The 60,948-nt window shown below is 36.6% G+C and overlaps 1 protein-coding gene and 1 pseudogene across 1 annotated transcript; both read right to left on the bottom strand.

Moving 5' to 3' along the window:
- Window positions 1-6,821: 6,821 nt before the first annotated feature.
- Window positions 6,822-9,390, bottom strand: LOC113350310 (subtilisin-like protease SBT1.4). Its single transcript, XM_026594430.1, has one exon. The coding sequence runs from the start codon at window positions 9,386-9,388 to the stop codon at window positions 7,031-7,033; it is 2,358 nt and encodes a 785-aa protein (XP_026450215.1). The 5' UTR covers window positions 9,389-9,390; the 3' UTR covers window positions 6,822-7,030.
- Window positions 9,391-21,239: 11,849 nt separating this feature from the next.
- On the bottom strand, window positions 21,240-25,665 carry LOC113354427 (annotated as a pseudogene).
- Between the last annotated feature and the right edge of the window lie 35,283 nt (window positions 25,666-60,948).

The raw sequence follows: 60,948 nt of genomic DNA, 5'->3' as shown, positions 1-60,948 counted from the left end.
GTCCGTCCTGTAGGCTTCAGTATTTTTTTGCATAGGAAACTTCTCCTGTTGAATCTAAGTAAATATGATATTACTATAAATATTAGAACATATCTAACATTAGTGGTTTAAACTTACAACCTTTTAAGTTCAGAATTATCTAGAGTTCTGACAGTAAGGAGGTGAAGGATAGATAATCCTACAATAAGTGATAATTTTGGTGGTCTCTTGCATGTAAAAATCGTAGTTAATTGAAAGATCACGTTGCAGTTATATTTGGTTCACAAGTATTTTGTTGATAGCAGCTCAATTTGGAAGATATCGTATTTGTTGGTTGTATTAGTGTTCAGTTATCGGTTGCTTTGTTGTTCTTCTTCCATGGAACATGCAAAGTAGTTTAAAGATTGTTCATGAAATTCAGTATATTCTGCATTATGCATTTAAATGCATCTTGGTGTATGTTTGAGTTTAGCATTAATTCCAAACCCTGTCTTTAACAATTAGAGTTGCGAGTTGTAACTATGATGTAAGCACGGTGCCTCTCATCTTAAGAAAATATGTTTACTTTTAATGTTTTGTTGATATATACCACTGTTGGAGATGAGTTACCTTTCCGGTGCTAGGATACTATTACTTTAAAGATCCTTTGACCCCTCCCGAGGAGTATCTGTTAGGGTTCTGCAATACATACCAGTCAGATGTTATAAGCTCATCTCTTTTGTTATTATCTTCAGGTTGTGGATGGCTTTTCAACATATGTACTGCCATTCATCTTATAAACTTTGAAACCAGTCCTCCTTAAAAGTTTTGTAGCGAGTCATTTGACAAGTATGAGTCGTCTTTTTCAAGAATGTTATTAAAGACTTATTCTGCCATTCAATGGGGGACACAAACAAGGTTCCTAGACGTTGACCGTGGTGTTGCTAGCTTTGCTGGGTACTTGCTGGATCAAAATGTTATTACTGTGTCATTTGTCCCAAAGGGTGAACATGAAATCCAAGTACAAGCATTTTTGTGAGGAATTCCAGGTACTTGGTCGATCATTAGGATACAAATGAATCCATTCGATCTTCACTGTGCACAGCGAGGGGTCCATTGAAACACATGGTAGGATGTTGGTTTAAACATGGTTTCCATAATTAATTACATCTCATAAATGCTGCAAATTTTTAAAAAGAAAATGCTGCAATTTTTTTATATTAGTCGATCATGAAGATCCTTGGAGCTTATTCGTTTAATATTCTTTTTGTGTCTAAATATGCAGGTGGGAAACCATTAATGGAGCGGAGCTTAATAGTGTTCTAATTCGTAATTGTCTTTTTAATATTACCTTACTATTTATATATGACCACCCTATGTTGTAAAAGGAGCCCAAGGCACCAAAGTAAGATTTATGTTGGAGAGTATATACAAATGTATGGAGGTTCCCTGGAATTGGAATTTTCCAAAAATATGAAAGGTATATACAAATGTTTCGTTAGGTGACAGTGTGTTGTAACGCAGAGCATGTATCCTGTTTTTATTTGTAGTGTTTTGTGCTTCAGTGGAGTCAGAGAACAAGATAACCCACTTACAACCTTACGAAGGCTCACCATTAATCTTGGCTCACCATTAATCTTTAACAGTGGGTTTCAGCATATGAACTGTGGCCGATGTTAAAATCTTAGTAACTCAAATTTGTTGTCAGCAGAGAGGTCTACCGAAAATTCTAATCAAAACGGTAATCCATCGCGACGGGGAGGGAAAAGCCCGTCACACCAAATAAAAATGAGAACTTTCTTGTTTAGTCCAGTAAACCCGACCCAGATTAATGGCTAGTCCAGCGGGAAAACATATTTACTCGCTAGTCCAAAAAAATTTTGAAAAGAGTAAAATGACTCTACTAACCCTAACATATAATATTATGTATATTAATACATATATATGTTACTACATATGTAGTATGTAATAACTAGTAGTAATGTGTAGTAACTAGTATACTAGTAGTATAATAGTAACTAGTATACTGGTAGTAATATGTAGTATACTAGTAGTAACTAATAGTATACTAGTAATATAGTAGTAACTAGTATATACTAGTAGTAATATGTAGTATAATAGTAACTAGTATACTAGTAGTAATATGTTATAAATTGATATTATATATTAATATTGATACTACATATTAATATGTAGTACATTATATATTGATACTACATATTAATATGTAGTATCAATATGTTATGTTCAATCCTGTTATGTTATGTATTGATACTACATTTTGATATGTAGTATGTTATATATTGATACTAAATATCAATATGTAGTATGTTATATATTGATATGTAGTATATTTGATATGTAGTATGTTATATATTGATACTACATATTGATATGTAGTATGTAATGTATTGATACTACATGTTACTACTAGTACTAGTTACTAGTATACTGGGATATAGTATACTGCTAGTAAAGTTACTACTAGTACTAAAATTACCCTACTAGTAGTAAAATTACTCTACTAGTAGTAGTATACTACTAGTACTAGTTACTACTACTAGTAGTAATTACTCTACTAGTAGTAACTAGTATACTACTAGTATAAATTAGTATACTAGTTACTACTAGTATAGTATATTAGTAGTAACTAGTATAGTAAAGTAGTTATCCAATTTACTAGTAACAAATTAGTAAGATATTTTTGTTACTACTAGTATAGTACATATTAATATGTAGTATCACCGTATTGATATTATTAGTATGTAGTAACATACTACTAGTAACATTTACATGTGTTGATACTAATTAGACCTGGAAGGGTGTTTTAGGTATTTAGAAAATACACTTTATAATCTCCACGAAGTTTTTGGACTAGAGAGTAAATAATCTAGTCCAAAAACATGTTTTTAGACTAGAGTAAATGTTTTTCACAGTTAGACTAGCCATTAACTGGGTAATAAAAAATTGGACTAAACAGTAATTCCTACAATAAAAATTCTCATCGGACCGGTTAGTATCATAGGTTACATGCCAGTTTTCTCATGATGGGGTAATTGTTATGAGAAGTAAAATATGCCCGGTGCGTAGCACGGCCACAAATCTAGTTGTTTCTTAATGTGCATTAAGTGGGGAGATATGAAAGATCATCTTCTTTCCTCAAACAACACTCGGCATTATGTTTTTGATCAGAAACACTGACCATTGTGACTCCTTGAAGAAATCTATCTTACTGATCCTTCCAAACCCCACCTCTCAAGTAACGATTCCCATCTATGAATAAGTTAGTTTTAACCATCTGTATACCAAATTCAATGACTGCATATTCGAATGAAAACTGCCACAACTAGGTTTTAGATATGCTCCCTACTTATAAGTGTGACTCTTTAAACTAATGATTCTGGAATATAGAAAACTTCTGTATCGGGGTCCTTCATGTGATGCTTTCAATATGCTGAGCCGATGATAATCACTTCCAATAAAAATACTTGAAAACCGTGCCAATCGGTTTTTCGGTACTTCGAACCCTCAACCGAGAGGCAAAAGCCATTGGAGGATGATGTATTCACCCAGCCACACAAAATCATCGCCACGGGGCTGGGCGAAATCTGGCGTACACCAAATCAAAAATACATCGTTATGGGACGGGGCGAGACCCCGCGCATGCAAAGTTAATAAAAAGAAAAAAAAAATGCCCGTTACATAGCACGGGCACAAATCTAATAAACACCTATTATGATTCACTCTAGAATAAGGGAAAGAGCACACATAGGCAATGCTACACATACTGCCCCGTATATAAACAACATAAAAACCGGACCCTCGTATAAGGGTGGGCCCTACCCGCTTAGAGGTTAGTAGGAGGGCCACCTTTGGGCCTACCATGTCAAGAGATGTGAGTATACAATTTTTGTACAGATTTAAGGACGGTATGTTAAGAATTTTTGAAAAGGGGAATCTAGGCTACGATCCAAACAAATTATTAGTCTAATTGTCAATCTCAAAATGTTCTTCTGTTTCTGTGACATCCGTAATTATTGGAAATTATAAAAAAAAATTCTGCATAGCCCGTCATGCTTCCTATTTTTCCAGGAGTATAACAATAGCAAATTAGAATATAACACATGTAAAAAACCGTGTCTTGGAATTTTACAAATTTTATCCCGTTGGAAAGATTTTAAAGAGATGTAAGCGACGAACACAAACACCAATATCAAATTTAAGTTTTTCACGAAAAAGTCGGAGGTGATTGTTCTTTTAGGATAAAGATTCGAAAACTTGGTACATAACCATTATGTAGCTATCATAAAGAACGCATACCACATTACGCAGACGCCGCAAAAGGATCTGTTTGTACCATGAGTAAAAATTCCACATATTGGGCCATATTGCTATTTGAACCACCATTTGGCCCTCATTCAAGTCTGTCATTCAGCCAACCAACACAGTATACAGGCTAACCAAGTCTGACGTCTGGTGAATGGTCAAAATCAATGACCGGTCCACCATCACGGTTGACGATCGGTCAATTGTCGAAGCCATGTTGCCAACCGTGTTTCCATCCAGTTTGCAACCAAGTTACCAGTCGTGCTTCCAGCCAGTTTCCAATGCAGTTGCCAACCACGCTGCCTTCCAGATTTCATCCATGTGGCCTATCGTGCTGTTATCCAGCCTCCATCTATGTTTCCAGCCATCCAGTCTCTAGTCATGTTTATATTCAAAGGTCGACAGTTGTTGTCAACATCAAAAAGTCAATCATGCCAGTCAAAGTCAAGGTCGTTGGTCAAACCCGCTGATCCATGACAGTTTGGCCCGTATCCACTGATCGAGTGCCAGAATCCGCTAGGAAGGTTTTAAAAGTTTCTGGATTGATTGTTGACTAAGTCGCTGCAGAGAAAGTTCTGGAACATTCCAGATGTCTTCCTGACCAAGTTACTTGGAGAGGAAGTTTATCTCGAAATTAGGGTTTAACCCATGTATCCAACTGTATAAATAGAGGGGAATATCAACCCTAAAGGGGAGGTCATGACACACGAAAATACACTAGCAAACCCTAAAAGGGATCAGAAATCAAATGTATCAATCATATCAATAAAATATCATTCCCTACAGGGATTCGTCCGTGGATGTAGGAAAAACTTGCCGAACCACGTTAAATTCGTGTCTTTCATATTTATGCTTATTTTGTGTAAAACCCTAACTAGCTTTCATCATCATCATCAAACCGATTGTGTATTGTCCTGGAAATATTTTTGGGTACAAACATGATCCACAACATATTATGTAGCCATATTTTGGTTTATGCATCTGTTAATTTGCTATGCAAGCACTAAAACGATACATATACTTAAAAAATATTATTCGAACAAAAAAACGGATGTATAACGAATTATTAAGCCACCAAAAAGGATGCATAACTCCTTATTAAGCCATATTCTGGTTCATACATCCACAAATTTGGTTACGCAAACCACTAAGACGATGTATATGCCTAAAAAGTAATACTCCAACAAAACAAAAGGATGCATAATGAATTTTGCAGTCATTTTTCCGACTGCATAACAAGTTATGCAACCATTTTTTGGTGGATTTCAGTGCTTACAAAAGAATTAATTGATACATAATACGTTAAAGAGCCATTTTTTCGGATGCATAACAGGTTATGCATCCATTTTCTCAGATGCATAAAAGATTATGCAACAATTTTTTTATTTTATACTAACAAATAAGTGATTATATAATGCGTTATGCAGTATTTGCTCGACTGCAAAACGAGTTACACGTTCATCTTTGTAGGTTCATAATAGTTTATGCATTCATTTTTTTCGTTGATTTCAGTACTAACAAAAAGTTGATGCATTATGCGTTATATTAAAATCATATTTGCAGAAACCTAGTTGACCTGAATTTGTATTCTTTCACATTCTTATTTACATATCGAATTTCAATCAATAAAGATTCTAAATTCCACTGGATTCTAATCAATCCTGGTTCAAACCTAATCTTAATTTCTCATAAACCCTAGTCCCCCAAGTCTTAGTTACAATATCAAACAAATAGGGTTTATTCTCAATAACCTTGGGAAAACCAAACCAAAACACAACGAAATCATAATAACTTCATGAAAAAAAAGATGGAATTAGACCTAGAAAACCACTAAATCAGCTCTACTCATTGAAATAAGATCACAGATTTAAAACCTAAAAATGGAATCGTTCTAAATGAAAAATAAAAATTTATAAGAATAAAAATTAATAAAACCTGAGGAGAATCTCAATTACTCTGATGAAAGAAAATCAAATATTCTCTTTTCATTTCGCTTCTATTTCTTCGAGAGGTATTTCACTTTGAAACAATTCACTTAAATCAGGATATACCATACGAACTTGAAATCACTTTGAATCCTCTTCCAAAAATCTTATCAATTAACGAAAACAACATGGTTATTTTCGATTAATTTTACTATGTTCTCTCGGCAAAAAAAGACAATCTTAAAAAAAGAGAAGACGAAGGAAAAATGAAGTCACGAAAAAAAACCGAGGAAAAAGAGGTGAAGAAATAATTTTAGAAAATATGGGTATGAGGAAAATTTTAACCTAGAAAATGGGTGTGCACTCCAATGGGTTTGACGGTGAGAAAAAAATCTTAAAAATGGGTTTTAGAGTAGTTCCCAATTTTCTTTTGCTTTTGAAAAACCACACAACACCGTCTGATAATTTCACTGGCACTCATTGTCATAGTCACGAGGGAGAGATAAACATTAAGTTTAGTGCGCTGACCTATGGTCTAGGTCATTTGGAGTGCGAAATTAGTTACTTCTTGACGTTTAATGATCAAGCATTTATCCATATATTGGTATAGAGTTATGTTATAATCGGATTAATCGTTATTGTTACTTCTTGACGAAATTAGGTACTGCATACATAGCAACACTTCAGAATTATAATCGTTATAATCCGATTAATAACCGAAGGACAGAAACAAAGCTATAGATAGAGATTGAAAGCATAATCAATAATACCATTACGCGGATGAAACAGGTATTCGTGATCGTTAAACCCAAAAGACAGGACTACGGTTTAGTAGTAGTAACCCACGTAAATGCAATAGGACTCCTCACAACGTGAACCCCGTCACGCCATTCGATGGAACCCAATTCTGGTTCCTTCATCACATCACCTTTTTTTCCCTTAATGAGACTTGTGAATGTGATTTTATAAGATAAGGTACGGTTTTCGTCATTGAAAACAAGCTTCTTCGGTGAAACTTTGATTTTCACGGACGATGGAGCTGTAATGGTAGGTTTATAGATTGCGGATCCTAGCTTCTCGACGTTCTTCACAGTTCTGGTGTACTTAACTTTGTTACTACTGCCGGATTCAAAAACAACAGAAAATGATGGGTAGTTCAAGTCACCCGGGCTAGACAATCCAATTGACTTGCAATCAACTTTCTTGTCGATGAAAACCGATAACTGTGTTGAATTATACCCAATGGAACAAAGAAAGGCAACATAGTCATTTGGTGCGATGTCATATATCAAACCTGGATGAAGAGCTCGGTTCGGGTCAACATGTCCCGAACCAACATCAAACGGTTTTGCATCAAGACCATCGACAAGATCAGTAATGTTTTTACCTGAATTGTCCAAGTTATAGCTACTAGTCATAAGAGCAGATTTAATTGCAGCTGGTGTCCATTTAGGGTAAGCACTACGGAGCAACGTCGCCAATCCGCTTATATGAGGGCATGACATTGAAGTACCAGAAATAATATTGAACTCGACTCGTCTTGGATCGAGGTCCAAGTTGGTTGGAGAAGCAGCTCCTGTCCAAGCGGCCAAGATACCAACACCAGGTGCGGTGATATCCGGTTTAAGTATCTGGGCTGTTAGACTGTTAGGACCACGGCTAGAAAATGCAGCCACTTTAGGAGCAGATGTCGATCCTCCGGTTACGGTTCCACGAAATTTCATAGTAGCTGTCGGCTTTTTCTGTAATCTGATATACTTAAATATCGTAACTCCATCGTCGAAACTCACTTGTATTGCTGGAGTTAAAAATTGTTCTAGGATAAGCCCTTTACCCCAATATTTTACATTCACGGCAATCATTCCAACGCCACCTGCAATTTTCACAGCATACCCTTGAGCAGTTGCCTGAGTATTGCCAGCTTCGCAAAGAACGATTTTACCAGTAACTTTAGCAGTAGAATTAAATTTTCCTTGTAAGCAATATTCATTGCCAACATCACCAGCATAGACTAATTCTACATCTTGTCTTGGAAGTTGCTTCCCCGAGTATAACGAAGCGCCATTAATCAACGTACCATCATTTAAAATTATGTCCGCTGGAAATTCCCTATCAAGCGTGGATGCTGCAACAGTTAACATCCATGGGGCAACGTTCGACACAGTACTCGGACGAGGGCCTGAATTTCCTCCAGAAGCAGAAACTAAAACTCCTTCCTGCATGGCAGCAAAAGCACCCACCGCGGTTGTATCAAGATCATATGGATCATTCCCTTCGGAGGGACCGACTGAAAAAGATATCACATCGACACCATCTTCCAGAGCTTTTTCAAATCCAGATAAAATATCTGAATCGGAACATCCCAGACTCCAGCATACCTTATAAACAGCAATTCTTGCCCTCGGTGCCATTCCTTTGGCTTCTCCAGCTGCATATTTAAACATTTTGGCGTTCTTGACAGGAGATCCAGCTGCCGTAGATGCAGTATGTGTACCATGTCCATTCATGTCTCTTGGTGATCTCGAATCTTTACCAGTTTCATTTATTATATGACCAATTCCAGCTTCAGCTCCTTTATAAAAAGCCCTCGCACCAATTAACTTTCGGTTGCAAGACTTTTTGGGGAAATCAGGACCAGTCTCACAGATACCTTTCCATCTAGCAGGCACCGGACCCAACCCAGAGTCACTAAAACTCCTCCGCTCTGGCCAGATTCCGCTATCAAGAACACCAATGATAACATCATCACCATAATTTGATGATGACCAGAGACCGGCGGAATTCGCAGACATACCAAGAAATTCTGGAGTTCGAGTAGTGTGCAATTGGCGAATTTTTTCATGAATGACAGACAAAATTCCAGAGACGGTCCGGAGATGATTAGCCTGAGAAGGTGTTAGTCGAGCAGCGAAACCATTAATAACACGACTGTACGTGTAAATGATGCTCTTTGGATGAGGTGAAGGTGGAAGAGATTGGAGGGTTGAGTGATACCAATCAGTGTGGGAAGCAAAATGCAAAGGTTTATCAGATTTGAAGGCATGAACGATGTAGGTGCGTGGTTGCTCATCATCAGTTAGAGAAAGTGAGGTAGGGATAACAAGTAATAGTAGCAGAACATTAGTAGCTATGGAGAGTGTTAACGAAGACATTGTTGCTGTTTTACTGTGTCTATTCATGACGCTTTTTTATAGTGGCTTACCATTCACCGCTTGGCCTATGATGTCAAATCATTAAAACGGGAGACAACATGATTCTCAATGTACCAAATCTTATCTACCAGCTAGTGACTGATTAAAGTATAATGGTAGTCAAAGGTAGAATAATATACTTTATGATTTTTTCACATGTTCTTTACCGCACTTTCGCACATAGTGGTCTTTGTGTGAACAAGAGTTAACATAGTTATTGGTAAAGATTAGTGTTGTGTTTTTTCAATAGTGACCTAAATGGCGCATAGGAATGGAATATCATCATGACATTTTCGTTATCGAAAAAACATATTCTCAATATGTGGAGTTTAAAAAACCAGACGTACAATCAGTCCGGAAAAGCATGCATGAACTTCATTATAATGCTTTACCATGTATGCATGTTTGAGGTGGGGGTATGATAAACTTTATCAGTTGTAATCTTCCAGGAGAAAAGAAGTTTATGAAAACCATTTTGAACCTCCATAAATTCTTTCTAGGATTGATAGGATTGATCAATCTTGGATTTCTGATTATCCCCTTTGGTTAAAATCATGTTCCAGGTTTTTTTTTTTTTTTTTTTTGCTGACTTGGCTTCTGATTCTGACTTGGCCCCTGACTCGGTTCGAGCTAGATGTTAGACCTTTTTTTTATTTTGAGTCAAATCTGACTCGTGATCTGACTCATATATAATCCCCGATTTGAACCATTTGAGTCAGGAAATAAAATGCCCATACTCATTAGACCAAGTCACTGATTCACATATATGAGTCGGATCTGATTCAAAAATCAAACATGTTGAACCAAATCCAGATAAGTCAGGTCATGTCATGTAAATCCAGACGAGTCAGTTTCACACGACTCAAATGAGTCGGGGAAAAACAACAACAAGGTGGTAGTCTAGTTGTTTCATATATATGCTATTTTTCCTTTTCTTTCTTTCTTTTTCTCTCCTCTCTTCAGGCGGGTATGTATAATTCTGTTGCACCGCGGTATTAATTTATTAAATCTTCTTTATATTGTTTGGGAAAACAAAAGGTTTCAAAACCATTGATTAATCTTACAAGGGTGATGTCATTTGGTGATTATGTTAGAGAAAATGGGGTATTTCATAGTCTTGGTTTAGATTAGGTCTTATGACCTATGAGTCACTAAAGATGCGTGCTCATTTTCTTATGGGTGAATGAAAGAAAACCTTTAGTCTCTCATTGTGTATACTAGAAGTGAATGTCATCCATATAAGCTAAGTATCATACTTACCAATTTGGTAGGGAAGCCACTGGAAGGTAAACAAAGTACTTGTTACCGCTAAGGCTTTAGGCTTAAGGCTAGGGACTGTGTCGGCGTCCTGGACATATGACAACCAAGGTCCCCTTTTTGCTCAAAGTTGTTTTTTTAATTGTAAGGAATTTAAGGCGAATATTGCCTATTATTTTGCTTAATTTTGGGCTTTAGACATGGGAGAAATTTATTTGTTTATTAAAACCCATTTCAATCACGGATTCAACATGTTTTCTACCAGTTTTTCCACTGATTTTGTTTTCCTCTTGTTTTAATTCCCACAGAGCTTTCCTCTTGATTTGTTTTTGATCTATTTTTCTGCCGCTTTTGGTTTTATTTTAGGGTTCACGTTTTTCTCAGTAGGGTTTTTACGATGTATCCATGTCTATGATTACTAGGGCTTCTTCTCATGTGACGTTTCCTTCCACGCAGCCCTCGAACCCTTCTCCCTCTTCCTATACAGAAGATGCTGGCTCAGATGATGGTTATTGCCATTGTCCTTTCAAGAACATCCATGGCTGTCAGGATGGAGTTCATGGCAGAGGATATGCCAAGGGGTCTTTTCTGAAACACCTTCACGATAAGCATCTGTTCTCGATAGCCAGCAGAAACACCTTCAAGGATTTGACTGCCAGTAATTTGAATGTGCTTCTTCTTTGGGAGAAGGTTCTATACAGTTTACGAATGTGGCTCTGCAGCAGGTGTATGCATTTACACGCGTGGAAGAAACCCTGCAAGGGTAGTGTTGAAGCTGTAGATGATATCATTGTTGGACCATTCAATAGTGTAGGGGAAGATTTTCTAATTCATGGTTTGGATAAACCAGATGGCTTACAAGTTGAATGTGCGGTTACTAGTGAAGTTGTCGTTTCTGCGGAGGATGGTGGTGACGCCGTAGGAATTCATTCTACTGATTTGCTGAACGTCGTGTTCTAAAGGCAGTTTACTACAGTCACTTGTATACCTCATAAGTGCAAGCTCGCATTCTCGAGGGCTCTAAAAGGTTTATCTTGACAAAGTTTTAGTGAACCCATCTACAGGATGCTGCAATTATCCAGGCCCTTACGGTTTAGAAGGAATCTAACGGTTGCTTCGTCTTGGCGAACAAAATGCTTCAACATCCCATTCGCGGGAGGTCTAAGAAGGCAGAAGACAAGAAGCAAGGTGATTCCAACATCATATCTTGTCAGAGGAAGTTGAATTCTGGCAATTTTGCCGCAGCTATTCGAGTGTTATCGTCGTCTGGTATTGCTCCATGTGATGAGAAGACTTACTCCGAACTGTTGGACAAACATCCGCCCGCATCTCCTCTTGAGGTTCTTGTGGATAATATTGTAGTTGACCCAATTACGGTAAGTTCCAAGGAAGTTTTGGGAGCTATCAAAAGCTTCCCTAAAGGAACATATTACGGCCGAGATGGCTTACGTGCTCAACACTTAGTCGATGTTTTTAGTGAAGCGGCGGCAGCAGTGGCAGACGACTTACTTTCTTCAATTTCCGGGGTCGTCAACCTTTGGTTGGCTGGAAAATGCCCTGTGGAATTAGGAGAATACATTGCTAGTGCACCTTTAACACTGTTTCTTAAGCCCGGGGGTGGTCTTAGACCCATTGCAGTTGGTACGGTTTGGCGTAGATTGGTTTCCAAAGTGGTTTCCTTTGCTGTTGGAAAGGACATGACGTCTTATTTAGGTGATTACCAATTCAGTGTCGGTGTGCCTGTCAGAGGGGAAGGTATTTTCCATGCTGTAAATCGCCTTTTGGAGATGAAAGGTCATTCGGACAAAATTTCAATGTTACTAATTGACTTTTCTAATGCGTTCAACATGGTGAGCAAATCTCAACTCATTAAAGAAGTTCGTCTACATTGTCCAGGTATTTCTCATTGGGTAGAATCTTTCTACTTACGACCGGCTAAGCTTTATTAAGCCCAATATATTTGTCTTCTACCCTTGGTGTCCAACAAGGTGACCCTCTCGGTCCCTTGTTGTTTGCGTTGACTCTTCACCCCTTAATGAAGACTATTGCTTCTCGTTGCAAACTCGATTTGCACGCCTGGTACCTTGATGATGGTATAGTTGTCGGCGATACGCTAGAGGTAGATAAGGCCTTGCGCATAATTGAAACTAAAGGACCAATCAGGGGGTTACACCTCACTATAAAGAAAACGGGGGTCTTTTGGCATTCTTCTGATCCTAGAAGTACAGCTGATGGTGTATTCCCTCCGAATATTGGTAGGCCTTCTAATGGTGTTAAACTTTTGGGTGGACCGGTGAGTTTGGATTTGGACTTTATTAGTGATATGTTGTTGAGCAGGGTGCATAAGACTGTTCAACTAATGAATACAATCAAAAAACTCAAGGATCCTCAAAGTGAGATGCTATTACTTCGCAATTGAACTGGTGTTTCTAGGCAATATTTTGCAATGCGGACTATCAATCCTGCTACTCTACAACCAGCCGCTGATCTTTTTGATGATCAGTTATTTTAGTATTTGAGACTCCTAATTACTGGGGATGGTGCCGGTTTTGGTCATTTACAGCAGAGATTAGCTACCTTGCTTATCAAAGATGGTGGACTTGGCATTTATACCATGGATGACACCCGTATCTACTGTTATCTTGCTTCTCAGAGCCAGACTGTTTCGGTGCAAAAGGTGATCTTTGGTAATTTATTCTCAACGGACAAAGGCTCAGCCTATCAGTTGGCTCTTCATACTTTCATCCAGGTATGTGGACTACCTTCTACTTACTGTATCGATGATACTCCCCCCCCCCCCCCCCCCCCCCCCCCCCCCCGACCCCCAACCCACCTCCCTCCATGCATTTCGTGGCAGTAACTTATTTCGATGTAGTTAAGAAACAAATCTAAGACCAATTTTCTTTGTCTGCAAGAGATTCCATCTTATGGCAGTGTAACCGTGTTAGACACGCGCAAGATTATCTGCTATCTGTACCCATCAGTGGGCTTAAACAGTATCTCAGACCAAGACAATTCAGGGATGTCCTTTGCTATCGCCTTTGTATCCCTCTGTTTGTTGAGAATAGTTTATGCCCAAGGTGTAACAAATCTATGAACATCTTTGGTGATCACGCTCTTCATTGTGCTAAAGATGTTGGATATAAGTTTCGACATGATCTTGTTCGTGACGTTATCTATGACATTTGTTACAAAGCTAATGTGCTTGCGCGCAAGGAAGTTTCTATTGGCCTTCAGACGGATGATGACAGATTTAAATCCAGCTGATATCCTTGTGCTTAACTGGGAAAATGGATAATATGTTGTATGGATGTTAGAGGTGTCTCACCATTTACTGGTGTTGGTGTTCGCTCCTTTGTCCCAGGAAAGGCAATTTCTAGTGCGGTTTCATGGAAACGCACTAAATATTTGGACAAGTGTGCTTCACATGGGTATGGTTTGGGTTTCCTAGCCTTCTCTACCTTAGAAGAACTTGGCGAAGATACCTTGGTTTTTTTCAAGCGTCTGAAGAATTGCCTAGTTAGTAATGATGCTAGTAGCGGCTTAGGCAGTTTCATTTTTCATAGATTAGGAGTGGCTATTCAAAGGGGAGTTGGAGCCCATCTTGTTTCTAGGTTACCAACCAAAAGCTTTGTATGATACTTTTATTATTAAAAATAATATTGTAAAAAATAATATTGTAAATTATGTCAATAAGATGACATTATATTTTTTAATGGTTTTTAACATTATGTCGATATTATGACAAGAATATTTCATAAATATTTTTAATTAATTTCTGTTATAATTTGCGACTTGATTTATGCCCTAATTGAAGCATTTTCTTAACTCCATATTTTTCCTATAAAAGAAATTCGATTTTGTTCCAAAATGTGTCTAGAAGAAGCTACTATTAATCTTATTTTCGTCTTTCTCCCTCTATGTGGTTGTTTACATTTTGTGCTTTGGTGTTAAGTTCGTAAGATTGGGAAAGTGTTGTAGTGCTTATAGTACTTGCAACGGGCAATTATCCTGGATACGACTTCACCACAGGGTATTAGCATCACTCATATTTGAGGTGTAGGGGTAAACTATCGTGTTAAAGACAACATGGTGATCAAGTGACTCTGTCCTTAAATTGTGACTATGTATTTGTGATGTAGATGTTGATGACACATGGATGATCTGTGGAGAACCGATGATGTGGCCAATTAGCTTGTCATGAAAAGGAAGTTAGTGCTGACGCAGCTTCACAAAAATCAAGAGTAATTTTGGAGTTCACATGTGGCCACTACGGGGTCCCTTATTATAAAGAAAGTTTATTACTATTATTACTGGATAAAGAGTAATTTACAAGAAACTAGTTGTAAGCCTAGAAACAAGTTGAGCTCCAACAACGTCCCGTTATACTAGTTGAACAACTAGTTGGAAACCTAACAGCAAGCTGAGCTCCAACAACGTAACTATTACATTAGTTGAAAAGTTATCGTGCTAGCTTACTAGCGAGCCTCATGAAAAACCAACCAAGAGAGATGAAGCGGATAAGTGGATGATTATGTCGCAACGCAGGAAATTAAATTAACTCTACCTTTGGCAATATTAGGCCATCGCCGTTATATATAAGCCGGATGTGGGTGGTTCCAAACCATATTCACCGTTTAGATAGGTCGTTTCTGTGATGATTATGTTAAGCTAATTGATGATTACTGTAGGATTGAATAAATAAATTATTTTTTTAATTAAGTAATTAAGAGAGAATAAGAAGGAGAATACAAAAGTTCTGGAAAAAAAATATGTATTTTTTTTTTTAGTCTGAACCTTCAAACTACCCAGACTTACTTCAAATTTAGTGTTTTGTTGCTTGAATTAGTCAAAATTTTTTGAAAATGAAATTTTTTATAGCTTTGGCTAAGTCAAACACGTTCGGCTACAAGATCTGAAGAACAAGTAGCCGAACCTATCTTCTAATTTAGTTCGACTAATGTTTATGAAGGCATAGGTAGCCGAACATAGTTTTAATGAAGTTTTTGATTTCAGAGAAAAGTTTGGTTAGAAGAAAATAATTGCGACATAGCCGAACTCAATAAATAGGTTTTTGAAGAAAAATCCGGTTAGGATAAAAAAATTGCGAAGTAACCGAACTCAATATATATGATTTCAGAAAAAAGTTCGGTTAGGAGGAAAAAATTTGCTATGTAACCAATCTTTTATCTGAAAATTAGGCTAGCAAATCAGAAAGTTCGGCGAGGAAATTAGAAAGTTCGGTTAGAAATATTATTTTTTTGTGAGACAGCCAAACTGTTCTTAATTTCCAGCATGTTATGCTAGTTCGACAAAGTTTTTTCACAAAATTCCTATCTGAACTTCTCTGTGCAACTTCATGCAACTTCAATTTTTATGATTACTACTCCCTCGATTTATCGATCACAAATATATAAAAAACACATGTGTTGGTTGGAAAGTACCTCCAATATACAAATTTATAAAATCTGGATTTAAAACGATTATGAAAACAGAAGAAAAACAAAACAATGAGAAAAAATTTTAAAATAAAATTTAGTTAGTACCTCCAATTGTGTTTTTATGTTTATGAATTAGAGTTGGTTAGTACCTCTAATTATGTTCTGATGTTTATGAATTTGGTTAGTGTTTATGTTTATGAATTAAGTTAGTATGTTTAGAAAGGAGGTTATTAGATTAGTCCTAACTTAAACCCGAATAAAGGATAAGTTAGTCATTTTTTAACTTTAGGACACCCCTGATAAGTGTAGGAAAGGTGGTCTAAGTACATTATGGACCCAAAAAAAAAAAGAAGCATGGTCCCAAAAAAATCATTCTTTTCATGTTGCTCACCAGTAGGAGTGTGCAACGGACGGACGGTTGCAGATTAGGGGTCACCCGCAACCGTCAAAGTTGCGGATTTACAAAATTGAACCGTGACCGGCCCAATCACCCGCGGATTTAACCTTTGCGGATCCGCGGATTGTACGGGTCGGTTGCGGATTAACCGCGGATTTCACTCTTGGAATTTAAAAAGATGACACAGCATTACAGCCAAACTTCGCATAGCAATCTCCAACATGCAAGATTGAATAAGCGTGGAGAACTGGCATTTATGGCCCATTAATCATGCATTATGCATGTTCAGAACTTGTCTAGCTGCATGGGCCAGGGACGTCCAGCCAACTAGCTAACTGACGTCCAGTTAATTTGGTAGTTGCCTAGTTGGTACACTTATTATTTTATTAATATACATAGCTGGGCTTAGTGACCAACTCGGGCTTATGGCTAGCAAAGATGGGCTTCTGCGGTGCGGGTGAATCCACGGTTTTCAATATTCAACCGCACCCAAACCGCTAAAACGTGCGGATTTGAGAATCCCATCCGTGTCCGGCCCATACATTTTGCGGTTTGGGTGAAATCCGTAATCTTGCGGACGGATACGTGTCAAATCCGCGGTTCCGGTTTTTATGCTCACCCCTACTCACCGGTCACTCCTAATTTCAACAATTTTCCACGTCAATGGTCTTTCTGTTAGCCCATCATTAAGCCCACGAAAGTATGCCCCTCATTATGAGCTTGTCTCAACGCTATATAGCTCTGCTCATTTCTAACATCTTTAGCTCTTCACCTTTGAAACATTTGTTTTGAATTATGGAATCATGATAACCAGTATACACGCACAATTGAATGGTAAAATAATTTACAATCAAATCTACTGCTGGATACAATAGAAGCCCAAAGAAGTGAATATCGTACCCAAATGACTCGTTTTATCAGATAGACAGACCAGCAAAGGTGTGTCCCTTAGTTTTGCGGAAAGACTAATCTAACTCCTTTAAAATCCTAAGCTCATAAGGCTCCACGTTAAACGGTGACTCTCACCCACTCACGGAATTGTTCCGTTTCACTTTTTCTCAAATAAGAGAAAAACAAGACGTTTTTTTGTTGAAAAAAGTAAGTTTTATATTTATCATTCCATTTTCTTTCCTCCCTAAATTAACTAATTTACACGGGAAAATAACGGTCCGCGAGTTATAACCCCGAATGTGTCACTATCCATCCACAAAAAACCCATCAAAACAAAAGTAACACAAAAACTCCATCAAAACAAAAGTAACACAAAAACCACAAAGAATTTCATCATAAAATTTGATGAAACCAATTTTGAAATTTGGGGTTTTTGTATCAATTTTTCAAAATTTGGGGTTTTTGTATCAATTTTGTTTGAGATGGAGTTTTAATGGATCCCAACGTTTGAATGGGGTTTTTGTAGTACAAGTTTGTTCACCTTGAATTTTTATGACTAGTTATGTGAAAATAAAAAGAAAAGTTAAACCTGCGAGAGAGAAAGAAAAAAGACAACTAAACCTAAGCTTTCCTCTCCGCGTCCTTCTTCTACTCCTCTCCGCGTTCTACTTCTCTCTGTTTAATTCACCGTCGTTTTTTTTTTTTTTTTTTTTTTTTTTTTTTTGATTATCTACAAATGGTTTCTTTTACAGATTTTGGTGAGGCTCAGGGATACGATGATTCGGAGCACTGAAATAAAAATCATTGGAACAATAATTACGTAAACCCTAATTTTTGATAAACCTATGCCTACGCCCTAAAGAATGGTTCTAGGAGAGGGATTGATTTCAGTCATCAGTTGTGGTTCACATCCAATCAATTAAAAATTGTCGCGAAGCTCCATGAACCAAGTAAGTTTATACTGGATATTATCCTTGGGAACCCAACGCTGACCTCTTGCAATTGATCAGTATAGTTGGCTGAGTACATTTTCCACTTTATTTTTTCGTTTAAGTTTCTTGGATTACATATGCAGTTTGTGATTGTTCAACTTTACTCACTTGAGATTTTACAGCGATGGTGACCTGTCTTATTGTTGCTACTATCTCTATCATCGGGATCATATAAGGTTATGTTATTTGATTATTTCAAAGTTATTATGGGTTAGTTGTTTGTTTGTTATGTTTTTTTGTTTTTTTGAATGCTAAATCAGAAAGACGTGCACCTTTTTGGGGTTGAGGGTTGTCGGACTAATGCCGCGAAACATTTTAGGATAAATTTTTGATTAGGGTTTTTGCTACGGGATTATGCACAAATATATCAATCTTTGTTACAACTGAAGATTAGAAGCTTAAATTGTTTCAACTGGAATATGATATATGTGGTCTATAAATTGTTGCTTGCTCTGTAAAGCATTTTATATAGCTTTATTAAGATATTTATGAGTCTACAAATTTACATGATTTTGCAGATCAGCATCCGGGTAAGCCAGCTTTAGAGTTTGAAGCAGTTGTTGGAGATTTTGGATTAGCAAAGCTCTTGGACCAACGTGACTTTCATGAAAGCATAGCTATTCGTGGAACTGTTGGGCACACAACCCCTGAGTACTTATCAACTGGATAGTCATCAGATAAAACATATGTGCTCGGTTTTGGTATCTTACTGTTAGAGCTGATCACAGGTCAAAAGGCGCTAGATTTTGGACGAGCAGTGGACCAGAAAGGTTTAATGCTTGATTGGGTACCCTCTCCCTCTCTCTGTGCAAGTGTGCAAACAGGGCAAGCATTCTTCGTTGACATAATTAATCTTGAGTCTTTGACTCAATTATCTCAAGCACTGCTCTATTTTATCTATAACATCTTTATTAATTGTTGTATCTATGTTTTGATATTTCTCATAATCCGTTCTTTATTTCGCTATTGTGTTTTATTTTTGTTTTCTGTTTTTTGTGAGGACATCCATTGTGCTCCAAAGGAACATCAAGTGGCATACTTCGGAGATGTACGACATTGTGTTCCAAATTCATATCAGCTAAAGGTAGTACTTGGTACACTGTTTTTGATTGTATATTCGTTCCACATTGTCTATTCTAATCCAATCCTTGACCATACCATAAGAGGAAGTTCAAAGAGGTATTCAACGGCTTATCAAGTTGTTCTGGATAATCTGGCTGAAATTCTGTAACTTAGTATTTCCTGTTTATTATTATCTAAGGTGCATTTCGGTTCGGGGTACCGATATCAAGAACTTATACATGAAATGTATTCCAGCAGGCGCCTACATAAGTAAGAAGCCCCAAGGTATAAATAAATATCATCCTGTTTTACTAATAGTGTTCAACAGTTTTTAGGTGTTGTGAATATCTATATTGGCAATTCACTGAACCATAGGAATATTTCCCATCTTTTAGTGCTACGAAATTTGAGTATAGTGAATGAAGGAAACAACTTACCTCGCTGTGTGATAAAGAAGAATAGGTATCATATATAAGGCATGGATCTTTAAAATTACAGTATTGTTTTTAATCGTTTTAGATTTTTATTTGGGGTGAGTGAATATATGCAAGGCAAATGGTAGACAGGGTTAAAATAGATGGTGTGGATGATTTTGGGTGTTCACATTTTGTCAGGCTTACTAATTGAGTGCATCTTAGTAACTGAACCATTTTTTTTGTTTATCTATTCAGAGAATGTGCTTAGAAATAATTTATTGTGAAAATTAAGATTTACATTTTCATGATTTGGTTATTTTCTAACCACCGTTCACCACTGTTAGAAGCATCTTAAGAATTTGCCTACGAAAGCCAATGATTTTTCCAAATCTTCTAACAATAATATGATGCCGAAAATTTCTTGGCTACTTCAAATGAGAAATTAAGCCTGCCGATTATGTTACCAGGGCTGCTCGGAGCGCAAATGTTCAGGTAGGTGTTGCTAGAGATGGAGTTCCTAAAATGAAGCGCTAAAGGTTTTCGAAAATGGTGGGTTTTGCAATACATGGTTTTCTTCAGTTTAAGATACTGGATTTTGGTTGTTAAGTTTAGTTTTTTTCTTTGTACATGAGGGAACAATTTTACCGCTGCCTAATTACTTCCCATACTCAACTTTAAACGCTCAAATCACTGACAATGGATTGTAACAATGGTACGACCAAACATAAGGTTATAAGTTACTATATATGACATATACATTGGATTGGGACGGGGCGAGCCGGATCCGAATAACACCAAATTAAAAACCCTAAGTGATGGGGCTGGGATTTGCCTTGCAACACCAAATGAAAAATACATCGGAACGGGGCGAGGCGAAGCCGAGCCATACCAAATTAAAAACCCAAAACGATGGGGCGAGGCGCAGCCGAGCCACACCAAATCCAAAATACATCATGACAGGATGTGGCAAAGCCTCGCGACACCGAATGAAAAATGCATCGGGACAGGGCGAGGAGAAACCGAGCCATGCCAATTCAAAAATCCAAAACGACAGGGCGAGCCGAAGCCGAGCCACACCAAATCAAAAATGCATCGCGACAGGATGTGGCAAATCCGCGCGGCATCGTATGAAAAATGCATCGGGACAGGCTAGGCGAAGCCGAGCCACACCAAATCAAAAGTGCATCTGAACAAGATGAGACGAAGCCGAGCCACAACAAATAAAAAATCCTAAGCGACGGGGCGAGGCGAAGCCGAGCCACACCAAATCAAAAATGAGACTTGGCAAGACAAAGTCCCGCGATACCTAATAAAAAATGAAAAATAAGGTGAAAAGAAAAAATGCCCGGTGCGTAGCACGGGCACAAAATCTAGTTTCCCTTTAATACATACAACATGAAATCAAACAAAACTTATTATGTCATCAACCACTGAGGACAAGTAGGATGAAGTGGTTGGGTTACGAACAGAGCAGTTGGTCCGAATCTGTCCTTGGTTACCGATCAATACATTTAATTGACCCATCTTGATCATCGAGAACACGAACTTCTCGAAAAACAGTTTTTGATCCACAGCAAAACTAGTTACAATGGGTTTTGTTCTGGCATCCATATACAAATCTTGATCAGAAGTGAAGAGACCTTGACGGTTCATGGGATCCACATAGTACTTGTTGTCAAACACATTTGGTGATCGAATGTCCAGTACTGTAGTGTTCGAAGTGTCGGCTTTTGGGCATGTGACTTTGAGGTTTTTCGCGAAGGTCTTGTCCATGGTATAATCCTGGGTAGGGTATAATCGACTAGTGAAGGATCCACAATTTCCGATACCGATTGTGTGAGCACCAGAAAGTGCTACGAGATAGCAGCCAGAGCTGTGATAAGTGCACTTGTATTTGCAAAGGGAGGGGGCAAGTTCTCAAGTGTTGCGGCTTGAGTTGCAAAAGCCAGCTGTTGGAAGTTAAACCAAGATATGGTGATTTGGTTCGTGGATCAACATCCAGTCTGAATGGATCAACTGCTGCAGTTGAGGCAGTCAAGTTGGACCAACATGAACTGTTGACACACTGTGCGATATTTGGAAGTTCGGGTTAATTAGAAGAGCAAGTTGTGTCGGTTGCTTGTTTTAGAGTTTTACTATGTTTAGAGTTTCTAGAAGTGTGCTTTATATAGAGTTTGATTTTATTAGGTAAGTACTTTGAGTGATCATCAAGTTTGTGAGATTATATGTAGGCTGTTAAGTCATGAGTTAAAGTACACCGAATTTGATTATCAATGTAATCGTTTTATTGCTTCCGCGTGTGCTCTCCTCTCTCTTGCTCGATCCTACATTTGGTATCAGAGAAAGGTGAGAGGAAGGGAGAGGAAAAGGAAAAAGAGTTAGAGAAGATTCATAAGCTTTTACGCTGTTTGAGAATTGTTTTGTGTTTTGAAAATTGTGCGAAGGTCTATCAAGTTGCGTTGGTTTGTTTCGTCACTAGGGTTCGTGAATTTTTTAAAAGAAGGAAGTAACACTGGCGGTTCTGATGTTCTCTCCGGTTCACATGTAAGGAAACACACATGTGCACTGGAAAACAATAAAACTAGGTCAAGTTGGAGTTGTTTTAGGTGTGTTCGTGAAGGCGTTGAAGCAGTGGCGCTGTTGATGAAAAGAACATGGAACAAGTTTGAGAAGAAACGCAAGCTGCTGCCATTAAAGTCATGGTTCGAGTGATGCTTAAGAAGGTTAGGGTTCGGAGAAAAGAAGGTTATTGTTGTTGTTCAAGTGCAGATGAAGAAGAGATGGAGATAATAGAATTAGTGTTTCGTTTTGATGAAGCTGAATTTTTCAAAGACAATAAAGATGGGTCTGTGGTTGGATTGCTGGTTGAAGTTCAAGGGTGTGATGAAGATTGGATTGGAGCTGAACTCGATTGTGGTGGCTCGAGTATGAAGTTGAGTTAACAATGAGTTGTTGCTGATCGGTGATGGAGGTCCAGGATGCCGATAGAATTTAGTCTTGATGCCGATGGTGGTTGGTGCTGTTGATTGTTTTTGTGAAGCAATGTCAAAGATTAAAAAAAAAAAGTGTTGCTGTTGTTTGAGCCAACGAAACTGGTGCTGTTATATCGGTAGATTGCAGAGAAGTTGATGATGATAAGTAATTAGAAATGCCATGAAGTTCTCGAGTATGCCATGAGCTTGCTGCTGGTGGTGATCGTAGTGGTGATTACAGAGAAGAGAAGGTGCTGGTGATGACGTTGGTGGACAGAAGACAACTTGAGTCTCACTGTTTGTTACTGGAACTGATGGAACTCGAGAAACCAGGGACATAACCCGCAGCCAAGATGGTCACAAGTAAAAAAACAAATGTTATTGAAAATTTGTAACAGTCTGGGTGTTACAAAGGAAAACTATTACAGATGATGAGTAGTGTGACAAAAGGTTGTCACGGTAAGTGTTAATGAGGAATTGTTACAAAATCGTTACAGAAGAAAAGGTCACAGTTGTGAGTAAGTGTAACAAATGTTTATAAGAGTATGAAAGTGTGACAATTTTCTGTCAGAGGTGTTGCAGAAAGCAGTTTTTTGTGTGTGTTGATGATCGTTGAGGTAGTTTAAGTAAGGGTTGATGTGGCAGAACATTGGTTGATTTTGGAAGGTGAATATGTTTTAAGGTGAGTGGTTGTGTCGAAGGGTTAAGTCATGAATTCGAAATCGATGAGGATGGAGGATCAACCGATATTGCAGTCAAGAAGGATTGGTACAGTTTGATGGCGGATCAAAGGTATTTCAGTAAAAAAGGACGGGTACGGTTTGATTAAGTTGACTAGAATTCATGGACTTAGAATGACAAGGAATGATTGGATGGTTATGTTTGAGCTTAAGGGAGGATGTTAAAGGTTAAGCTCAAACATGGTGATTGAAGAGTTTGTGGCAGAAACTTGGAGATCTTACAAAGTGTGGCAGACTTTTTGTTAGTTATTGCTTGTGGCAGAAGCGTAACAAGTGAAAGATTGTGAGAGAATCTTGAAGAACAAAGAAGTGTGAAGGTTTCGCAACAATAGCGTGACTGGAACAAGAGAAGAAGAAAACAACAACAAGGTTATGAAGAACGAGAAGTTAATCACCAGGTGGTGATGAGAAAGTGTTGAGTTTGAGACGTCACAATGTTGTGAGCATGAAACAAGATTATAGGTGAGTAAAGTCTACAAGTTGTGCGAAGCAATCCCAGTGGGGATTTGGCTAGTGAAGTGAAGAAATTCCAGTGTGGAATTTGAAGAGTTGAGTGGAAACCCTGCGAGTGAAGTGGGTAAACAAGAGTTGAGTTTGAGCTACAATGCTCAGTGAAGAAAGATGAAGTTAAGCTATAATTCTTGGTAAGTTGAGTTAAAGAATTTGCTTTTGTATTTGGTTAGCAAGTTGAATGGAGCACAAAGAGGTGTTTCTAGCTTGTTAAGAATGGTGTTCCGCTGCGATGAAGAATGTGAAAAGAAGTATGATGATTGTTGTTAAGCAAAAAGAAGAAGTTTGTTTTTGTGAGTTAATGATGACGGAATTCTGGTTTGAGAAAAGACAAGAACGTGTTAACGTTTATCAATGGAAGAAGAGGAATAAAAAATGATAAAAGACAAGGACGTGCAAACGTTTATCAATGGAAGAAGAGAGTTACGGAATTCTCGTTGAATGATATCTTGGTTTAAGGGAGGATGTTGGAAGTTAAACCAAGATATGGTAATTTGGCTCGTGGATCAAAATATGATGTTGATCCAGTCCGAATGGATCGACTGCTGCAGTTGACGCAGTCAAGTTGGATCAACAGGAACTGTTGACACACTGTGCGATATTTGGAAGTTCGGGTTAACTAGAAGAGCAAGTTGTGTCGGTTGCTTGTTTTAGAGTTTTACTATGTTTAGAGTTTCTTTGTGTTTCTAGAAGTGTGCTTTATTTAGAGTTTGATTTTATTAGGTAAGTACTTTGAGTGATCATCAAGTTTGTGAGACTATAAGTAGGTTGTTAAGTCGTGAGTTAAAGTACACCGAATTTGATTATCAATGTAATCGTTTTATTGCTTCCGCGTGTGCTCTCCTCTCTCTTTCTCGATCCTACACGAGCCCATCTCGTCTACCTAGTGGTACTGGGTAGTTTGGACCTCCAGACTGCATAGAATTCATATATCATTAGGATTCTCATTAATAATGGTCAATTAACCATGTTTATTGGAAATGGACGACAAGCTTACCAGGAAGACGGCATCACGAGCAGCCAAGGCAGTGATATCAGCACAAGAGACGACATGGCCACAGGCTTTGTGGATGCGACTTCGTAGATCGTTGATAATCTTAAACGCTTGAGGTCTGAGTGAGAGATTTGGTAGTGCATTTTTCTCACTAGGTCCACTAGCAGATCCGTCTAGCAAAACCGATCCATCACAACCCTAAACAAATATAAAAAATTAGATCACTCAAGTCAGTTACGATATCAAATTCAGTAATTTTAGCTGCAAATCCCAAGGGAAAACAAATTTTGGTAGTGACGAAGAAGTAGTAGTATAAATATAATTAAGAGTTACCTGAACAAAACAGTCATGTAAATGGAGACGAAGCAAACCTGCAGCTTGACCAATATCTTTTTTAAAGATCTTAGTGAGTTCAGTTCTGATGATACCTTCTAAATTTGGATAGTTTGTTTTGTGGAATGTCCATGATAGACCCTTTACTAATGGAGGTGGGTTTACTTGTGCTTGCACTGAGAGATTGTCATGTGAACTAACTATTTCAGAAAAAACAACAAATGCAAGAACAAGAAATGAAGAAGAAGAAGACATTGTTTTTAGAAGCTATCACTTACTGCTTACTGTATTGGTTATTCACATTTTTATTTATAGGCTTTCTGCATAAAGATAAAATATAAATGATGCTTACTTTAAAATTAAAAAGATGCCTTGATGCCATATGCCATATAATTGTAAGAGAATGCTACAAAAATGAAAATGGTAAAAAATAAAGTTGGGGGAAAGTGGAGATTACTGACTTTGCAGGACTTGCTTTTCACTCTGATGGCTAGGCGTGTTCTCGAAAATGCAAGAAAACCCCCAAAAGTTTGACACCCAAATTTTACCCCACTATGTGTTAAGTTTCTATTGGTTTACTTTTAAAGTGGACCACCTATTTTTCTCTGGTGGGGTAGGATAGGGAAGAAATCTATGGTAGATATAGATGACACATATGGGTGTAGGATAGGGAAGAAATCTATGGTAGATATAGATGACACATATGGGTGTAAAATGGTGGTGTAAAGAACCGGGGTCTCCCTAGCATCTTCCGCGTGTTCTTGCCATTTTCTTATTCATTTACTTAACTTTAAGCTTAAAAGTTTAATCCGTACGATAAAATCTGGTAGAGTTGTTCAGACATATGCTGACTTTGCAGTACGAATCATTTCACTCAGATTGCTAGGCATGTGTTTTGCATTTGTGGTTCAGTTGAATAAAATCTGATATTGGAGCGCTTCTATATCCGTGGTAAAATGAATTTTGGGGATAGCACTGAGCTAGTTGTTTTTCTACGGTTGGTGATGAATGGTTTTTACGAACGATAGATAAGTATACTAATCCAGCTATTGCTTGGTAACGACGAAGGATTCCTTAATCATCTTTCTTTTCTTATTGTCTTTTCAGTTATATTCTATAAACCAAAACCCCCCTTTGTTATTTACTTTATTTTGCTGATCAAATAACCTATCAATTACACATCTCTCTGTGGGAACGATCTCTTACTACCGCCATATTACCAGTTAATTAGTGGGAAATATCTTTATTAATTTGTTGCATTAACGACATGCATCACTAGGAAGACATCTGGAATGTTTCAGAACTTTGTTTGCAAAATTGGTTTGTAATATAAGTAATGATTTTTGCTTTCCTAACACCGAGGCCTTTTCAGCACAATTGACTCCAGAGTTGGCAGAAAATTCTACAGTTAAGCGTGTTCGGGCGGAAGCAATCCAGGGATGGGTGACCATCCGAGAAGTTTCTGATGGATTACCGCAGCGATGCCCGTTCAAAATCCCACATTGCCGGATAATCGCAGTGATTAAGTGGGGACAATAACGGTGGAGGGACGGGTCATTACAAATGGTATCAGAGCCGATGACGGGTCACCTGGACGAGGGTGGAAGGTATGCTGGACATGAGTGGTCCAGGTGCTTCTCATGAGGGGCAGGGAACGTCGGAGATCTGGGCTTGTATACATATTCCGGAGCCGAGGACGACTATAATTTAAGGTGGTGGTATTATAATACCCCGATTTCGGCAGTGGTTGGCCGAATGGAATATAAGTAGTGATTTGTCCATTCCTAACACCGAGGCATTTTCAGCACAAATGACTCCAGAGTTGGCATAAAACTCTGCAGTTAAGCGTGCTCGGGCAGGAGAAATCCGGAGATGGGTGGCCATCCGGGAAGTTCCTGCTGGATTACCGCAGCGATGCCCATTGAAAATCCCACACTAACAGATAATCGCAGTGGCTAAGTGGGGACAATATCGGTGGAGGGATGGGTCATTACATGGTCAACAATCAATCTAGAAACTTCTAAAACCTTCTTGGTGGATTCTGGTACTCGATCAGTGGATACGGGCCAAAGTGTCAAGGATTAGCGGGTTTTTGGTTACGAGATTGTATCAAGAATTATGTACAAAAAATATATGAATATTTTCGGGTGTAGAGGGAATTGCGCGTTGGATACGGGCAAAAATGTCATGGATTAGAGGGTTTGACCCCTTGAATTTGACTTGAAGGGTTGACTTTTTGGTGTTGATTGCGACTGTCAAGCTTTGAATGGAAGAACTTGATGGAAAACTAGCTTGACTGGTTAACAGGCATAACAGGCTAGCAGCAGTCTAGATGAAAACTAGAGGGAAACTGAATTATAGATCAGATGACAACATATCTGGCAATCTGGATGGAGGAATTCACCCGTGGACAAGGCCGAGGAATATGGTCGGCGGACACGGCTGAGAAGCACGACCGGGGAACCGGGGGAGATGTCCGTGGCCGGGGAGATGGTCGGGAGACATGGCCGGGGAACATGGCCGGCGAACCGAGTCTTGACCGCTTGATGTTGATTTTGACCATTGACTTTGTCGGTTGTCCCGTCGTTGACTTTGACCACTGATTGGTCGTTGACTTCATGTAATACTGGGCCAGCTGGTGAGATGCGTCGGTTGGCTGGACGGGAGGCTTGGATGACAGCTAAATGGTGGCCCATACTATATAGTGGCCCAATATGTGGCAATTTTATAATGGTACACTCTTAACCTCCAACTGCTTGTTGTAGGGTTAAGAAAATTTTGTTTCCCTTGATCAATGACAGAATTCGCCCCCAAGTGTAGATTATTGTTGTTGAAGTGAAACTTGATTGTTGAGATTGATGCAAAACACTTATATTGTTGAAAGTGAGTTGCAGCTGTTGACGCAAAAATGGGGTGCAATAGTTTAATCGAAACTGGGCTGCAGCAGTTGATGCTAAACTGAACTGTAGTAGTTGCGTAGAACTAGACTGGTAACAGTTGTTGGAAAAGGCGAGTTATCTTTGCAGTTACTGAGATAGAATCTGTGTCTGCAGTTGTTGCAAGCCAAACTTGGGATGGTACTAAACTGTTGTCAACTACAGTCTTAAATGCGGCAGTTTTGAGCGAAAAGGCGACATCCATTGGTGAGACCCTTTAATCGTTGGGATGGTAAAAGACTTTGTGTCCTGCTGGATATGACAGCGATCTTCATATGTCGTGAATAACAGTAGCGATGTAAAACTAGACCGAAATAGTTGCCGCGGAAATGGAATGCAATGACCGCGATAAACTGGACTGCGACAACCATAAAACTGTACTGCAGCAGTAATTAGAAAAACCGAATTGCGGAAGCTTCGAGCAAAGATGGACTGCAACAACTGCGATAAGCTGTACTGCAGCAGCTGCAATCAGCTGGAGTGCAGCAGCGACGAGCAAAGCTGCGATCAGTTGGACGTGAAGATGGCCAATTGGGGATGAAACATCCATGCATGTATGGCTTGGCTTAGCTGCTCGGATCGTCAGCTTGGCTTGGCTTGGAGGCTTATCTGGGTGGGACTATCAACAGCGAAGAGAAAGCGAGGAGTAAACATCTGCAGCCAGATGGACTGTGGTCCAGCCGCCGGGATTGGCCGCCGGTAGGTCGTCGGGATCGGTCACCGGTCATGGTCGTCGGATATGTCGTCGGGATTGGATGCCGGACATGACCGCCGGGGTTTTCCGCTGGACTTGGCCGCCGTCGATAACAAAAGATGCTGACGACGTTAAGATGTGACGAAATACGATGACGTCATTACCGTATAACGAAATATGCTAACGACATAGGAGAATATCCCGTTATTGTTAAAAGTTTAACGGAATATGATGACGTCGTTTTAGAACTTTTCTTCCTTATCACTGTTGATTGGACATATGCTGACATGTCCTCCTATAATGCTGACATGGACGCTGCGTTATTTTGGAAGCAAATTCTCCGAACTTTGGACTTGAAAATGTTGCGGATCGAACATCCAGCCAACAGTTTTAACGATCTTTGCAGTGATACAGTTCTGGTGGCTTCTGAAGGTGATAGTTTCAGCAAATCTCAAACTGCGAAGCTAGACTGCAACAGTTGCGATCAACTGGACTGCAGTAACTGCGATTAACTGGACTGCATGTGCAATCAGCTGGACTGCAACAATTACGTCAAAACTGGACTGCAGCAGTTACGATCAACTGGACTGCAGCAGTAATTGTTGAAGGCGTCCAAACTGATTTTCCCTCGAACGTGATTTTGATGTTTTATGTACTACTTTTCTCAACGGGATAACACGATTCCTTTTCGCGTAGATCCCCTTGGTCAGCGCCAATGTTTGTACCCAAAAATATTTCCAGGCACATCACACAATCGATTTGCTGATGATGATCAAAACTAGGGTTTACACAGAACAAGCATAAATAGAAAGACATGAATTTAACGTGGTTCCAAAAGTTTTTCCTACATCCACGGACGAATCCCCGTAGGGAGAGATATTTTATTGATATATGGATTACAATGATTTATGATCCCTTCTAGGGTCTTTGTGTATTTTCGTCTATTAGGGTGTGTCCTATAGGATTGAGATTCCCCTCTATTAGGGTGTGTCCTTTAGGATTGATATTCCCCTCTATTTGTACGGTTGAATACATGCATGGGTTAAACCCTAATTTCGAGATAAACTTAGTTTTCGAGAAGAAGAAGACATTGTTTTCAGAAGCTATCACTCACTGCTTACTGTATTGGTTATTCACATGTTCATTTATAGGCTTTCTGCATAAAGATAAGGAATAAATAATGTTTACTTTAAAATTAAAAAGATGCCTTCATGCCATATGCCATATTATTGTAAGAGAAATGCTACAAAAACGAAAATGGTAAAAAATAAAGTTGGGGGAAAGTGGAGAGTACTGACTTTGCAGGACTTGCTTTTCACTCAGATGGCTAAGCGTGTTCTTGCCATTTTCTTATTCATTTACTTAATTTTAAGCTTAAAAGTTTAATCCGAAAGATAAAATCTGGTAGAGTTGTTCAGACATATGCTGACTTTGCAGTACGAATCTTTTCACTCAGATTGCTAGGCATGTGTTTTCCATTTGTTTATTTGCATCACATGGTCTCGAACACACGAATTATCGGTATCTAGACCAAGGCGGCCAACATCTGAGCGCCAAAAGAGACCAAATTTTAGACACTAACAGTTTGCCAGTTTCCTTTATGTACCCACAGAATTATGCACTAAACACTGACCAAAGGCAAGGGAAGGAACTATTGTAAAGCCAAAGGGTTGAAAGTTGAAACACACAAAGGCCTTCCATGACGCGCCTTAATTCAGTCGGACCTTATACGAATTTGGCCACTCCGCTAGCAATTTTGCTCATTCCTGCGTTCAGCTTATCCATGGATCGATGTAGCCCGCACTTTGTGCTTATATGATGATACTTATACACAACATATCAACAATATTTTAGCTGTTAAAATTATCTGTTTATTGGTTCTCTGCTAATTTTACTCCATCCTTTCAATATTAGTGTTATTCTTTTAAAAGGGTAACTGGGGGTGCAAAAGTTTACCTGTTGGCAGTCTGTTTGAGCTTCCACATGTGAACTCAGTGGGCGGAGCAAAAATTCTAGGTTGGGGTGCGAAATTCGGCTTTGGGTACAAGGTACAAGAAGCAAAATTAGGCTTGCAAATAATTTACAATCTTTTAACTGGACTTAAATTAAGTTTTGGAGCGAGCTAATGCAAGTGCACACCCCCGCCCTCGGAACTGGCTATCTCAGAAAACACAACCCAATATCTTATCTTAACATTTAATCGATGGCCTGATGAATGTGTAAATAAAAGTCTAAAAGAATACTATAAAAATAAAAATCTAAAAGAATACTGCAAAAAATAGTAAAAAATATTGTAATACACAGAAAGAGGAGAAGAAGACAGAAAATAACGGGAGAAGAAAGAAGAGTTCTCATTAGATGTGTAATGTAGACAAACATTAGAGCCTCTATTTATAGGACTAGACACAAGGACATCCCATTAATGAACGAGATTCACCCTAGATATTTTTTACATAATTACACGTTTATAACACTCCCCCTAATGACATTGTGTCTAAGCTAATTGCCTCGTTAAAACCTTTACAGGAAATTCCAAAAGGACAAAACCTGATTGAAGGGAAAAGAGTACAATTAACAAAACTTAGAAAAGATATGGACTCACAACTGTTGCCTCATTAAAACCTTGACAAGGAAAACTCAGTGGGAAAAATCTCGATGAAGGAAAAAGAGCACAACGTGATAAGTCAAACATAATGCACCTTATGTGATGGTGTTCCCCCTGATGAGTACTTCAGTAAATTCTTGGCTTGCAAATCTTTGAGTCGTGACTTCCCAATTTCGGTGAACGAATTTCTTGAATGTTGGAGATAACAATGCTTTCGAAAGAAATTTTCGAGTTGATGAAGTCTTATTTTGTGTTGGTCTTCTAATGATAGTGTTCTCGAGTCTTCATGCTTCTTCAAATACATTAAGTACTTGTTTTTTGGATTTCTAATTTCTTGGTGATGATTCGCAGAAATATTTGATGTAGTTTCTTCAATCAAACTGCCAAGATATGAATACCTCATCATACGTAAACAAAAATCGTATTTGTGGGAAGGAAATCCAAAATCTTAGGAGTGATTAAGTTGATTTGGTTTAATCAAATATGGGCATCCACTAAACAACCAAAATTGATACGATTTCCCTTTGGATGACCATCATGTTGAATTAAATTTCCTCACTAAAACCTTGCCAGTAAAACCCAATGGGAAAAAACTTGGACAAAGGAAAAAGAGCACAAATATCAACATTTTTAAAAAATAAATAAAATAAATGTCAAGGAGATGTTTCCTTATTAAAACCTTGTCAGGAAAACCACATTGTACAAAACCTGAAACGGAGGAAAAAGAGTACAACTTTTGACGATTTATAGATGCTAACTCAACCATATGAGTTTTACAGAAAATGAGCATCAAAATCATAACTCTAGTCTATCTCAAAGATGAGTTTAAGCTAGCATAATTCTAACTGCATATTTAATAAAGAAAGAAAGAAAATAGAATCTATGCTGCTAAAGCGTGGATTTTTGGTTTTGTACCAAATTTCTAAAAACACAAAGGATTGTTAAATTTGACGTAAGCGAGTCAGTTGGCTGCTTGAATATAACTTTAATCCACCAAGGATTACAAATTCGATAATGTTCTCCAACCACATCTTGTGTGAATGCAATACGAGTCCTTCAAGACTACCACGCAAATGCATCATATAAGAAGAACAAAATGTTAATGAACCAATCATAGGGTTTGAACATATAACCCCAAATCGCTCTTAAAACGATATATTTCTCTTAATACACAATATGACTAACACCAGCTTGTAATTTTTAGGCTTGGCAATTTTAAGGTGTCAAGTCTAGCTAGGATCCTTATATTGCGTCAATATAATCCAATCTAATTTGGATTACATGCCAACCAATCAGACAATCAATGTTCCTCTGGAGAGAGGGGTTCAAGACCACCATTTATTTGTAGTGGCTACTTTAAATGCATATTTGATCTCACACAACTTCCAATGTATGCATACTTTGAAAAAATCAAAATTACTGGTACCAGCGCCCGCGGGCATTATAATCTCCCCATCTTCCATTCAGGAGATATGAATTATAGGAATGTGGATCATGTTTTGATAGACTCAATTGGAGTACTATTTGTAGCCTCTTGTAAAACGCTACTTGTTGTTATATGTGATTGGATTTCCTCTTAAGAGGCAAAAGCTTATATGAGAGCAAAACGAGAAATTTCACGCCGATCATATAATGATAGCCTTAATCGATTTGATCGTGATGGGAGAGAAATTAATATAACTTTCAAGTTAATTAACACCAAATTTTGCTGGTAGCATATAGTCTCCCCTGATCATGGCGGAAATATTTTCATCATATATACGGAAGAAAACTTCGTAAAAGAATTGTCCGATCAATTCGAGACATATACTCATTATGGAATATGTCCATCGACATGAAAATTTTTTTTGCTTGACATACTATTATCTGCAACCATGGATACATTTGGAACCCGAAATTAATCGGTACAAAAGCATGTAAAATATGTAAGTTCTCCGTATAAATAAAAATGGCGATCTTACGGGCCTGAAAAAATAATCATTCACCTTAGAATAAGATTATGAACACTATATATCATAAAAAAAAAATCAAGACCAATATATTCATCATAAGGACTAATGATTTCGGCTAACAAGATGGGTGCGCACCCTTTGATATTTAGTGTCCAATTCCAACTACAAGTGGAACTATTTTAAAATTTTGGAGATTTACCATGAGAAAAAAAATGCTCAATATCTCTAAAGAATGCAACAATTCCTCTAGGTGTTTGTAATTGTGAATATTCATAATAACGATACTTTATATATATCTCTTTAGGAACGATAGGGAAAAACCAAATCAATTGGCTTATATGATTCTTTTTAAGAAAATAAAGAGATCATTTTCGTTATTAAGGAATCCATGGTTTTCCCATAAGAAATTGAAATCAATGGTTTATTAGTAGAAATATAAAACCATAATCGGTAATGGTTTGCTTAAACGATTATCGTCAAACTACGAGAAAAAATAATGGCTAAAATTTCTTAGAATGCCATTTTTAACATCTCCTTCCTCATAAGTGATGGAGAAAACCAATACCGGTTGGTATATACGGTACACCACAATTGCATCGACAAGAAGAAAAAGAAATGTCGACTTAGTCATCACATAGGGAAAATCCACTTCGTCGTTGATAGATGGTTTCTTTAAAAAGAAAAATAGAAACCGATCACAAAAATCACATGATCTTCATCAAATAGAAGAAGATACCAAAATTAATTGGCCGTAGGTTTTTTAACCATGCATATGATTAACTACCATAAAGGTAGCTAAATTGCGATGACACCAATTTTTGGTGATTACAGTTTCATGAAAAAAATAGAAACTGTAGACCATTTTTCCACGGATTTTTATTTATTTTTTCTTTCTCTATGAAAAAAAGGATAAGAAAAGAAAGGAGATTAAAAAAAAAATTGGAAAGATGGATCACCCGTACGTAATAATACAACTTAATGTGCATGATATTCTTTTAAAAAAAACGCTCAAACAAAGGACTGATAATCAAAATATAAAATACTTTTGGGTTTTTAATGTATAGTGGTCGACAGCCGCCACTTCCAATCGGTACTTCATCATGTATCCTTGATGGAAAGGTACAGTGGACCCTTCAAGGGACGGCTCATATATAGTTTGGACTTTGGATCTCATCCTCAAGGATTATTAACACATGCAAAAATAAACAAAAACAAAGCCCTGATTAACATTAGTCAGTTGTGGAATAAACAATCAATAAAAAAAATATCAAAAGAGCTTAGGATTGTTCGAATCTCCCCATGTTAATGCTGTAAGGAGAACATCGGCCAAATCCGTCCAAACGTATACTTCTTTTTATTTTTCTTTCATGGTTTCGGTCTCCTAGATGCTCCACGATCAGAGCTACGTGCATGATAACGTATTGTAATACAGAGAAAGAGGAGAAGAAGATAAAAAATAAAGAGAGAAGAAAGAAGAATTCTCATTAGATGTGTATTGTAGACAAACATTAGAGCCTCTATTTATAGGGCTAGATACAAAGACATCCCATTAATAAATGAGATTCATCCTAAATATTCTTTACATAATTACATGTTTATAACAAAAAAAAAAAAAAAAAGATATTTTAACATTTGAATGACTATAACGTGGAGGCTAACCACTATTATTGAATTGTTTAGACCGAGTGTCACTTTTCAGGACTTGCTTTTTCAGTCTCACAGCAAGATATGTTCTTGCCCATTTGAGATTTTGAACATTGAGCCAAGTGTACATTGGCTACATAGATAGATGTGTCAAACACGACTAAGGTGGCCTAATAAGTAGTTAGGCGACGATAAAAGAGATCAGACTCTGGACCGAAAGATACGGGGCTGTTTGGTATTCATTATTTTAATAGATTATCAGCTTATAATTTATTATGCAGATCATAATGGATTTACGTAAATTTCTGAGGAACCCGAGTTTGATTCCTCTCTCTTTAAGAAACTCATCATTAAAATGGCCTATACATGTAGTCCACAAGATAAGATCTACTGCTAAGATTGGTTTAAATTATTATTTTTACATTTAATGCAGGACCAAATTTACCTTTTTATTCAAATCGGCTAATCTAATTTTTTTTAAAACAATTAAAAGAAAAGTCCCTTGATAATCGATCAAACATGTTCTTAGCATTATTTCCGGTCCGGTTATAGGCGCTCCTTTCGCTTTTCTCATCTTTAAAATAGGGAAGGTCACCACTGTTGACCCGGATTTTAATGTTTCTATATCTGCATGGCGAGAACAATGTTAATCAAGAAGTAAGGGGCTCAGTAAGGTTTGGTACGTTTTCTAACGGGATAAGAGCATCTCCAACAGAGCATCTCCAATAGAGTTTGGGTCTCTAAAAAAAATTGTTGTCACACAGGATTTAAGATACTCTAACATAAAAAACTCTCCCCAATGGTGGTTGGATAACAAAAAATTAGCATGATGTGGCAATTTGAGTTTGGATGAGAGTCTCTAAATTTAGATACGCACCTCTACACCCGCCAATAAGTAACTGCCACGTGTTCACTTTTAACATACCAAAATCAGATTTTTCGAGTTAATTAAATTGAAAGATTTTCGTAGAGATAAGAAAGGAAAACGTTTACCCTCCCTTAATTAACTCTTCCCACTTAAGGATGTTTTGAACTTTCGACTTCTGTCAAGTTGTGACGACCAACGAAGAGCAATTGTCGACCTATAAGTAAAAGTTTGAAGGTTAACACCAATTTCCCACCATAATATGAGATGATTATTTGTGATTAACAACTGTTTAATGGATTTGTGATACATTTATATCATGATCTACCATGAAAAAAACAGTGAGATCAACTATTTTATGCAAGACTATCGATCTTTATAAATGTAGAAATCCTTGATATTCATAGTAGCCGATTTCTACCAGGGAAGCATTTTGTATGCAAAGTCGACAAGTCGTTGACATAATTTCCATTACTAATACAACATTCATAGTTCATGCCACAAAAGAGAGATTTATACCATGCAAGCATTCAGTATGCAAGGTTATTAACTTAATTTTCATTACTAATAAAGCATCCAAAGCTCATGCCACCCTTAAAAGAGAGATTTGAAAGTGTTCGTCGATACTCAATAGTGTATACCTTAACAATGGTACGGTATAAGTAATATTGTATTGAGTAGGAAGAGATAATTAAGGGGGCAGATGTTTTCCTTTTTTATCTCTCTGAAGATCTTTCAATTTAAATAATTTTAAAATATTCAAAAAAATCTAATTTTGGTATGTTAAAAGTGAACACGTGGCAGCTACTTATTGGCGGGTGTAGAGGTGCAGAGGAATTTTGGTGTAGACGATCCGGAGCCATATATTTTTCTGTTCAAAATTATTTAGGCCCACATTTTAAATTAAATAACCTATAACTAAATGACACTTGTATTAAAATATATATAGATACATCCATCATTGGAGATGCTTCTTAAAATAGGATTCTATTTATATATAATGTTTATTAAAAGCGTAATATTTAGGTTTCCACATAGGATATATACCGAGACACCATTTGAGATGCTCTAAGCTGCTTTCTTCACTACTGATTGAGCAGTTTTCACTAGTGCGCACTGTGCTGGATGAGTAATCACCATTCTCATTCATTCTTAATCTAAATGGCTTGTTGTTTGAAAATCTTTACACTTAAATCATCGGTAATAGGTCAGTGATTAGTCTTTTTTTAATTAGTAGATTTGGAGCACTCCACGTCATTTATTTGTCAATCTCAACAATAGTGGTGTAATTTCACTTATTTCATTTGTGTTCTTCGAAATAAAAAATTTCTGATTTCTTGTATGTATGATTTCTGTTTTTGTTTTTAGGGTTTGCCATTAAAATCTATGACTGAAAATTGCACTTTTCAAGCCTATGTCAAAGGAAAACTAGAATTTTCATCAACCACGCATGAAATTATTTTGGTGAAAATTGTCATTATCTTTCCTTATCAGTGAAAAATATAATTCTCATCCGCTCTTCCTTGTGAAAGATCAAATTTTCACTTTATTTACATGTGAAAAATCCAATGTCACATGTTCTTCATGTGATAATTTTTCTTTCATCTATTTTATTTGGGAGAGTTTTTGTTGAACTACATTTATTTTTTTGGAAAAATTCATTTCTCACCAATATTTTGAGTGCAACATTGTGTTTTTGCCTGTTTTCTCAAAAAAATTTGTTTCACGAAAAACTTTTATAGAAATTTTCCTTTTTCACCAATGTTTTCAGTGAATAATTGTGTTATCACATTATGCGTTTTTGGAAAGAACTATTATTAATTTTCAGTCTAAAAAATTCTTTGGAAAATTTCTTTTATATACCCCTAGAAATACTAATGATACCCCTTCATCTATATACCCAACATTTATTTACCTACCCGTCAAGTCTTCTAAATTTGCATATCCCGGGAGAAACATAAACACAAACCTATCTTCTCCTTTATCTAAGAAATGGTTAAACTATTGATTTATTCGTTTTATCATTGTCTTCGTAGATCGGTAGAGAAGAACATACTGTAAAAGCCTAATTATTTTGACCTTCAAAGATTCCTTCAACCCTGAAAACAACAACAAAACGATCCCTAAGTCAATTATCGTTATAGTCAAAATTGCTTTTCAACTTGGATTGCTAAAGAAACCCTAAGTTTCGACTTGATTGCTTTTCAACTGACTTGTATTTAGGGCGTCGTTCTGGGAACAGATCATTAAAGATCGGGCAAAATTGCAGCAACGGCATAAGGTTTGAGTGCCAAATTACTAATCAAATAAGTATGAACAAACTGAATATATATGCGGGATCAATGTATAACCAATAAAGCTAATCAATCTTTAAGTGTTTCTGTAGGTGCATTGATGGTGGACGAAGTTTAAACCAATAGAATAATCTTTATTCTTCTAATCAACTATATATGCCAAACTTGAATCGAATTACAAAACTAGCTACTTTGATCAGAAGAACAATATAGCTTTCCCTCTTTTGTGAGTTGGTTCTTTCAAGGGGACGCTTGGCAATGAAATACAAAAAAATATCGCGAAAAGTGATTTTGTGATTAATACAGATGGGGTATTATTAACATAACTAACTAATAGGGGTATGGTTAGTATTTCTAGGGGTTTATAAAGGAACGCCCTTTAGATATGTGTATAAACTTATTTAAGCCTAAAAATCCTGATATTAATTGCATGTTCCAATGAGAAATTCAAGGAATTAATTGAGGTATTTTAGGAAGAGGGAAAAGAGCAGGCTTGATAAATGGTAGAGTACGTAATTTTCGGAACTGAGCTTCTAATATATAAAATTAAAAAATTGTGCTACAAATAAAAAACTCCAAATGGATTTATATGCGTTTGGTAATCATTATAATAATTGTTTATTTTAATCATAATCGAAAAAATTCATTATTTCCATAAACAGGAAAAAGTTGTTTTGAAAATTTATTATAATCAATTATTTTTTCTAGCAAACTCAAATTGATTTTTTTTTTAATTTTCTCTAAACTATCAAGAGAGAGGTAAAAAAACAACATAAGACTATAAAAAATTCCAGGTCATTGTTCATTCTTCTCATTTTCGAGATGATCATTCTAAGATAATCAACTATTTTTAAAAGTGATAAAGATAAAAGGTGGAAACACAAAGCTTTCCCACAACATAACGGATAACCAAACTGCGGGTAGGACCTGATAAAGATAAAAGGGCTGAAAGTGGAAACACAAAGCTTTCCGTCTTTCATTGAACTTACTCAAAATTATGTTAATAGCCAACTTGCAATGCGAACTGCCCGGCCATAATAAAGCCGTTGATTAGAATTGTGTTATAAATTAATACTCTCTCGGTGACACGAAAGGTGGGTTTTTTTAATTTTTCCTTTTTGTCGGACAGAGAAAGAGGTTTAAAAAAGTGAAAATTACTGTGACATCCATTTTTCAATTTTTTTTTCACCTGCAAACCCACGAGCGGAAATCTTCATGCGCGCCCTCATTTTTTGGGGATAAATTTCTCACACACTCATACTTTTCTAAAATTATGTTTATCCCACGAAAAAATTTCAGTTTCTCTCTTTTTCCAGTTTCATGAAGTTGAGATGCAATTTGAGATAATTAGTCTTAATCAGCTACGATCAAACAATGAAATTTACAGTTCAAATCTTTTAAAAATCTCCATTAAATCGATCAATCAGAAATTAAAATCAGTTTTCCAATTTCCCATTTTTTGTAAGATCAATCATATTAGGATAACTAAAACAATTGTACTTCAATTAATTTCAAAACACACATTTAGATTTTTCAAAAACGGTGATTTGTACCGTGAAACACTATCTATCTGAATAAATTTGATAAAAATAGAGCATGATCAACCAACCAGAAAAACAGAGTTTCCTTCGATGTCGGTAGAGAAGAAAGATTCTCGGATAGGGAAGAAATGATAAAAACTCAAACCTATACTTAAAAAACCAGTCGAAAATAAAGATCTTCCAAAAAAATTCATAACTCCATAACCTTGTGAACTAAGATCTAAACAACCAATTTCTTCTTATTTTTATACGACTCAAAGTGTAAAGCTTTCGATTTGATTGTTAAAGAGCTGGGGTAGAGACAAAGAAATGGAGACGGACACCATAATTATTGTGTTCTTCTTTCAGTTTTACGTATCACCAAATTATTGTCTTATCCTTATATTTTAGCACCTATATACACGCATACAAATGTATGTCACGCATTGATACGTGGCTAGCATAAAGTGAAAATTGAAATATGATAACATGACACATTAGTAAAAACCTACTTTATTTGTTATATACACATTTTGGGATTCTAATTAACTAAAATAACATGTACATTTTAAAGCAATTACCAATTACTTTTTTCCTTTTTTTTTTATGCCCTAGACTAGTGATCCCTTGACTACATCCAAACTTCTTAAAAATTGGAGTGAATTTCAGCAATTACAGGGTTCGAACACCTACCTCCACAGTGGGAGGGAGCATCCCAACCACCAGACCACTTGGTGATTGGCTTTACCAATTACCATTGACTTCTGTTAACCTATTATGCGGTAAGAAAATGTTTGCATAACCTGTTATGCATTTACAAAATTTGTTGCATAACTTGTTAAGCAGTCCCGAAAATGGTTGCATAACACGTTATGCAGCAACATTTTTGTTAGTATTAAACCAACAAAAAAAAAAGGTTGCATAACATGTCATGCACCTACAATAATAGCTGCATAACTTGTTGCACAACTTGTTATGCAGCTACTTTTTTGTTAGTATTGAAACCAACAAAAAAAAGGTTGCATAACTTGTTATGCACCTACAATAATATCTGCATAACATGTTATGCAGTCGAGAAAGTGGATGCATAAAGCATTATGCAACCATATTTTTGGAAGCACTAAATTAAAAAAAATGATGCATGATTTTTTATGCATCCAAGGAAATGGATGTGTAACATGTTATGCATAAATTAATAGATGCATGAACCAAAATATGGTTGCATAAGGTTTTATGCATCTTTTGTTGTGTCAGCATAATGTGTTATGCATCGTTTTTGTTGGCTGCATAATGGTTATGTACCAAATTTTTCGAAATTTTGCTTAAAAGAACAATCGCCTCGGATTTTTCGCAAAAAGCTTAAATTTGACATTGTTGTTTGTACTCGTTGAGTAGCTCTCTTAAAATGCTTTCCAACGACATAAAATTTGTAAAATTCCAAGGCGCGGTTTTTTAGATATGTTATATCCAAGTTGTGTTGCCAATTATACCCTGAAAATTAGGATGCATAACCCGTTATGTAGATATTTTTCAAAATTTCATATAAACTAAAAATAATCTTGAACCTGACAATAAGAATATTTTTTTAAGCATAATTTCCCTTTAAAAAGTGGTTATCCCGTAATTCCAATTTTATTAGTATTGTTTAATTTAGCATAAAACTCAAATGATAACGAGTTTGAAGCTATTAGCGTGATAATTATTCGAATACCATTTTACGTTCCTACAAAAGTAAGCAAAGTCCAAGACATATGGGATCACCATGTATCACTTTGAAATTCTGAAATATGATTTAGATTTATAGGCATGATTATTCTCATATAATCTTCTAATGTTTACTTTATTTAATTTTCTTCCGGTATAAAATTCAAATGATAACGAATTTGAAGCTAATATATATTTTTTTATCATATCTAAAGTATTTCTGTAACAACAGTCCAAGATGGTGTGTGGAACCAATTCAGTTACATTTATTTATTATCAATAAACTCGTAACAGTTGTAAGTACTGGCTTCATGCGTATGATTTAGCTCAAATGCAATAAGAGTGATGCTTAGGGAGGAATGAGCAACTAAGCCCTTTTAGTGATGTGCACAACATATGAAATTTTGTTTTGAAAAATTGGCATCGAGCGAAATTCCAACATGAGTAAATAACATTTGGATCGGTTTCTTGTGGATGATCATGATTGGGACATCGTTATTATTACTTTTCTCCCACAACTCTTTTATCTCTTACACTTCATTTATTTCTGCTTATCTGATTAGGATTATTGTAACTGACAAAGTAGATGTGTGACAGGCTTTCGGGATTGTCTACATATAATAACCGCAATTGCATGGTGTCTAACTAGTAGACAGAGACAAGTACGGGTCGTTCCCACAGGGAGCGGTGGAAATACCAATAATCGATATTCTCAATCAATTAACCAGCAATGATGTTTTGGGATTTTTGAAAGAATAAAAACAAAGAAAATAAACTAAAATAATAAAATGAATTCGATGAGAAAACTCGGTAACCATGGTTTGTAGTATCCACCACTATTTCTATTCAGTTACTGAAATGAAACATAATTGATGAATTATTTATTGTTCGTTTAATTGACATCACCTATTATATGTATTAGAGTCGCAAATATCACAGGGACGCCCTAAGCATGGCACATCAAAAGACTAAACCGAAGCATGTACCATCAAATTGCATTAGCGAGAAAGTTATACGAAACTAATTATAGGTTCACAAATAATACCTGGCTATTCTAAGTATACCCCATCAAAAGATTTAACCCATCATGGAATATCAAATAAGTAGACAAATAAATTTGTTATCCTAACAATTATGCACAAAGGTTATACGAAACCGGTGAAGCAATAACCCATATTTTGATTAATCAATAAATAAGATCATAGAAATAATTTATTCAAATCAAAATAGCCTCAAAACCATATGTGTTTCGAATCAAAGTGGTCTAATACTCAAAAGTGATTTCAACTATTAAACCCTAGTTACAATAAAACTAGCAATTCATGGTTATGGGTTTCCTAAAACCCATGAAAATAATAATCAAGAGAGAAGAGATTAAACCGATAGCGTCGTCTTCTTCCCTATCTATGCTTCAATGACCTTCACGGCGGCTTCTTCTCTAGTTGTCAGGCAATCCTCCCACCAGAACTTCCGCCGCGTTCTAAAACTCCAGCCGGCCTCCTTACCCGTCTCCCAAAACTGTTCGACACTTAGGTTTTAAAACCTTCTTTTGCTTCCAACTCCGAATCCAGTCCAGGCCCAGTCTGGTACCCATGTTTAATTCCAAATCCAGGCCATTGCCAAAGTCCGGCTACTGCCTGTATTTGTCCGTCCCTACTTAACTCCAGTCCGAACATCACCCCTATCCGTATTCAATCTGGTCATCTAATTTCGTCACCCACCGATTGCAGCAGCAGCTTAATCTCAGCCAACAAACGAAACTCTTCTTAGTCTTCTGTCCGTCCAGCCAAAGCACCAAACTTCTTCGAATGGAACCATCTCCATCTTGGCATCCACAGTACACGGCTACTACACGCAGCCAACCCCAATTTGATAACTCCCAAAATTCCATTTAAGTGTTGCTATAAAAGCTCGAGAATCACCACCATCTTCATAGTCTCTACAGCATCGCGTGACAGCATCACTCCAACTCTCTGCTTCAATTCTTGCTTCCTGAGCATCCGAGCCAGCAACAACTTCCATTCCCGGAGTTAAGTTAGACCCACTATTCAGGTCTCACAATAAGTTCACGGTTAACTTTGGTACCTGCCATCTCCTTCCATTCTACTGCCAACAGTTCAAAATACAAACCAACCATCACTCCTTTGCTCCTTCGACTGCGCACAACAGCTCCATCGATTTCAGTTCGAGTAGAAGATTGATGCCAATTCGTTCCCTTGGTCTTCTACTTCGTTTCTCCATCGACAACCATCATCTCAATATCGGCTTCAACATTATTTTCATTTTGTAACCATCTAAGGCATACAAAATCTGAAAACACAAACCGAAAGAAAGAGCCCTTCTGTCCACGACACAAATTTGCCAACAGTTTTTCTGTGTTACTCTTACTCGGCCGTGCGCTCTAACCCATCTCAGAACCACGCTGTCAACAAACCCAATTTCAGTCCGAATATGAACCCAAAATGTCTATAGCATGACACCTCCACTAGTAGCTTGAGAACTCACTGCCATTCATTACTTCGACATCATATAGAAATGTGTGGAGTTGCCACATCATCTAGAATAAAAATACCATCTCGTAGCTCTTAGTGGATTAGAGGGGCTTGAGTGCGTTAATAAAGGCCATCCCTTTGTTTCCTTCAGTTCTCTGACCGCAAGCTTGTTATTCGGTGCCACAACTTGAGTAGTCAGTTTTTGGCAGCCAACAATCTCAATAATTAAGCTGTCTCCTTTGGGTGTTGTGAGTGATATTGGTGGTTACTGTTGCAAATGCCATTTTAGCTCCCATTTAGCCATATATTCCACGGATGATCGAATTCATATGTACTTTCTACGAAAGCACAAAATATTGAATCCTAACTAATATAAATATAGGTATAGAATGTAGCATTTATGTGCTTCTCAAGGTGTCTCTGTCTTATTAGTTATGTGTCTCTGTATAGTGAGTGTGTGACAGCTGGTAGCGGTTTCTTGAATTATCGTAATCTTTTCATTTGTCGGTCACATATAAAACTCTGTTTTAAGATTTTGTGTAATGAAATTGTTCTGATAATTCCGTAACAATTATGGTATCAGATTGAAAACCTTAAATCTCTGGTTTTCAAGTTCGATTTCAGTTCGCTGTTCATCTTCATCTTCATTATTGTTATCAAAAATTTTATTTTTCATCATCTTTTATCATCTATGTTTTTTCTTCAATCATTTCCTGTGTAATTGAATCTGACTCCATCTATTACATATGTACTTCTTCATACTTTAAAAAATATCATTCCTATTAAGCTCCAGGGAGATAAAATCTTGACATGGAAATCTCTTATTACTCCAGTTTTTCGAAAATTTAATGTTCTTGGCTACGTTGATGGATCTAATCAATGTCCTGCTCAATTCATTGCATCTACTACCAGATCATCTCAAACTGTAAATCCTAACCATGATATTTGGCAAGATAAAGAAACATGTGTACTTATTCTCCTCAATACTTCGATCTCTGCTAGTGCCATTGTTCATGTCTCTAATTGTTCCACATCAAAGGAATTATGGGATAATTTGAGGAAAAGACTTGGTGCTTCATCATCGACTCATACAATTAAACTTCGTGCTCAATTACAAAATATGAAACTTGGATCTTCAAAGGTTTCTACATACATCTTTGAGATTGAGAAAATGTCCAATCAACTTACTGCTTGTGGATCTCGTATTTCAGATGATGATTTACTTGTTATTGTTCTTAGTGGTCTAGGACCAGATTATCATGCCTTTGCCACTTCTATCAGGATTAGATCTCTTCCTGCTACCTTTGCTGAGTTACATAGTCTTTTCTGAAGTGAAGAAATCATCCTTGCAAATCGTCTTTTGTCTATTCGATCTGATGCAGAATCAAAAGTTATTCGTGCATCATCTTCTCAAGGTAACTCTCATAATTTTCGACCTCCTTATAACTCTAATTTTCGTGGTTGTGGTCGTGGTTTTCACTTTAGAGGAGGATTTTAAGGTTCTTATACTTCATCGTTTCTACTGATATTTCTTGACCAAGATCCAGTCATCCTCCTAGTACTCGAGTTATTTGTCAGATATGTTCAAAAATTGGTCACAGTGATCTTCAGTGCTACCAACGCATGAATTTTGGTTATCAAGGTCGTGAACCACCACAAAATCTATCTGCAATGCTTGCTAGTGCTAACATTCTTGGTGAAAATCCATGGTATATGGATTCTGGTGAAACAAATTATCTCACTTACAATATGGACGACTATGGTGCTTCTATTTCTTATGATGGTTCTGCACAAGTAGCAAATGCTAATGATGAAGTAGCTTATGTTAATCAATTTACTAGAGAAAACACTTGTTCTCTTACCTTTACTCCTTATGACTATGTTGCAAAGGATCGTCTCTCTTAGAAGACATTATTCATGGGGATCAGTAAAGGTGGATTGTATCCATTACAATGTCATATTCATCCATCAGCTACTTCACCCACCATCTCCACTGCTTTGTCATGTATCAGACCCTTGCCATTTCTTGGCACATAATGTTGCGCCATCCCTTATTTCATACTATGAATAAAGTTCATAGAAAATTGTCATTACGTTTCTATACATCGAACACTCTTTTGTAATGACTGCAAGCTTGCTAGAAGCCATAAGAAACCCTTCATGCTGTCCAGTTCTGTCAATAGTTATCCTCTTGTAGCCAAATAAGATTTTAAGATTATCTTTTATACTTTAAGAACTTTGTTGAGAACTTCTTTTAAACCAAAAATTAAGACGTTGAAAACAGACGATGGAGAAGATGTTAGAGCACTGCTCGGTCGAACTCGCAAGCGTTCCTATCTCAAGCTTGTTTGTCAAGTTTAGTTTCCAAAACTATAAGTCTTAATTTCTAGTCTACTTATAGCTAAGTCTCGGATTAGAATAGTAAGTGTAGTTGAGCTTTAGACTCCACGGCGTTCATCGAATGAAGACGAAGAACTACTCAAGGGAACTTTTGGAACTTCATCAACAAAAGTTATGTGGAGACTTGAACTTATCTATCACTCAAAAGTCTATCTATTATATCTCCTATTTGAGACAAAAGTGGTATGGCTATATAGACTTCATTTATACACATTTTTTTATTTCGAGCTGAGTTTAACTCACTTATCTATTTCTCGAAATATGTGTTGGTAAGCTTTCGCTTTAACCAAGTTCATCTTTACTCTTGACGAAAATCATATTGATTATTTCAATAACTTGAAAATCGCTTTGATGATAATAGTTTGTGGATAACAACTATTGTCATCCTCTAAGAAAGTTTCAATGATTGAAATGGGAGTTTAGAACAAGTAACCATGTTTGGATATAAACATAGTGTGTATTAACATTTGTGTAAAATCCAAAACCGGGAACCTAAGAATGCGTACCCGTACGCGTTCTGGTTGGTTGTTGGAAGTCTGGAACCTATGTATGCGTACCTATACGCATTCTGGCGGAAGTTTGGGCTCCGTGAATTTCTGCCGGAGTTTGGAAGTGTGAATAGGTATGCGTACTGGCGTAACCAAACTCGGCCCGACTACTTAGGTATGCGTACCCGTTTGCATACTTAAGTAGGCTAATTTCTAAAATCCGATTGTTCATGAACTAAAACATTTATATAATAAGGAATGCAATCTTTTGCAAACCGTGGATATGATTTTCATGAATTGATTCGAGAGAATCAAAATCGATTTTGCTTCAATTGTGTCTTGTATACTTCTATGAGATCTAAGCAATTGAACAACTCTCTAACTAGCTTCATTTGAGTCATTTGAACTAGTTATGGTAAAGATGAATAAGGTTGATATCAAAGTGCTCATATGGCTAAACATTGGCTAACTATTGTTGAACCGACTAAGTGAACACGTTTAGGTGCGATTATTCAAACCTAAATGAAGATACATTTCATTTGTGTATAAAAAGCTAAGTTCGATCTAACGGTTGAAAGATATTAGCTTGAATCTAATCAGGTTTTCATCTAACGATGAATATTGAATGGTTTGTTACCAAGGTAACTTACATTGCAAACCTTGGTTTGAAATCTATATAAAGAAAGACTCTAGCAACTGGGAAACCTAATCCCCACACCTCCTGTGTGATACTAGTTGCATAAGCTAGAGTTGATTCTCCTTTAACATTAGGTTTTCACGAAACCCTGTAGGTTAACGACTTAAAGACTTCATTGGGATTGTGAAGCCAGACCCAACTATTTTCTCTGTAGTTACATGTTCTGATCTTGCTGTTTTTTTATTGTGATTGAGTACTATCTTCTTTAAGATTTGCTCGAGATTTTATCTCCGATAGGCCAGATTGAAAAGTAGTCACAAACACCTCTGTCTCATCGTTTGTGATTACACAATATCTTTTTTCGTTAATCGATTAAGATTATTGTGAGGTGATTGATAATACTAGATTATTCTTCGCGAATATAAGTCTGGTTTATCAATTGGTTCATGTTCACCTTGATTTATCAAAAGACGGAACAAAAACTTGTAAGTATTTCTGTGGGAGACATATTTATATATTTAATAGACTTTTCTGTGTGATACAGATTTGTTTATCAAGTCCTCGACTTTGGATCGTAGCAACTCTTCGTTGTGGGTGAGACCAGCTAAGGGAATCAAGTGCGCAGAATCCGGCGTGGTTCTTGAGGCCTAAGGAACGCAATTGTACCTTGATCACTATGAGATTGATTAGGGATCAACTACATTCCAGTCCGAAGTTAACTTGGAGTAGGCTAGTGTGTGTAGCGGCTTAATACAGCGTGGTGTTCAAATATGGACTAGGTCTTGGGGTTTTTAAGCATTTGTGGTTTCCTCGTTAACAAAACTTCTGGTGTCTGTTTTATTTCTTTTCCACATTATATTTTGTTATATAATTGAAATATCACAGGTTGTGCGTTGAATCGATCAATTGGTAAATCCAACCTTTGGTTGTTGATTGAAATTGATTGATCCTTGAACATTGGTCTTTGGTACCGTTCAAGTTATTTCTCTTGTATTCAATCAGGCTCACAAATTCCTATTTGTTTGATTGCGGATTGAATTGAGAAATTATGATATAACTCTTTGATATACCTTTTCTTAAGATTGAGTCTGACTGTCTAGTTGATTCTCTTGAAAGTATATTGGAGTTAGTCCATACGGATTGCTAAGCGAAATATTGGGTGAGGTTGTTAGATCCCTGCTTCTTCAATTGGTATCAGAGCAGGAAAACACGTTTAAGACCTCATAAGTCTGTGTTTGTAGCGATCTGACTCTACGGAATGTATTATCTCTGACAATGCAACACCAATTCAGGAGCACTCTGATTTGGTTCAAAGTTCTGAGTCTTCTAAGAATTCTCTCATACTTTCTCCTTTGACTGAAACTGTGATCGACTGGGAAAATGCCTAGATGAACAGTTGGATGATCTTTCATATGAAAGTGACTCAGAAGAGGGACAAGGTATTGATGAGGAAGTCTCCTAATATATCACGCTCTTTGACCACATCTTAAAAATAAAAAGGTCAACAACTTGCTTGGATAAATATCTGACACATCTCTGTCAATAGAACATGAAATTTAGAAAACTCTTTAAAGGTTATGATTGTGGCTATAAACTATTACAATCTACTGTTAAAGATCGTGACGAAGATGTACGTTCAAAAAGGGTCTGAATGTGATAATCTTAGTGGAAACCTCTTCATGTTGAAATAAAGACTTGCAGAATCTGAAGCAAGATATGACTCTTAACAAAAATGTTTTAAAGACAGGGAAATCAGCTTCCTCGCCAAGGAAAAACAATTGGAGGCTGATCTAGTTGCGGCTCCTGATAAGCTCAATTCACTGGAAGAGAATATGAAAATATTCAACGCTGGCTCTACAAAATTATCCTCTATGCTTGGAGCATGTAAAGAACATCGTGATACACATGGTATGGGCTATAAAGGAATAGACGCTCCAAGTACTAGTAAGATCAACTTTGTTTGTGCTAATGACAAGCTTCCATGTGAAAATAACCCTGATATCAAAAGAGAAAAAATTCCTTCAGTAGCTGATATTCCTAGGAACAAGAATTGTTTTCCTTCGAAAACAAATCAGATGAGAACAGTCAAAAACATTCCCTACAACTATTATTATTACGGAAACAAAGGTCACCTTGAAAGGAGATGTCTTTTCTGACTGCGGAATGAAAAACTTCATAACATTCTTGTATGGATGTCTAAAGAAGTAATTAAACCTGCTTCTCATGTTGTTGGAGTAAAAGGTCTTGTCTGCAATCAAGAAAACTGTTGTGATGAGACAATTCTTGATTATAAGTATGACACAGATCCTGTCTACATTTGTAAAGGGAAGAATTTCATATGGACAAGTGAATCTTCAAAGTACTCTATGAAGAAAAAAAATCATCGACGGAAGAAGAAATGTTCAAACACCTTGCCTCTCACTGAAGAAATACTTGAATCTGAAATATCTGCTACACACTTTGTTCACATCAATAATCGAGTCTTGGAGATCAAGACAAATTAAACAAATACAGCATTAAAAAGACAAGGAAGGAAACATTCTCAGGTATCTCTTGTCCTCCTAGTGATAATTTTCTTTTGACTAACCCTAGTGTTTCCCCTGAAGATATTCAAGGAAGAAAAAGGGAAGATGCCAATATTCCTGATGAGCGAAATGCTCATCAAAGTACAACTTCACTGCTCAAAGTAGCATCCTCCTTAAAACCTTGTGAGGATGCTCATAATTCTCAATAAGTTTTTCTATCTTGAGAAAGTAGTCTTTGTTGTAATGTCATAATAATCATACCAATGTTGATCCCTGCTCCAGTATTTTATTACTCATTGTAATATTCCTTCAATAACTTTTGAGATTTTTGTTGCTTACCTTGAAAAGCTTTTGTTCTCTTCCCATTGACGAGTAAGTTGTTTTTCATCAACAATTATCTTATGTTCTTTTGAACCAAGACTATCTGTCAATTCGTTTAGAATTTGTCTTTGATTTTTTTTTATCAAAAACTACTTCTAAATGAGGCTCCATTACTGTCTTGGTTTCGAACCTGGTTCGTAATCATAAGTACACGTGCACTGGGCCCTTACCTAACATATACGAGTAACCCTAGGGTTTCCCTATGAAGAACTCTTATATATATATATATATATATATATATTTATATGTATCATATCTTTTATCCTCTCCTGATACATACAAGTTCTGTAAGGTCAAAGGTTCTTCTGAATTTTTGTGGTGTGCACAATTGATGGATGCAACGAGGAAGGCAATAAAGTGAGAAATGCAAGGTTATGGAGTTTCACGAGAACCCTGTTTTCATAACTTGCTACCATGTTGTTGATCATGAAAACAAACTTCCAGTTCAGATGTCCTCTCAACTGGTAGGAAATCTTCTTCGAGATTTTGGTGTTTTACGTGAACAACTTGGAATTGCAACAAAGAATCTTGAATTTCTGAAAAACGAACTGAAGAAAGCAACTGATGAGCTTGTCTATGTTCGATCTCTGGTTGCTGGTCATATCTGATGAGGTTCAGTTGCGTCTTTTCTAAGAGTTTTTTTTTATTTATTTATTTTATGTCTAAGAAACTTCTTATGACAATTTATTCTTGTGTTTTAAGAAGGATAGTAGGGTTTGGAATAGCAATTATTGTGAGTACACATAGCTATTTCCAACGATTTTCATCTTGCAATGTTTTTAGATTTATTTATTTAAATTCTAAAGTTTATTTGGAAGATGATTTTGCAGTATTAATCTTTATGGTTTGATATATTGCAACTTGCTACGGGATATATGTGTTTGCGTCCGTGAACTATGATTGTCTCATACATGGTCAAAAATTAAGTCTTTCATATGTCTTTATGCTTATATTGATAAAAGATTGAATGAACTTTTGACATACAAAAGTTAAGCCTATTATGTCATCATGCAAATATTGATGGAAGATAGGATGAACTTTTGTTTACAAAAATTAAGTCTATTACATGTCTCTATGCAAATACTGATGAAAAATAGAATGAATCTTTGAATATTCCGCAGTATTGGTCTTTCCCTGATCCACATCTTTGTGTAAATATTGTGCGGCTCTGTAAGTTTTCTTATGTGAGCATTTCCACTTAAATTAATCATGGGTTCTCTTGTGGTTAATTTAATTAAGTATTTTGGATACAAAATTCACGTTTCATGAGATTTGTTAATGTCCAAAGAAATCCTTCTTTTATTGTAAAAGCAAGGTCTCTCTTGTTGTTCCTTTTCGAATGACATTTTATGGGGGAGAGTTCTTAATTGAACTTGTTCTTAATTTCCAAATCTTTGTGGGGAGTGCGGCTGTGGAATATTATAGGGGTTATCTTGTATCTTTATAAACTCCTTGATAAATGCATTTAGTTTCGGATATATGATTGCATATAAACAAGTTGATATGTGTTTCTCTTTTAGTCATGAAGTGTCTCTATGGAAATTTCATTAGGATCCCACTAATTTTCGTACCTTTGCCAATTTTATTGAAAAAACGGGGGAGAATTAATGTGTAGTTCACGCTACAAATATATATCGTTTACGGATCATTATGTAAGGGGGAGTGGTTTTCATGTGAGATGAAGTATTGACTAAGGGTGAGTGACAAATATCAACATAGTATTGTTGTCAAAGTTGTGATACAATTGAACTTTGATGTTGTGTAATAATACTACGACACTGTATAATAATGATTGAGAGCTACTGTTTTCTCGTTGTTATAGATACGAATCTTTAACAACTATGATGTTGAATTGAACATCTATGGAATCATGGGATTACTTTGAAGTGACGAAGATTTCGAGTAATGTTGAAGAACCAAGGAGATCAAGCATTTGGATGAGAGCTACAAAGTTTATTTATTTTGTATTCCTTACGTATTGATAGTTTTGTCACTATAATTGACAAAGGGGGAGATTGTTAGAGCAATGCTCGGTCGAACTCATAAGCGTTGCTATCTCAAGCTTGTTTGTCAAGTTTAGTTTCCGAAAGTATAAGTCTTGGTTTCTAGTCTACTTATATTTAAGTCTCGGATTAGGATAGTAAGTGTAGATGAGATTTAGACTCCACAACGTTTATCGAATGAAGACGAAGAACTACTCAAGGGAAATTATGGAACTCCATCAACAAAAGTTATGTAGAGACTTGAACTTATCTATCACTCAAAAGTCTATGTATTCTATCTCCTATTTGAGGAAAAGGTCGTATTGCTATATAGACTTCAATTATACACATTTGCTATTTCGAGCTGAGTTTAACTCACTTATCTATTTCTCGAAATATTTGTTGGTAAGCTTTCTCTTTAACCAAGTTCATCTTTACTCTTGACGAAAGTCATATTGATTATTTCAATAACTGGAAAATCGCTTTGATGCTAATAGTTTGTGGGTAATAACTATTGTCATCCTCTAAGAAAGTTTTAATGATTGAAATGGGAGTTTAGAATAAGTAACCATGTTTGGATATAAACATAGTGTGTATTCACATTTGTATAAAATCCAAAACCGGGAACCTAAGTATGTGTACCCGTACGCGTACTGGTTGGTTGTTGGAAGTCCGGAACCTAGGTATGCCTACCCGTACGCGTACTGGCGGAAGTTTGGGCTTGGTGAATTTCTGCTGGAGTTTGGAAGTGTGAATAGGTATGTGCACCCGTATGCATACTGGCGTAACCAAACTCGGTCCGGCTACTTAGGTATGCGTACCCGTTTGCATACTTAAGTAGATTACTTTCAAAAATCGGTTTGTTCATGAACTAAAACATTTATATAATAAGGAATGCAATCTTTTGTAAACCGTGTCTATGACGTTCATGAATTGATTCGAGTGAATCAAAATCGATTTTGCTTCAATTGTGTCTTGTATACTTCTCTGAGATCTAAGCAATTGAACAACTCTATAACTAGCTTCATTTGAGTCATTTGAACTAGTTATGGTAAAGATGAATAAGGTTGATATGAAAGTGCTCATATGGATAACCATTGGTTATCTATTGTTAAATCGACTAAGTGTCCACATTTAGGTACGGTTACTCAAACCTAAATGAAGATACATTTCATTTTTGTATAACAAGCTAAGTTGGATCTAACGGTTGAAAGATATTAGCTTGAATCTAATAAGTTTTTCATCTAACGGTGAATATTGAATGCTTTATTACCAAGGTAACTTAGATTGCAAACCCTGATTTGAAATCTATATAAAGGATAACTCTAGCAACCGGGAAACCTAATCCCCACACCTCATGTGTGATACTAGTTGCATAATCTAGAGTCGATTCTCCTTTAACCTTAGGTTTTTCATGAAACCATGTAGGTTAACGACTTAAAGACTTCATTAGGATTGTGAATCCAGACCCAACTATTTTCTCTGTAGTTGTGTGTTCTGATCTTGCTGTTTTCTATTGTGATTGAGTACTATCTTCTTTAAGATTTGATCGAGATTTTATCTCCGATATGAAAGATTGAAAAGTAGTCACAAACACCTTCGTCTCATCGTTTGTGATTCCACAATATCTTGTTTCGTTAATCGATTAAGATTATTGTGAGGTGATTGATAATATTAGGTTGTTTTTCTGGAATATAAGTCTTGTTTATCAATTGGTTCATGTTCACCTTGATTTATCAAAAGATGGAACAAAAACTCGTAGGTATTTCTGTGGGAGACATATTTATCTATTTAATAGACTTTTTGTGTGATACAGATTTGTTTATCAAGTCTTCGACTTTGGGTCGTAGCAACTCTTAGTTGTGGGTGAGATCAGCTAAGGGTATCAAGTGCGCAGAATCCGGCGTGGTTCTTGAGGCGTAAGGAACGCAACTGTACCTTGATCAGTGTGAGATTTATTAGGGATCAACTACATTCCAGTCTGAATTTAACTTGGAGTAGGCTAGTGTATGTAGCGACTTAATACAGTGTGGTGTTCAAATATGGACTAGGTCCCGGGGTTTTTCTGCATTTGTGGTTTCCTCGTTAATAAAACTTCTGGTGTCTGTGTTGTTTCTTTTTCCGCAATATATTTTGTTATATATAATTGAAATATCACAGGTTGTGCGTTGAATCGATCAATTGGTAAATCCAACCTTTGGTTGTTGATTGAAATTGATTGATCCTTGAACATTGGTCTTTGGTACCATTCAAGTTATTTCTCTTGTATTCAATCAGGCTCGCAAATTCCTATTTGTTTGATTGCGGATTGAATTGAGAAATTGAGATAGAACTCTTTGATATACATTTTCTTAAGATTGATTCTGAGTGTCTAGTTGATTCTCTTGAATGTGTATTGGAGTTAGTTCATACAGATTGCTAAGCGAAATATTGAGTGAGGTTGTTAGACCCTCGCTTTTTCAGGAGAGTTTGTTAATAATGAATTAATTGCAGACCTTTTAGACAATGAAACTTCACATGAACTTACATGTCCCAATACACCTGATCAGAATGAAGTTGCAGAGTCTAAATACAGATACCTTATAGAGATTACAAGAGCTTTTCTGATTCAATCTGGTGTACCTGATCATTTTTGGGTTGAGGCATTAACTGCAGCCAACTATGTCATTAATAGATTATCTACAAGATCCTTGCATATGATCTCTCATTCTGAATTTTTATACAACAAGGATCCGGTTATTGGTTTCTTAGAACTTTTGGTTGCTTATGTTTCCCATGGATTAGGCCTTATACAAAAGATAAACTTGTACCCAGAAGCAAGGCCTTATAATTTTTAGGTTATAAAAATCATCCAAGGGGTGTAGGTGTATGGATTCTATCACTGGAAAAACTTATGTTTCAAGACATGTAGAATTTAATGAAGACAACTTTCCCTTTTTATCTAATGGTCAATCTTCTACTTGTAATTTGGAGATGTTACACTCAACAATACCCTCTGTGTCCAATTCCAACACTTTACAGGATATCATTTTTTCATCTCCAGCATCATCCACTTAGAACCCTACATCATTATCCTCCGCCAATTTCAGCTCCAACACGAGTTTCATACAACATTTCTGCAATACCAATTTCTTCAATTGCTCCTTATTCATCTGTAACATCTTATAATAATACAAATTCAGCATCTGTCACCTATGATATCTCAGCTACTTCTTCTCTTTCTATGACCACCAGATCAAAAATGATATCTCCAAACCTAAAGTGTTTCTTGCAACTAGACAATTATTACCTGAATCTTATATGAACATAGTTCCATCTAAAATACCTAGCACTTTTTCTCAAGCAAACAAGAACCCAAAATGGAAAACTTCTTTCATAATGATAAAAATGCTCTAGATGCTGCTGGTACATGGATCTTAGTTCTTCTCATCCATATCAAAATGTTGTTGGTTGTAAATGGGTGTTTAGGATTAGAAAAAATGTTGATGTTTCTATTGATATATGCAAAACAAGACTGGTTGCTAAAGGTTTCAATCAGCTAGAGGGATCAGACTATACAACATTTGGTCTTGTGGTTAAACCACTACTATCAGACTTGATTTATCTCTGGCAGTGAACTCCAGTTGGACTCTCAAGCAATTCGATGTCAATAATGCATTTATTCATGGATCTCTCAAATCTGTATGACTCAACCTTCAGGGTTTGTTGATGCTGCACATCCCGACTATATCTGTAAACTTCAAAAATCCTTGTATGGCTTAAAGAAAGCTCCAAGAGTGATGAAGGGAGATTTATGGAAACTAAATCTATTATTTTCCTATTTTATTTGTATTTTATTAATTATATTTTTAGCCTAAAAATAATTAAAATTCGAATTTATTAATTAGGGTAATTTTAGAGTAGTCTAGAAGTTTATTTTAAGAGTTTTAATAAGTTAGGAAAGGTGCCTAAAGGTAGTAGATACCTTGGGAAATAAGTTTTTGATATTTCTATTAAGTTTATGGTTTGTTTAGGGAGAGTTATCTATATAAGGAGCTCCAAAAACGAAAATAAATAGACTCTTTTGATTAATTAAATTAAGTTTTTGATGCTAAACTTTGTTTAATTTTATATTAATTTTTATTTATAGTCTGGTTCATCTTGAGGTCTAAATAATCATCTTATCCATAGTCGTGATTTCTCGGAATTGCGAGGTCTGGATCATTAGTTCATAGTTGTTATTCTTCGAAATAATTTGAGGTCTGAACAATCTATCAGTTACTTATATATTTTCATTCCGCTGCACTTCATTCCTCTGTGACAATTATCATCTTAAAACCTTTCCGATCTGCATCAGTTGGTATCAGAGCCTAAATAGAAATAATTAGTTCATAGTAGTTATTCTTCGGAATAAAAATAATTAATAAAATAAAAATAAAAATAAAAATAGGAAAATAATATATTTAGTTCGCATAAATCTCCCTTCATCAAAGAGGCTGGTATGAAAGGTTAGTTGATGCTTTAGTAGCACTTGATTCCCAACCTTCTTTAGCTGACTCTTCATTATCCATTCACTACTCCAACTCTCAAATCATTATCATTTTAGTTTATGTGGATGATATTATTATCACTGGTGGTTAGGTTTCCTTCTGCAACCATATTATCTCAAGCTTGCAAGGATAATTTCCTCTCAAAGATTTAGGTGAACTACACTATTTTCTTGGCTTGGAAGTCAAAAGATATGATGATGTATTTTCCTGTCTCAAACTAAATATGCACTTGAACTTATAGAGAAAACAAATTTAGTAGGTATCAAACCTTGATTTACAACTTATCCTGCTTCTTTCAAACTTACTCTCACTGAAGGCGAATTACTATCCAATCCTACTTAATTTAGATCCATTGCGGGTTCGCACTTCAATATCTAACATGGACAAGACCAGAGATTTCCTTTACAGTCAATCACGTGTGTAACTTCATGCACTCACCAACTCCTTATCATCTTCAAGCTACTAAAAGGATATTAAGATATACTAAGGACACACTTGGTCATGGCATTTTCTTTAAGCAAGGTTTCACAGCTCTCCAAGGTTATACTGATGCAGATTAGGCTGGAGATCCAACTACCAGAAGATCTACTAGTGTTTATTGTGTATTTTTTTGGAAGAAATCATGTATCATGGTCATCTAAGAAGTAAGCTATTGTTGTCAGGTTTAGTACTGAAGCTGAATACAGATCTTTAGCCTCTGTAGCAACTGAAATTGTTTGGCCTTGTCAGCTTCTAAGGAATTTACATTTTTTTTTTCTGATTATCCTCTTCTAATGTGTGACAAAAAACTTTCGATTTCCTTAGCCTCAAATCATGTGTTTCACAGCAGGAAGAAACATTTGGCGATAGAATTTCATGTTGTTACAGAATTTGTTCACAACAACTCTTTGCAGGTGATACGTATGATCTATATACCTTGGTAACTATTATTATAGAGGTGGAATTCAGAATAATAACAGACAGAAACTTAGAAAAAAAAAACAAAAAATAGTAATTCGAAGAAATATATCTTCTCCATATTATGAACAAGAAAACGATTTACAATTCTCTCTTTGTTACGCTCACAATCTCTCTAAATATTAGTTAACCCTGAGTCTGCTAAGCTTACCTTTAACAATAAAACAAGTATTTGTCTACAAGCTTTCTCTAGGTATGTGTCTAGTTAACAACCAAACCTCCCTATTTATATACTTTCACCCTAATAAACCGACAAGGTCTTCTATTAGGAATCTATTTTCTAAAATAAGAGTGTTTCCTAAAACAAAACTCTTTCCTAACTTGAAATTCTGCCCAAATAAGTTTTCCTTCCTAATTTAGGATTCCTCCCTCAAGTTAGCTTGAGGTTTACTAATTTCCTAAGAGGAGTAGGGATACACCTGTATCATGGGTACCTCTTTTAAGAACTTGAACTTATGTGAAAGTTAAAAATGCAGGCTAGGGAACTCAAGATTCCTTTTTTGTTTGTTAAACCACTTGGTCTTGCTGGGAACTTGATCTTTACATCCAATTAGAAAAGCTTCTTTCTCTTCTTGTTGTGTTTTGGTCACTCTTCGATCCAATATGCAGTCTTCCTTTAGTGGTTCCTCTCTGTCAAACCATAAGTCTTCTACCTGTGGTAAGATCATAGTGTCGTCGCCGTCATCGTCTAGTAATGATGGTTCAAACAACTTCAAGTATTAGACATTTATAACCTAGTACATTCCTAGATAAGGTGGTAAATCCAGACGAAAGGCATTGTCACCAATCTGATCGAGAATACGAAATGGTACATACCTCAATGGATTCAACTTCTTACCTTCCCCATTTAGTTGTTCCTTACCTAATTTTAACCATACCAAGTTACCAATACCGTTACAAGGCATTTTTTTCTTTGTATTTGGTTGTGACTTCTTTAATTGTGCTTCAACAGTCATGTGAATCTGAGTTATCTTCTCCAAGAAATTTTGTCGTTCACATCCTTCCCCCCCCCCCCCCCCCCCTTGAGATGTCACTAGAACATACTAGATCGAAAGGGCTGGGTGGTAAGTAACCGTAGCACGTATCGAAAGGAGATTCCCCCGAAGAACTGTGAACTGATTTATTGAAAGCAAAATGTAGATATGGTAAACTCTCATCCCAAGTTTTAGGATGCTTGGAATTATATCCCCTGAACATGTGAACCATAGTCCTGTTGACCACTTCTGTATGTCCGTATGTCTCTGGATGAGAAGTTGTACTCTTCTTCAACCTAGTGTCCATCATCTTCCATAAAGAAATCCCAAAAGTGACTAAGGAATCAACTATCCCTATCAGAAATAATCGAAGTAGGTAAACCAAAATGCTTCAGCACATGCTCAAAGAAAAGCTTTGTTGCACCATCTCCCGTTACCGTCCTTGTACATGGAATTAATGCAATCGTCTTACTGAATTGGTCGACCACAACGAACCAGTAATCATAACCAGACTTGGTCTTTGGTAACCCACCAATAGAATCCATCGAAACACTCTCCCAAGGCCTTGATGGTACTGGTAATGGTAGATATAACCCACATGTCATGTTGGAAGGTTTAGATGTACTACACAACTTATACCCTCTAACCAACTTAGCCACATCATCTTTCATATTTGGCCAAAAGACATAACGACGAAGGTTAAGAAGAGTTTTATTCATCCCAAAGTGTCCAACAACTCAGAATGTGTGTGCCTCTCTCAACCATTGTTAACGATCTCCATCTGGAATGCAAAGTAACTGACCCTTGTATAAAAATATGTTACGTCCCGGAGTTCAAACTCGCCTTTCAAACCACTCTTTACACATTTTAACACCTTCTTGAAGTCTTTCCTAGATGCATATGACTCTGCATACTCTCGAGGAACAATCAGATGAATTCTCATGGCCACCATTAATGCTCGGACTGGTGGTCGAGATAACATATCAGACAATTTGTTTGTTACTCCCTTCTTGTATTTAATGAGAATGTTGAAAGTCATCAAGCAAGACATCCACTTCATGTGTTGGTATTGTTGTAGTTTCTTCTGTGCGTGTAGATACTCTAATTGTTTTCGATCTAAATGTACCATTCATTCTTTACCTAAGAGGTATACTCGCCAATACTTGATACATTGATATAAAGCATAAACTTCTTTGTGATAAGGTGTGTAGTTCTTAATAGCACCTTAAAGCAATTTTGAACGGTACTCTACTGGTTTACTATCCTGCAAATATACTCCTCCCATTGCATAGTTAGAAGCGTCGATCTCAACTTCAAAAGTATGTTGTAAGTTAGGTAACGCCAAAACCGGTGCTTCTGAAATCTTCCCTTTTAGTAACTGAAAGGCGTTTCCATGGGTTTTCTACCATTCAAACTTTACCTTAGCTCCCATCAAACTATGTAGTGGTTCTGCAATAGTCAAAAATGCCGGATAAACTTACGCAAGTATGTGAAATCCCTTAAGAAACTCCTGATTTCACTTAAAGTACTAGGTCTAGGCCACCCAGGAATCACTTCAACCTTCCTTAGATCAATCTTTCGTTGTCCACCACCAACAACGAATCCGAGATATACCAACTACTCATTTCAAAACTCACACTTCTTTTCGTTCAACTTCAGCTGGGCTCATGTAACACTTTAAACACCTTATCAACGTCAACGAGATGCTCTTCCAAGTTCTGTTGTATACTAGGATATCATCCAAGTAGACAATCACAAAATCTTCTATAAAAGGTCGTAACAAATCATTCATCAAATACACAAACTTCGCTGGAGCACTACACAAACCAAAATGCATCACTAATATTCGAATAAGCCTTGTTTGGTTTTGAAAGCAGTCTTCCGTGTATCATCTTCTCGGACTTTTATTCACTTGGTGGTATCCGGATTTGAAATATAACTTTGTAAAGACTTGATATTTTTCC

This window comes from Papaver somniferum, chromosome 2 (assembly GCF_003573695.1).
Source record: "Papaver somniferum cultivar HN1 chromosome 2, ASM357369v1, whole genome shotgun sequence".
Classification (NCBI taxonomy): Eukaryota; Viridiplantae; Streptophyta; class Magnoliopsida; order Ranunculales; family Papaveraceae; genus Papaver; species Papaver somniferum.
This window is presented reverse-complemented; position numbering and strand designations above follow the sequence as displayed.

Excerpts from the sequence above, each read along its gene's own strand:
- LOC113350310 (XM_026594430.1), bottom strand. The coding sequence starts at position 9,388 with ATGAATAGACACAGTAAAACAGCAACAATGTCTTCGTTAACACTCTCC.